Here is a 60948-nt window from a genome sequence, read left to right on the forward strand (position 1 = left end):
CTCTCTGAGATTGAGATATCTTGGTCCATCAGTCCTTTCTCCTGACATCACTTCAGTGTCCTTGGCAAAAAGAGAACCAAATTCATCCCCGGAAATCCTGCACTCCTGTGCCACAGCCAAATGTAGCTGCAACAGAGGCCAGGGGGATGAGCAGACAGTTTTTCCAGGTTCCTCAGTAAAGGCAGAAGAAGAGTGTTGGAAATGCATAGCAAGTTGAACCACCAAAATTACTGATACATACAATCTGTCTTCCAAAAGTTTCTGCATGAATAACTTTTGGGTTTTTTTGTTTTTGTTTTTTGGGACAGAGAATGATATAGCCCAGCTGGCCTTGAACTTCCAATCCTCCTGCCTCTACTTCCCAAATGCTGGGATTACAAGTATGTGACATCATATCCAGCTCACATTTCCACCAAATGGTACAGATGGCCCAGTGGTTAAAAGAGTGCATTGCTCTTGCAGAGGTTCCCAGCACGCACAATGGGCAACTCCTGTAAGTCCAGCTCCAGGGGACCTGATACCCCGAGTATATTTATGAGTATATTTACGAGTGTATGTTCAAGCACTCTGATGACAGAGTACATCCGACACACTGAATCCTCCCTCGCAGGAGGTTATGAGCTCCCTACCATGGGTGCTGAAAACTGAACTTAGGTCCTTGGTGATACAGTCTATGCTCTTAACCGCTGAGTTATTAAATTCTCCAGCCTTCTCTGGTCATTTAAAGTTTACAAGTTGAAACTCAGTTCTTTTCTCAGGCATGCCATGTTTTATGTTTGTTTGTTTTGTTTTCTTATGACTTATGCTGTTGCTGACACACCAGAAGAGGGCATTGGATCCCATTAACATGTGGTTGCTGAGAACCTAACTCATGACCTCTGGAAGAGCGGCCAAGGCTCTTAACCGCTGAGCCATCTCTCTACCCCCTAGGCATGGCTTGTCCTGACTGATACACTTCAGCTATATTTTCTTCTCATGATCTCAACCCTAGAACATTCTAGAACAGCACTGAAATTGAATTTCAGGGAAGAAATGGTCCACAGAGGAACAGAGAGCCAACAGATCTGACTTCCCCTCTGCTCAGTCACTGTCCTTCCACGCCAAAGAACATCTGAAACACATCCCCACACCCCCTGGCATTTAAGAACTGATACAGCTGACCAAAGTCCATGTGGTTCCCTCTGGCTCCATGGACATTGAAGGCCTTTTCTTCAAAAATGGAAAATTTCCTCTGTTCCTCCATTTTCTCGGTTGTACTGTCAAAAGGAATGTCTTCTCGATGGCGAATTAAAATCCTCTTCCAGTTTAGTTTTCTGAGTCTGAAACATAGTTTTTCAAAGTAGAAAATTTCAAAACGTACTTTCTACAGCACTGGGCTAGAATCTGTAAGACACACTCATCAGAATTGGGAGTCAGAATTCAGATCTCTGTGAATTAGAGACTAGCCTGGTCTACATAGAGTGTTCTACACCAGTCAAAGCTATATAGTGAGATCCTCTCTCAAAAACAAAACAACAGGGCTGGAGAGATGGCTCAGCGGTTAAGAGCACTGACTGCTCTCCCAGAGGTCCTGAGTTCAATTCCCAGCAACCACATGGTGGCTCACAACCATCTGTAATGGGATCTGATGCCCTCTTCTGGTGTGTCTGAAGACAGCTACAGTGTACTCATATATATACAATAAATAAATATATCTTTAAAAAAAAATAAAGAATGACCTGCCAGTGTGTTTTCCTGTAAGTAGAGAGGTAATCTCCCAGGGGCTTAATTTCCTCAAATGGTTCTCATTACATCTTAACACTCATTTATGGTCACCATTACTGTCTTTTATTATGATATCACTTTTGATTTTAGTAGTTAATCATTTATTTTGGGAGAATCTCAGGCTGGCCTCTGTCTTGATAAGTAGCCAAAGGCGGCACTGACCTCTGGATCCTGTCCTTTCTACCTTCAAAGGGCCAAGATTACAGATGTGCACCTCCGTGCCTGGTATATGTGGTACTGAGACTAGAACCCAATGCCTTGTGCATGCCAAGCAAGCACTCTTCCAGTTGAGCTACAGACTCAGCGACTGCTGCAAATATTTTAGTGCTTAAGGAACCTCTCAGAAACCTAGTGGAGGAATAAGATTTCTATGCGAGTGCCCACAAACAATCCCCACTTCACAAGTTGAAAGTTGACCATATTCTTTAGATAAGGGAAGGGAAGAATCATGAAAACTGACAGGTCCTAGATCACTTGGGACCTCGAGTGTTTATAGATGCGCACCATGCTAGGGGAGGAGTAGGTAATGCCATCTATGCATGACTTCTGCCTTACCACCCACTTGAGACTACATCCTCGTAAAGACATCCATCCCCCTGCAACATCCTTATTTCTACATCTCTAGCATTATCTTTCCGCTTACAACTAATATAGGTGAACCCTCACCTTGACCAGAATTCTTCGCAAGCACTTTGTGGGCCTTCCACACAAACAACGCCAGGTTTCCCAGGCATGCTAAACCCGGACAGGGACAGTTCCCTGGCCCACTCTAGGATGTTTCGTCTTTTGCATTTGTTGTAGATGTGATGGCTGTAGATCCAGAGCCTCGTGAACGTGAGATCCACAGGCTGGACTGTGCTTTGCCTGGCCGGGGAGGGTGAGGCATCTCTGTTGACGTAGTCAGAGGCATGCTCTTTAACCCACTCTGTGGCATTCAGGATACAGACCTCTCCCAGACAGTGCTTCTGCAGGTATGCTGTCAGATCTGTGTTCAGCTGAGTCTGCTGGGATCTACTCAGCGATACTGATCTGACAGGAAACACAAGGGAAAATTTTCAATTTCCTTAGGCAAAAAAATAAATGCAAGAATTATTTTTATCTTCATGTTAATTTTGACTGGTACGGTGGACACGATTTCTTTTTTTTTTTTTTTTTTTTAAGTTTTTTTTTTTTTTTTTTTTTTGGTTCTTTTTTTCGGAGCTGGGGACCGAACCCAGGGCCTTGCGCTTCCTAGGCAAGTGCTTTACCACTGAGCTAAATCCCCAACCCCGTGGACACGATTTCTATAACATACCTCACTGTAATTTCAGGCAGGACTGTAGGGTATTTAAAGGGAAGAATGCAAGACAAAGAAAACATCACCTGAGAAGAGGAGGAGGAAGAAAAATGCTATAAACATTGTTTTAAAACTCTCTCTCTCTCTCTCATGCACACACACACACACACACACACACACACACACACACACACTATTCTTGACATGCTCCACTCTTTCCAGAACAGATAGAATTGAATTACCATTGCTGCCTCATTGAAATCCAGGCTCACATTAATCGTAAAGTATACTTTCGATGACCGCCCCTCCATTGTCCTCTTCTCAATACAATCTTTGAGCTCTGCTAAGGCCAGTTGGTCATTCACTATTAGCTCATTCTCACCAGGGAACATACTGGCCAGGAGGTCCAACTCGGAGAGCTGGGCCTCTGCCTGCTCCATCTCAACCATGCTGAGACATCTGAAGTTCCTAAGGAGCTGAGGATAAGAGAAAGAATCAAATAGAGTGACATAGATATTTCCTTCAAGAATACTTAATTCCTTCATGAAATGAAAAGAGTAGTCAGAGTCGTCACCCCGTTATTCTATTTTCATATATCATATGCTAAGGGTCAAAACAACTACAGTAGGCTACAGACAACTTCGTAGATATGAGTGCTGCCTGTTCTTCCAGAGGACCTGAGTTCAATTCGCAGTGCCCATGTTTCATGGCTCACAACGACTTGTAACTCCAGCCCTTGGGCATCCCATGCCCTCTATGGGTACCTGCAGATATATGTCACACAGTCAGTCTCTCTCTCTCTCTCTCTCTCTCTCTCTCTCTCTCTCTCACACACACACACACACACACACACACACACACACACACACACACACACAATTTTTTAATTAAGAGACAATCCACTGAAATTCATAAGTCTATGCAGTATTCAACATCTAGACAGTAATTTATCTAGACAATTGATCTGGCATTTCTAGTTACAACAGTGGCCATTCTCCCTGAGAAATACGAACTATGTACTCAAAAAGCTATGCCAAGGGTATAGCCTGAGGTGCAGTTGTGATCAGTTACACAGGAACCCTGGAAGAACAGAGTAAGGGAGCAAGTAATGTGCTTTTCTTTTAAGTACATATTAATGTTTACTAGTCTTTTACAACGTTTATTTTATCTATTATGAGTGTTTTGTCTGCGTGTATGTCTGAGTACCGTGTGCATGCCTGGAGCCATACACAGGTGAGAAAAGGAAACTGAATCCCTTGGAGCTAGAGTTAGAGATGGTGGTAAGCCACCATGTAGGTGCTGGGAATTGAACCTGGGTCCTCTGGAAGAGTGACCAGTGTTCTTAACAGCTGAGCTACCTCTCTACCCCCCATTCAGTGGTCTTTAAATGGAAGACCCAGGTAGGTGTGTGAGATGACCCTACAGGTGGGGTGGTTACAGGATAGAACAAGGCCTGACATTGGACGAGAAGGAAAGATGGGCAGGAGAAAGTTTGAGGGAAGGGGAGGAGACTGGAACAGAAAGGACGAGAGAGGAGAAAGCAGAGAAGCCGCCACTGAGAGAGAACATGGAAGCTGATGTTAAGATTCCACTCTGTATTTACAGGTTGTTATGAATGTTCTTAAGGGATGGATGTGTACAGGGTTTTATATGTTGAGGTGGGCAATTATATCTTATCAATTGGATCAGAGGTTATTGGGCTGTGTGTTCTTTCTTGTAGCAATTTAAGTATAAGAGAGTGTGGGGAAGCTGGGACACTGAGCCGCCGCGGAATTAGGATGGATATTTCTGCCATGGTGGCAGCCTGCCTTGGGAATTGGAAGGGTAGAGAGATTGTTGCCAGGCTCAGAGAGAAGCCTTCGGCAGTGTGATATGGGATGGAGCAAAATGGGTGAGAGGCTTTGCTGACTGAGATTAAGATATCTATCAGATATCTTGGGGCACTGCGGTGACGGACCTAGAGCGGGTAAAAAGACTGTTTTAGTTTTTATATTTTTACATCAACATAGGTGTGTTGGCTCATGCCTGCAATCCCAACATTCAAAAAGCTAGAAAACAGCAGGTTCCCAGCCAGCCTGGGCTAGAGAGTGAGACAAAGCAAAACAATAAAAGGTAAATGATGTACAGTGGGGAAAGTTGACTCCTCCCATAGCTCAAGCAGCCCCTTTTCCTGTTTGAAAGGTGCAAACTTTAGAACATGGAAACAGCAGAAGAAAGTTAAACCATGACGATATCGTCCTCTGTCAATGGCTTCCTCCCTTGTCCACCTAAGTCCTGCATCCAAGGCAGTTCTGATGCTTCACACCAGAACACTAAAGCTGCTGGCCAGGCATGGTGGCACATGCCTTTAGTCCCAACTAAACTGAGGCATTGACTCAGGACATAAAGGCAGGAAGATCTCTGAGTTCAAGGCCAGTCTGGTCTACATAGTGTTACAGACCAGCTACAGTATATATGTAAACAAACAAGTATTATAAGGTCATTAAAATATACATTGTTACTAATGTTCATGAAATGGCTGCCTTGAAACAGCAAAGGGACAACAAAGAATTATTGGTATAATTATCAGTTGTTACTGTTTTACAGTTTTGGATCAAAGCCAGGGCCTGGTATATGATCACACATGCATGAAAAAGTCAGAAAAGAAAGGCACTGAACAGTTATTGGTCAACTCAACACAGTTGGGAGATGGCTTCTGTTTCCTAGTTTATACACCTTCAGACTCTACACAAAAGATGCCATTTCTAAAATGGGAACAATATGGCTGCTGTGAAAAGTTAGAATGTGTGGCCAATCAGGGAATGGTGGTACATGTCTTTTGTACCAGCACTCAGGATGCAGAGGATGCACACACACACACACACACACACACACACACACACACACACACACGGGAGATTTAAGGAGCTAGACCAAACCATAAGTACCCCCAAGTGTTAACCTAGTTGTCACACACGCAGGTGCAGTGACAACGGACTGGGCAGCTGCAGAACGTGTGGATCTCTGAGTTCAAGGGCAGCCTGGTCTACAGAGTGAGTTCCAGGACAGCCAGGGATACACAGAGAAATTCTGTCTAGGAAATAAAAAACAAACAAACAAACAAACAAACAAAAAAAAACCCATGTGACCAATGCTGAAAAGAATGGGTGGATGGCCAGGCTTAGTGGCACAAGCCTTTAACTCCAGTACTTGGGAGACAGGCAGGGATTATCTCAGTTGAGTCTGAGGCCAGCCTGGTCTGCATACTGAGATTTTATGTAAGAAACAAACAAATAAACAAACACCAACCAAAATGATTCCCACCAGTGAAGTGTCATTTGAGTACCTGCTAGGATTTATCAATTCGACAAATGTTTCCCAAACAGTTGTGTGCCAGGCACAGTGCATGACAGTACGAAGAAAAGTAACAACGGCAACAGACTGTCTCTGCTGTCACACAGGGTTAATCTAGGGACAGGAGTCTTTTGACATCAAAAACAGGTTTTGCTGTGTTCAGTAACTAACTGAGACACGCAGGCACAACAAGCCCCTGTGGGTCAGGGATGAGACTATGTAAGGTTACGGGGAAAGCCCAGCTCTAGCTTGCCTGGTTGTCAGCTTGACTATATTTGGCTGGACTCAGCTAGTACTCAGGCTGCTGAGCGGGTCCATGAAGGATGGTCGTGATCAGATCATTTCTAAGTGGTAAAACTCACTCTAAATGTGCAAGGCGCTTCTTGGCGGCAGGCAGCCCAGATAAACAGATGGGAGAAGAGGAAACTGTTCTTGGTTGATTTCCCTCACTGGAAACCCATCTATCCTGGGTCTGCTGCCTTCCTTTGCTGGTATTAGAACCATCTTTGGGCTTAGAGACTTCTCCAGCACCAGACTGGCACTGCGAAACAGAAAGACTTGTAGACTGAGCGACTACTGGATTTTCATGTTCTCTCCAGCGTGAGATGGGCATGCTGGACTACCTGGACCATATCTTGTAAGCCAATCTAACAAGTCCCTCCACCCCTCTTCTAGGCAAGGAGTGTAACAGCATGTTCAGAAAACAGCAGTCAAAGGTGTGTTAGACCAGCTGGCTAAATAGGAAGTGAGCTGGAAGTGGCGTCAAAGAAGACAGAACCTTGGATTTCACCTTCACTGGCACAGAAGGCCATTGCAGGAATTTAACTCACGAAGGGGCTCCTATCCACTACTATGAAGAAGAAAGCAGGGAGACCCGGGAGAGATGAAGGGGGCTTGGGTTAGGGTAGTTGCGGTGGTCCTGGATATAGGGGAGTAGAATCAAGAGCCTTTGCTGTTGAATTATATAGCTATGTAAGGATGACCCCAAAGTTTAAGCTCCTGGAAAAATGGATCTGTGATTTATTTAGATAGATATAATTGTGGAAATGTGGCCAGCCAGGTAGTGGTAGTACATGACTTTAGTTCCAGCACTCAGGAAGCAGAGGCAGGTGGATCTCTGAGTTCAAGGGCAGCAAGGTCTACAGAATGAGTTCCAGGACAGCCAAGGCTACATAAAGAAACCCTGTCTAAAGAAAACAAAAACAAAAACAAACAAACCAAAAGAATGTGTGGCCAGGGGGTTGGGGATTTAGCTCAGTGGTAGAGTGCTTGCCTAGCAAGCGCAAGGCCCTGGGTTCGGTCCCCAGCTCCGGAAAAAAAAAAAAAAAAAGAATGTGTGGCCAATGCTTAAATGAATGGGTGGATGGCCACGTGTAGTAGCACAAGCCTTTAACTCCAGTACTTAGGAGGCTGAGGTAGGGATTACAGTGAGTTTGAGGCCAGCCTGGTGTACACAGTACACAGAAAGTTCTTTGCTAAAGTTTCATGGCTTCAGTAAAATTTGCTTAGCTTCAGAGAAAATCTCAGAGAAAATTTCACTGGGGTAGGGACGGGTCGTTCACACAGACAGACAGACAGACAGACGGACACGCGCGCGCGCACACACAGACACACAGACACACACAGACACACAGACACACACACAGACACACACAGACACAGACACACACACAGACACACACACAGAGACACAGACACAGACACAGACACACACACACACAGACACACACACACACAGACACACACACACACAGACACACACACACACACACACACAGACACACACACACACACACACACACGGCTTTGTCTCCAGAGCGCTGAGAGGAGCCACTGCTGCCCCGGGAGATTTAAGGAGCTAGACCAAACCTTAAGTACCCCGAAGTGTTAACCCATTTGTCGCACACGCAGGCGCAGTGACAACGGACTGGGCAGCCGCAGAATGTGGGCGGGGTCAGGAAACACCAAAGCCGGTTCTGACCAATGGAGGGAAGTCCTGCTTCGGCTCCCGCCCATTCGAGCCCCGGCGGAGAGATGTTCTTAGTTCCGCTTAGCTAAAGCATCCGGGGCCGTACTCACCGAGAGCTGGGGCTCCCACACTGCCGATACCCCGAGTCTGGACGCGCTCGCAGCTCAGGTCTCACCCCCAGAGAGACGACAGGGAACGGCGCGACCTTTGAACCCTTCCTGCGGGAAGCCAACTATCTGCTTTGCCGGCCGGCGCCTGCGCGTGAGGACTCAAGCCCCGGAAGCAGGAAGCTCCTCACTTCTTGCCTAGGATCCAGGACTGGGACAGCAAAGGGATACTTTGCTCCCTACTAGGTGCTTTCTTGTCCTGGTTTGATTGTCTTCCTTGGTATTGGGGCTGTGGCAGTGTTACAGGACCGGCGAGGAATGTCAGTCAGCAGACAGATAAGGAACAAATCTTTTTCAGTGGGAGGCAGGACTTTAATGCTTAAGAGCCTAGTACAGAAATATTAAATAGCTTACAGTCTTGTCATTCTTTTTTCTATGCGTGACCCGTCCCTACCCCAACTAGAAGCCTACCCTTCCTTCTCATCCAGTGATAGGCTTCACCTTATCCTGGACCTGCCTTGCTGCATAATGGCATCGTCCTACAGTTATGGTCAAATGGTTAAGTTTATGTTCTGCTTCTATAGCCCAGCCTATTTGCCTGCAAATCTCCCATTTGGAAACTCTCTAGCCCCGAGCTATCAAAACCTTGTCTTCCTCAGTCTAATGCTGACCTCTCTAACCCTGCTTTAGGGGGAAGCAGCTGTGTACACGATTAAAAAAGCTTGGTGTAATTAGTCACTTGCTGTAATTAATTTGTCCATGATAATTTGGGTCAGTGGTGACCAAGCCAGCTCAGACAGTCAATGGGGTGTCAAGGGTTGAATTAAAGATTGAAAAGAAAAAGACAGTTAGACAACATTATAACATGACTCCAGCCAGTGCTGAGGCTGAAGCATCTTTATTTCTTCCCAGTCAGCTTTTACACCATTCTAGATACTTGCAGGGAATGAGGTCAGTTCTTAGATCAAAGACAAATCAAACAAGGCGGGCTGGAGAGATGGCTCAGTGGTTAAGAGCATTGACTGCTCTTCCAGAGGTCCTGAGTTCAAATCCCAGCAACCACATGGTGGCTCATAACCATCTGTAATGAGATCTGATGCCCTCTTCTGGTGTGTCTGAAGACAGCTACAGTGTACTTCTATATAATAAATATAATAAATAAATCTTTAAAAAAATCAAACAAGGCAATAAACAAAAAAAAATCAAACAAGGTAGTAATCAAAGGAGGCAATAAACAAAGTCCCTTAGTCACTGAGTCTAGGGGTTATCAGGATGACCGAGATAAAAGGAAAGCCACATATTCCTCAGCTGTGTTTACCTTGAGCTTTGTATTAGCACAAATGTAAATTCTCTTATCTGAGTCAACTTTCTTGTTCCAGCCCAGTGATAAATGCTTGTCAAATTTCTAGAAGTGACCCCAAAAGCTCTCCACACAGTGGTCTTCTTCCTATCTTTAAGATTAAGGAATAGTGTTAAAAGACTGGTCTTAAAAAAAATATAGAATCTTTCCAATTCCCCAAACTTCAAAAGGCAGAAATGAGATCAATTTGAGTTATTTCTTGTGGTTAAATAAAAGCCAGCATTCCTGGGAACTTGTTAAGCCAGTGTCTTAGGGTTTTATTGCTGTGAAGGGACAGCATGATCAAGGTAATTTCTAATAATGGAAAACATTTAATTGGGGCTGGCTTACAGTTTTAGAGGTATGGTCTATTATCACGGTGGGAAGCATGGCAACATGCAGGCAGACATAGTTAGTGCTGGAGAAGCTAAGACTTCTACATCTTGATCCTAAGGCAGCCAGGAAAAGGCTCTCTGCCACACTGGGTGGAGCCTGAGCACAGAAGGCCTCAAAGCCCACCTACACAGTGACCCAGTTCAACAATGAGGCCACACTTCTTAATAGTACCACTTCCTATGGCCAAGAATTTAAACACACGAATCTATCGTGGCCAAACCTGAGACCTCAAAGTCCACATCCACAGTGACACAATTCCTCCAACAAGGCCACACATCCTAATAGTACCAGTCCTGATGGCCAAGCATTCAAACACAACAATCTATGGTGGCCAAACCTACTCAAACCACCACAGTTGATTTCCTTCTACCAAAAGGTAGATGGACTCTGTCTGTGGTGTCTATTAGCACATCAAAGCTCATGCTGGCCTCCAGCCTCCCTCAGTATCCCAAGTGCCCACTAGACATTTCAAAGTCCTCCCAGCAGCCTTGCTCTTCTCACCCACCCTTCCATAGCCTCCCTCCAGCTCATGGCTTCTCTACCCTCAGCTTCTCCTTCTCCTTCTAACCTGCTCCTCCCACTGTGTTCCTGCTCCACTCTGCTTCTCTCACTGTCTTCTCTGTTCTATGTCCCTCCTTATTGCCCCACTCTCAAAGACTGCCCGCCATGTCCCTGTCTGCCCACCATATCCTGTCTGCTGGCAATGGTCAGCATAGTTTCCAATCTGGACTCTTCCTGATGCCTCTGGCTGTTCTCTCTCATCTACAGTTAGACATTGTCTCTTTAGCCGTACTGTGGAGCAGTTGTGTCATCAGTTTATACGCTGGGAACCATCATGAGTGTTTTGCCACAGCTTATGAAAAGTACATTGCAAAATGAGAATAGTATTCTCAAAACACAGGCGCACGCTTAGCATCAGAGTTTAATTTTAATCTCTTCTGAGCTAAAAATGAAATGTCTATCTTAAATGGATATTCGCTTTGTTTTGACAAGTGCAAAAATCTATGTTACTCATATTCTATTATCGTCACTTCAAAAAGTTCCCACACTTTCCTTCTTAGCTCCTACGCTTCTCTAGGAGGCACTACTGCCCCACATACACATTTGTGTGTTCTAGGACTTAATATGGTGCAAACCAAACAGGAAGGGCCTTTGTTTCCTTTCAGTATCTGTTACTCGTTTGTATTTCTGTTTACATTTGTATTTCCTTCATTATATTTTACATTCTCTTATTTCTTGAGTGTATGTGTGTGTGTGTGTGTGTGTGTGTGTGTGTGTGTGTGTGTGTGTGTGTGTGTGTGTTTATGCATGTGCGCACATGCGCGGCATATATGTGTTTCAGGGTCTGAGTGTGGAAGTCAGAAACACAGAACTTGGTGTTGGCATCTCTAGGCTCTGCCAGGTGACCCTGACTCACTAAGGGGCTGCTCGCCCCCTCCTCGATTTTCTTGCTCTTGTTCCCTCACCGTCTTCCCCCTCTCTTTTCATTTCCCTCCCCCACCTCCCTGTGTTCATGGCCAGCCTCTACTCCTCTATACTCTCTGTCCCCCTCTCTCTGTGTCCCTCTCACTGTCTGTCTGTCTGCCTGCCTTCCTTTCTCTGTCTCTACTACCCCCTCAACTCCCTTCCCCATACCCTAAATGAACGCTATTGTAAACTGTACCTGTTGTGTGACTGCTTCTTCAGGGGAAAGGACTGCCTCAGCATGGGTCTTCAGAGACACCTCCTCTTCTCACACCGTACCGGGCCCCCACCACATCACAACACTTGGTTCTCTCCTTGTCTTTCTTTCCCTTTTTTTTTTTTTTTTTTTTTTTTTTTTGGAGCTGGGGACCGAACCCAGGGCCTTGTGCTTGCTAGGCAAGAGCTCTACCACTGAGCTAAATCCCCAACCCCTCTTTTTCTTTTTATAAAACACAACACTTGGTTCTCGCCTTGTCTTTCCTTTTTTTTTTTTTTTTTTTTTTTTTTTACCCTGTTTTGGTTTTGGTTTTGTTTTAGAGCAGGGTTTCTCTTTGTAACAGCCCTGCAGCCCTGGCTCTCCTGGACCATGCTGCCCTTGAACTCACAGAGATCCACCTACCTCTGCCTCCTGAGTGCTGGGGTCAAAGGTATGCACCACCACGGCCTGCTCTTGCTCCTTAGTTTCAAACTCAAGTCAGGGGCTGAGCAGCAAGCTCTGTAGCCTTCTGAAGCATAATAGGGGCCCCTAGTGTAATACTGTAAAGATTTATCACTGTTGGTGTTTTGCATAGTGGTGTTCCAGTGATATGACTTTTTTTTCTTCTATTTTTGTTTTTTTGTTTTTTTTTTAAAGATTTATTTATTTATTATATATAAGTACACTGTAGCTGTCTTCAGATACACCAGAAGAGGGCATCGGATCTCTTTACAGATGGTTGTGAGCCAACATGTGGTTGCTGGGAATTGAACTCATGACCTCTGGAAGAGCAGTCGGGTGCTCTTAACCGCTGAGCCATCTCTCCAGCCCTTCTATTTTTGTTTTTAAGATGTGCTGTAGATCCAATCCCAGACAATGTGCATGCTGACCAGGTGCTCTCCCATCCAGCTACAACTCCATTTATTTTCTATTTTTTTTAATAATTTATTTATTTTTATGTTATATGCATTAATGTTTTCCCTGCATGCATATCTGTGTGAGTGAGCTGCCATGTGAGTCCTGGGAATTGAACTTGGGTCTTCTTGAAGAGCAGCCAATGCTCCTAACCACTGGCCCCTCGTTTTCTATTCTGTTTCAAGGGAAACCGGTTGGTTCTCAGTATTTTAGCTATATGAACATTCTTTTTGTTTTTAATTTTTTTAAAAAAGATTTATTTATTATATATAAGTACACTGTAGTTGTTTGTCTTCAGACACACCAGAAGAGGGCATCAGATATCATTACAGATGGTTGTGAGCCACCATGTGGTTCCTGGGATTTAAACTCAGGACCTCTGGAAGAGCAGTCAGTGCTCTTAACCACTGAGCCATCTCTCCAGCCGCCTATATGAACATTCTTCTACAGCACTTTGTTCTTTTTTTTTTTTTTTTTGGTTCTTTTTTTCGGAGCTGGGGACCGAACCCAGGGCCTTGTGCTTCCTAGGTAAGCGCTCTACCACTGAGCTAAATCCCCAGCCAGCACTTTGTTCTAATGAATAAACTTTCTTAATACTTTAAGCACTTAGTATGTTGCAGGCACTTCTAGTTACTAGAATTATAGAAAAATATGTATACTCTTCCCTATACATATGCGTATATACACAAATACTTACATCTCTATCTATATTCTCCATTCATACATGGAAACATGAAAATCATGTGTCAAGATGAAGGTTAATTGGCAGAGATTTAAAATCAGATGAGAGTGACCTGGTGACGGAGTTAGATAAGCTGCTTAGCTTTTATCATGATTTTTAGGGAGTGGTCTAAGGCACCAGCCACAGAAAAGTAAGAGATAGAAAAGGTCAAAGAAAGCTGGCAATACAGCCATGGGGAACCAGGGAGGAAAACCTTGTCGCTGGGCTTTAAAAGCATTGAGCTTTGAATTGTCATCCCCAGCCAGGATGTGGTGCACGCCTTTAATCCTAGCAGTCAGGAGCAGGAGGCTGGCTGTGCCTTGCCAGTTCAAACCAGTCTGTTTTACATACTGAGTTCAAAGTCAGCCGTGTTACACAGTGAGCTCCCATCTCAAAGTAAGTAAATAAGATTAGACCCCACACATTTTATCACCAGTAAAGAGCAAGAATGTTAGTTTTCCCCAAACTGTAAGTAAAAATTACACTGGCCAACTCGCCTACTTACTATGCTACTATCGTAATAAAGTTTTATCTGACAACTAGTAAGTTTCCTTTATAATCCTTTAGGTCTTAAGAAGTCCATGTATCCTGAAATGAGCTCTAGCTGGACCGTGGAAGGATTTTTGGGGTTAGATAATAGCCAACATTCCTCAGAAACTTGAGGTTTCTTTCTTCCCCCAAAAGGACTCATGTCCCTTGCCTCTGGCAGAAGGGACATTTGATTCTTCATTGATATACACCCGTGGTTGTCTATCAAAATCCAGAACTAGTCTCCAGGCTCCCTCAGTCCCCATTCACAAGTATCGGTTACACATCTCAACGTCTTCACACTAGCCTTCAGGATCTTCTCTCATCAGTTTCCTGATTCCTGCTCTTTTTGTACCTCCTGTCCCTGCCTATTCTGGCCTTTTTTATTTATTTATTTATTTTTTATTTTTTTTTAATTTCTTTTTTTCGGAGCTGGGGACCGAACCCAGGGCCTTTCGCTTCCTAGGCGAGCGCTCTACCACTGAGCCAAATCCCCAACCCCCCCCCCCTTTTTTTTTTAAATCATGCTATATCTACTATTCTTTCCCACTCTCTTGCTTCCCTAACCCTTGCCTTTCTCTCTCTCTAGACTCTTCCAGGTGCCTTTGAATAGTTTCTCTCTTATTCACAATAAAAGCCTTCCCCCTAACTGAACGGCAGTTTCAAGTGGTTTTTCTTTCTTTCTTTTTCTTTGTTTCTTTCTTTTAGAGATTTAATTTATTGTGTCTAAGTACACTGTAGCTGTCTTCAGACACAGCAGAAGCGGGCGTCAGATTCCATTAACGACGGTTGTGAGCCACCATGTGGTTGCTGAGATTTGAATTAAAAACCTCTGGAAGAGCAGTCTGTGCTCTTAACCGCTGAGCCATCTCTCCAGCCCAAGTCGTTCCTTTATGGCATCCACTCGCATACACAATCAACTGTTCTTTTACTGTGTTGCTTAGTTCTTGCCTAATTTGCTACTGTGGTCCGCTTAATTCGCCGTACAAGAGACTTGTCACAAAGTGTGTAGTTGCCGTTTTTCATCAACGAACTGTAAATATTCAGGAGTTTACACTGTAACATTTCCCTTGAATTCCTGTCAGTTTTGGCAAGGTCAGCAAGGTGAAGACTGGGGTTGGAGGAAGGAACACTCACTTTTATAAGCGATTGGGACAGGATTAGGGAAAATGAGAGACGCTTATAAGTTGCTTTCTTGGCCATCCTGCAGAAATAACGTGTTTAAGAGAGGTAACCATGCAGGATTTTCGAAGCCATAGACCAGCTTCTGTTATCCACCCTCTAGGAAGATTTAAATAACTCCACAGTTGACACTGGAGCCGGGATCCCAGCGGTCAGCGAACTACCCACAGGAGGCCGAGCCATTTCCCACAATGCCGAGTTCCGGAAGTTGCCTCTCCTGGAGGGTGACTGGTTCCACCGCGTCGCTCTCTATTCGTCACCTGGAGGAAGCGGAGCTGGCGGCCGGCTCCGGGCCCGTCGCGGGAGGCAGTTATGGGCGCCGTCTCACCGGGTGAGTACCGGTCGCGTCCCTCGCCCTCCCTCCCTGCCTGTCGCGCCTCGGTCTCATCTGCTGCGAGTGCTGTTGGCTCCCGGGGCGGCCGGTGACATGGGGTGCCGGTGGCCCGGGCCTGTGTACCCCAGCCTGCCCCGTGGGCGCCGAGCAGTTGGTGGGGTCCGCGGGCGCCGGGAAGACGGCTAAGTGGTTGGCGGACGAGCTCCGGAGAGCGCCCGGAGACACTGTGTGCTTTGTAAGCGCGGCTGGTGCTGTCACCTATGGGTGACAGCCTACGTCCAAACTCGAAAGCCACGTTGTCGAGAGACCTGCTGACAGGGTTTTTCCCCCCTTACGGATTCGTGTTGGCGTTGCGTAGGCAGAGGAAGACTGGGAGGGAAGAAAAGGAGAGCAGTTGGCTTAATTGGAGGCTGACAACTGGAGTTTTGGGTTCAGTGAAGGGAGCCGCGAGCGGGTAATTGGACTAAGGTGACAATTCTTATCTGAAAGCCCACCTGAACTGTGCCTGACAGTATTAATGTTTTATAGCACCCTTTCCCACGACTCATCAGTGACCTTCACAGCTGTCAGAGTTTTACTGTAGCTCCTTCAATAGCAGCGACGGACTCCTCAGGCCAACTGGTTGCCCTAATTAAAATTTGTCTTTCATGTGTTCCTCTGCTGTCTCAAGGGAAACTGCAGTCCTTAAACCAGATTTTCTAGCTCTGTCTTCACAACTGCAGGCTTATGATTTAATTGATGTCTGCGCTTTCTCTCTCTCTCTCTCTCTCTCTCTCTCTCTCTCTCTCTCTCTCTCTCTCTCTCTCTCTCCTCACTCCAGCTGGCCTGAAACTTTGTAACTTCCTACTTTTGCCATTATCCCACAGTGCTGGGATTAAAGGTGTGTGCTGTTAAGGGAGGAAGTTTTTCTTGAGGACCTATGTACTCACAGTATGCTATAAGCAACATAAAAATTCGGCCCAGAACCAGTTCTTTCTTCTGAAGCTTCAGATTACAGAGAGAGAAGAAATTAGCATGCTCAGATTATAGATCTGAAAAGCAGTTTACTGTGACTGTGATAGAGGATAGAGAAACAGGTAAAGGCTAGTTCATACCTTTTTTCTGTCTCTCTCTCTTTCTCTCTCTCTCTCTCTCTCTCTCTCTCTCTCTGTGTGTGTGTGTGTGTGTGTGTGTGTGTGTTTCCCTTGTTCTTCGAGACAAGGTGTCAGTGTAACTTTGGCTGTCCTGGAACTCCCTCCATACACCAGACTGCCCTGGAACTTGGCTTATGAAGGTTTTCTTAAAGCTTCATTGAAACCTGGTGGTGGTGTCAGCACACACCTTTAACCTAGCACTGTGGGAGGCAGAGGTGGTTGGATCTCTTGAGTGTGAGTGATTTTGTTTCTAAATTTCTTTCTTTCTTTTTTTTTTTTAGTGAGTATCGTCATTTAAAAGACTATCGTGAAGATCAGACATGATGGTTTTGGAAAGGCACTGTCTCATTAGTTGCTTTTATTGAGGAATTATGGGAGTCCGGTTGAAAGGGACAAGTTCCAGAGTATAAACTTAGATGTTCTGGCTATTTAATGGCTTCTTTAGAGTGACGTAATACAAGTGGCATTATTTGAAGATGTGCACTAATGTGGTACAGTTTATAGGTACAGCTTGGAGGCAAGGAGTTGGGCCTTTTTTCCCTGAAAGAGTACTGTAGTATTTTATATAGCTTACATACTTTGTGCTCTTTGTTTATTGCAAGGTCTCATATATCCCAGGTTGACCTCAGCTCAGCGATGACTATGACCTTGAACCTTCTGAGTGTAGGGCTGTGTGCACCACTGCGCTTAGCTCGTGTGTGCTCTGAGGATTGAGCCAGGGCTTTGTGCATGGTCAGCACGCACTCTACATGTTGAGCTACATCTTTAGCACTCATCAGGTTTTTTTTGTTTTTTTTGTTTTGTTTTTTACAACATTTTAGATGATCCTTGGTAAAGGAAGGGTTTCTGGCTTAGTACAGTAGTTCCCTAGCATTTTGTCCAGCATACACAAGGCCCAGATTTAGTATCTGGCACTGAAGAGGACAAAGAGCTGAATGAAAATTTTCTCTTTAAAAGAATTACTTCAGGCTGGAGAGATAGCTCAGTGGTTAAGAGCACTGACTGCTCTTCCAGAGGTCCTGAGTTCAATTCCCAGCAACCACATGGTGGCTCACAACCATCCGTAATGGGATCTGATGCCCTCTTCTGGTGTGTGTCAGAAGACAGCTACAGTGTACTCATATATAGTAAATAAATAAATCTTAAAAAAGAAAAAAAGAATTACTTCACTTGGCTCCTGTTTTTTATGTGGCCATCCTTAATAACACCATCCCGTCAGGAGCTAAAGAAATACTTGCAAGACTATGCCAGAATGTTAATGAAAATTAAGATTAAAATTAACTTGAAGTAGGACTGGGTGTATTTAATGGTAGAGCACCTGTAAAAAGTAGAATTAAGTGACCTATTTCCTCCAGATACTATTTCCCATTTGCACAAACTTTTAATAAACATCTCAAGTTAAAGTAACTTTCTATGGCAGTTACCAAGTTTTTAGCCTAAAGTCACTTTGAAGCACGTCAAGTACAGATTCTCAAAGTTAATGTTTAAAGATAGGCTTGTAATTCCTTAGAATTCTCTTGATATTTTCAAATTTTAGCCATAGGCTACCAAATGGGAGTTTGTTGGTGACATAAATCGGCAGTCAATTCTTAGTTCATATCTGAAGGCAGGTTTGTAAAGAGAATTGTGTACTTTTGTTTGTCTTTTTAAGTTTTCATGCAATCTTTTAAACTTTGCTAGCTGATTGTAGAATGCTATTTATGTGGTGAAGAGTTGAATACCTGTTTGCGTTAGCACTGAAGCATTTCGAGATAGAGATAAGAAGACTGAGAGCCTTCACTTTCATTTGTAGAAAACATCTTTGTCACTTCCCGATGCTCCGAAAACAGGATGGTCCTGTCTATTCTGTGTACTTAGGGGGCTCTTATTAAAAGTGTCATGGTGTGTCCCAGTGGTGTTAAAAGTATGATGGCTGGTGTGTCCCGGTGGTGTTTTTGAGTTGTGAGTGTGATAGACATACAAAGCATTGCCTGTAGCTTACTTGAATCTTTATCTGATAAACTGTAGAAATCATTTTGTTCTTTCATATTTTGTCTTTTTGGTTTTTGTCAAGTTGAATTTATCTTGTTTTCTAGATTGTAATTTTGTGTCAGTGAGCATTCCATAAAGTGCCAACATGGGAAAGAAACGAACAAAGGGGAAAAGTGTTCCAGAAAAGGCTTCTTCTGAATCTACAGGTATGTTTTGTCGATTGTTGTTAAAGCCTGTTACTATAACTAAATGTTAAGTTTATTTTTATGGGTACTGGTGCTTTTTCTTGTGTGTATTTAATGGTAAGACACGGTGTGTGTATGCAGTGCTCACACAGACCAGAAGAGGGCATTACATCTCCTGTAACTGGAGTTGCAGATGGCTGTGAGACACCACATAGACTTTGGGACTCAAACCCCAGACCTCTGGAAGAGCAGTCAGTGCTCTTAACTGCTGAGCCATCTCTCCAGCCCCCATGAGTGATGTGTAGGCAATGTCTGTACTGTTGTGTAATCAGGGTTCTACTATTGTTAAGTTTTTATTTAAAGCCATTTTCCCTGCATGTATGCCACTGAAGCATTTGTGGGCAGTGCTTGTGGAGGCCAGAGAGGGTGTCAGAACCTCTGGAGTTGTACATCGTGCTGGTTGTTGTCTGCCATGTGGGTGCTAGAATTGGAACCACAGGTCCTTTGGAAGAGCACAGGAACCACTGAGCTCTCATCCCAACCATATTTATTCATCTATTTTTAGTTTTACATTTTATGTATATGAGTCTTGTGACTGTATGCATATCTTTTGTATACCATGTCTGGGCAGTGCCTGTGGAGGCCAAAAGAGAACCTGAATCCTCTGGAACGAGTTTATAAACCTGGTTGTGAAGCATCACATGGGTGCTGGGATTGGAACCACTGGTCCTCTGGAAAGAGCAGCCCATGCTCTTAAACACTGAGCCATCTCTCCAGCACCTCCAGCCCTTTTCTTTTTAAGATAGGGTTTCACTGTCCCTGACTGGTGATGAACTCAGAGGTCTGCCTGCTTTTGCCCCTTAGTGCTAAGATTAAGACATACACAACCACACCCAGCTTAGATTTTATTACTGTATGTGTGTGGTATGTGTTTGTATTGAGGGGGAGTAGCATCTGTGTGCCATAGTGTAAATGTGTGGATAGCTTTCAGGAGTAGCTTTTCTCCAGCCCCTATGGGTTTGGGATTTTAATTTGGGTCCTCAGTCCCGCACACCAGGCTGGCCCTTGTCGTAGTCTTTGCTGTATGTGTCATTTGCCTTCTACATTCATCTTTTTAAAAACTACTTTATGTGTAATGGGTGCTTTGCTGGAAGGTGTGGTAATTCCACCATGTGTCTGTCTGTCTGCTGCCTAGTGGGGCTAGAACAGAGCATTGGATTTCCTGAAACTGGATCTATACACAGTTATGAACTGCTGTGTGGGTGCTGGGACTTGACCCTGCAAGAGTAGCTAGTAGCCTCTACGACTACTACTGTTGATGAGCCATCTCTCCAGCCTTATATCACTTTTGATATAAAGGACCATGGCTGTATATGCTATCATTTATTTAGCTAGTCCGCTACTGTTAAGTTTTATTGTTCTCAGAGGAACAATAATAGTCCTTAATTGTACAATAAAATGCTTATTTTCCTGAACCTTTACTAATACTTGACAGTATCAATTGTAAAATTTATTGTTCATTTAATGTTTTAGAAGATATTTCTTGGGGCTGGGGATTTAGCTCAGTAGTAGAGCGCTTACCTAGGAAGCGCAAGGCCCTGGGTTCGGTCCCCAGCTCCGAAAAAAAGAACCAAAAAAAAAAAAGAAGATATTTCTTCTCCCTTCTCCAATCTCTGTTTCTTTACTAGGATTCAGTGGTTTTTCCACACAAATACTTTATTTGTATTAACTTGATCTGTGTTTATTGGACAGGAAGCCAATTGTGCTACTTGATTGATTTCTTTGACTAGTTTCCATCAAACTGCTCAAATTGTTCAGAATGGCTCCGATACCCTTTTTTTTTTTTTTTCTTTTTCTTTTCTTCGGAGCTGGGGACCGAACCCAGGGCCTTGTGCTTGCTAGGCAAGCGCTCTACCACTGTGCTAAATCCCCAGCCCCGCTCCGATACCCTTTAATCACTTGTCCTGAACTTGATTTCCAGTCTCAAGTATGGCTGTCTTTTGAGTACATTGTATGGCTCCACCATTTACAGAGATAGCACACATTTTTACACACTTTTATATGGGAATTGGTCTTTTTGGTTTGTGATATGTATCTGTTTGTCCGTCTGTCTGTCCATCCATCCACCCATCATCTATCTCTCTTAGAACAGGGCCTTCTTATGTGATTTTTGCTGGATTATAACTCCATGTGTAGACTAGGGTGGCCTGAACTGACCAGGAATCCAGTTGCTTCTGCCTCCTCAATGCGGGGATTTAAAGGTGTGGCTCCTCAGCCTGGCGCCTCTCAGTGCTGAGGACAGGGTTTCAGTGCGTTGTGAGTTCAAGCTCCGGCACAGTCACTCAGTGGTTATTCGCTCTTCCATGCTAACCTTAGGTCTCTCATTTGTCATTAGGATTAGTACTGCCTTCCTTCTAGGTAATTGTAAGGGTTAAATGAGATAATAGATTTAAAACAGCTTATAGGATGCACTAATCAATATCAGAGACTTGGGTTACTGCAAATGTCTTTCAGTATTTTACCTTATCTACCTCTTGACATTTTTGCATCATTAGACTTTTTTCCTAGTGGATGGTCAGTTTGGGGAATTCTTATTCATTGCCTTAGTTTCTATTCCTGCTGGAATATGAGCTGCTCAAGAAGGAAGAGGTGAAAGTTGGTAACTTTTAGATTCTCTAAAAACAGAACTGGCATAATGTGGCTGAAGAGTGTGTGTTACAGAATGAATTTAGTTTCCTGTCCTTCAAAGATTAAAAAAAAATAATATGATAAAAGGCCTTATTTTTATGAGAATAGAGAAATAGAGATAAATTTGTAGATGTGATTGCATTTAGGTCATCAAAATAAAAATTTGTCCCTTCAAGACTGCTCCTGGTTAAGAGTTCTGGCTGTGTAGTCCTAAGGACTGGTGTTTGAATTACAGTACCCACATAACCGAGGTTCCCCACAGGCATTCCAAGCTGCCAACACTCTCCTGCCTGCTAGGCTTGCTCTGCATGCACACACATTCATACACATTCACACATTTATACAGAAATAGAAATAAATCAAGCTAAAAAATATCAATTTCAGGGACTGGAGAGATGGCTTAGAGATTAAGAGCACTGTCTAGGGGTTGGGGATTTAGCTAAGTGGTAGAGCGCTTGCCTAGCAAGCACAAGGCCCTGGGTTTGGTCCTCAGCTCTGGGGGGTTGGGGGGGTGCACTATCTGCTCTCCCATAGGTCTTGAGTTCAGTTCCCAGCACCCACTTGGTGGCTCACATCCATCTGTAATGGGATCTGGTGCCCTCTTCTGGCCTGCAGGCATACATGCAGACAGAAAGCTGTATACATGCTAAATAAAAAAATAAAAATAAATCAATTTCAAGTTTGTGAAAATGCTTTCTTAGAAGAGTTTGGATGTAACTTAGTGGTCATCTTTGCCAGTGTGTGAGGACACAGTCTTTCCCTAATACCACAAAGAAAACAAGGAGTTGGGAGGGACTGCTTATCCGCTGGTCTTTCCTCCTTGGGGCTGATGTTTAGAAAGCACAGAGCTCAGCTGATAGAGCCCACCCTGCCACAAGCACACACAGGCGTCCTTCTCTGAGAGCCTCCTAATGTTCATACGTCAGACAGGACGACGGATGTTCTCATAGTCTGAGAGCTGATGTTGAAATTTGGGGCCACTTCAATATTGACAATTAAAAGCCAAATGTAATCTTATGTATTGCTTTCTTTTTTCTAATTCAATAGAACCAATGTGCAGACACCTTAGAAAAGGGTTGGAACAAGGTAATTTGAAAAAAGCTTTGGTAAATGTGGAATGGAATATCTGCCAAGACTGTAAGACTGACAATAAAGTGAAAGATAAATCTGAGGAAGAAGCAGAAGACCCTTCGGTTTGGCTGTGTCTTAAATGTGGCCATCAGGTATGCTCAGACTTAAAGAAGCACGAGAATATAGGAAGCTCTGGGTGGGTCCTATATAAAAACACAGTCTGGCTGACTAATGCCAGCAGTCATAGGTCATGCTCTCTAGTCAGCAGATTCTGACACTAAAATTTTTTTTATGTTGGTGTTTGGGAGGGTTGTCTGAGGTACCGTAGTTGTAACAGTGAAGGAATAGGAGTAGACAGAGGGGGATGAAGAAACAGCTGCAACAGAGCACGTGAAGGTTTTAGAGCGACTCTGACCCTTGGCATGTGTCCTGAATAAAGGCAAAGGCTAGGTCTTTGTGCCTGTGCACACAGGTTCTGCTCCTGCAGAGAGGTTGTAAGCTTCTGCAAGGCAGCTCCCTCTGGGGATAATTCTGGGTATGGGTGGTTGGGTTGCTACCATGATCAAGCTACAGTGTAGGCAGGTGGAGAAGTGAGTCCATTGGTCTTGGGCTGATCTGGCTGGTGCATCTCATTATCTACCGTGTATCATCAGCCTACTGATATGGTTGAAGTACTAAAGCTCAGGCCCTTAGTCTCCATTAAATGGTGGCATGTTTATCTATCTGTGTGTGTCTGTCTGTCATCTATCCATCTGTTTATTTGTCTACCTACGTATTTTGAGACAGGGATTCAATATGTAACTTTGGCTGGCCTGGAACTAACTATACAGAACAGGCTGGCCTTGAACTCAGAGTTCCATCAACCTTGGCCTCTTCAATACTGAAATTAAAGGCTGTGAGTCACCATGCCCAACTGGTGGTGAGTCTGTTAGGAAACTGGACTGCTCAGTCTTACCATGAAACTACAAGATGAAACAGACAACTAAGTTTTGAAAAAATATTTTAAGATTTATTTTTAATTATGTGTCTTTGGTAGACTGTGTGTGCACCTGAATGTGGGTGTTTATAGAGGCCAAAAGAGGTTGTCACATCCCCTGAAACTGGTAGTAAGGCAGTTGTGAGCCACCTGATGTGTGTTCTGGGAATGAGCTGGAAGAACAGTGTGTGTCCTTTGTGGCTCAGCCATTTGTCAAGCTAGTCCCCCATTATTTAAAAGTTGAAATTATGGGGTTGGGGATTTAGCTCAGTGGTAGAGCGCTTGCCTAGGAAGCGCAAGGCCCTGGGTTCGGTCCCCAGCTCCGAAAAAAAAGAACCAAAAAAAAAAAAGTTGAAATTATATGAAGATAATTACAGATTCAAATGCAATTACAGTCCTAAAACTTTACACACATACTCTTACACATTTTGTTCAACTTCTCCCAGTGGTAATATTTTTAAAAATTGGTGCAATACAGTAGCTAGACTTTGCCATTGATATAATTCATCACTTATATCTTCAGTCTTTCTTCTAGCTGTCTGTGTGGGGTATCTGTGCTATATGTGAGGTGTCTGGTATGTGTGGGCTGTCTGGTATGAGCATATGTGTGTGCACAAGCGAGGGAGGAATCGTGCCCAGGTGTTCCACAGTGGAGGTCAGAAGGCAGGTAGAAGGAATACGTTCTCTCTAGTAGGTCCTGGGGAAGCAAGTTTCCTGGTGAGCTACCTTAGTTTTGAGATTGTAGGATTAACAAAGTTCTTGAAGTACTTGTATATTCATGATGGGTTATACATTAATGTGCACGATGGGTTGTACATTGATGTGCTGAGTCTTTGGCTTTGAGGCTTCTGATCATTACTCCCTAGGGCTGTGGCAGAGATTCCCAGGAGCAGCATGCCCTGAAGCACTACACAACACCAAGGTCTGAACCTCACTACCTGGTGCTTAGTTTGGACAACTGGAGCGTCTGGTGAGCCTCAACTCCTATTCCTATGCTCTAGAGATGATTAAAATACTAGAGAATGAAACTACTCAAAGTGTTTAAGAGCAAGAAGAAAACTTGTACCTGTTTGTCATGTAGTACTGCAGAACAGAAAAATGAACACACAGAAGGTGTGGGGATCGTCACCTCCTTGTCTTTTTCTTTTTTTTTTTTTTTTTTCCGGAGCTGGGGATCAAACCCAGGGCCTTGCGTTTGCTAGGCAAGCGATGTACCACTGAGCTAAATCCCCAACCCCTCCTTGTCTTCTTCTTGTGGAATTGTTTCAATTTAAACATAGGGACAGGAATTACACACTTCAAATACATGAGAATACAGTAAAAGGAGAATGAATTTCCACAAAACCATTGTCAGGCCGTTTATGGTGTTGTGTCTTCTAAATTGTAATATTATTAACTGATTTTTATTTCATTAAGAACTGACTTTGCAGCAGTATCCTCCGAGTATCATCTGTCACTTGTAAACTTTGTTAATCTTATTGGCATTGGCCTGTAGTTTAAATGTATTCACAAGATGTATTTACAAGACCATGCAGTCCATACATATTCGTGTGCATGTTGTGTGTGCGGCGGCCAAACCTTGCTCACCACCTTACAGCATGAGACCGTCTCTCTCACAGAACAGGAAGGTTATTGGGTTCTTGTTTGTATTGACTGGCTGGCTGATTGGTTTGGCTAGCTAGCCAGGAACCTCCACTGGATGATACTGGAGTTACAGGCAAGTGCAGGCATATAGGGCATCAAACTCAGATTCCCATGTAGCAAGTGCCGTTATACACTGAGCTGTCCTCCCAGGACAGAAAAGACTTACTGGACCAAGGGTGACTTGGCTACAGAGCACTTGCCTAGCATGATGAGACTGATCCATTCCTGGAACCTTATATGGAGAAAAATGACAAAAAACACCTTTTCATTTTAACGATGTACCCTGTCTTTGGAATTTCCATTCTACTTATGTGTAGCCGTAATTGTGGTGAATTTTATTAATAAACCAGGCTTAAAATGCGTACTTAGTTGTATTGAGACACATTTTTAAAACCTATTTTTTATTTTAAGCTCTGTATATGTATATGTCTGTGAAGATTTGGCTTATAAGTGCAGGTACCTTAGAGGCCAGACGTTATAGAATTCCCAGGGCTAGAGTTACAGGTAGTTGTGTGCTGGCCAACATGGGTCCTGGGGACCAAACTTGGGTCTTCTGGAGAAATAGTACATAACTATTGAGCTGTTCCTCCAGCCCTCACGGAAACTTTTTTATTTTTAATTTTGTCTACAATTTTTAGATTATTGAGTATGTGATGTGTTTGTGTGTATGTATGTGCACATGTGTGAACCCTGTTGTTCAGGCTTGCCATAGTGCATGTGTGGAGAATCAGTTCTCTCCTCCATTGGTTCTGGGGGTTGGAGTCAGGTTGTAGAATTTTGAAGTAAGCACTTTTATCCACTGAGCCCTCCTTTGGTGGTTTTTAGTAGAATGATTTGACAGTTAGGATTGTCCCTCCGTCTTGCAGTTGTCAGTTTGTCAATGTTCTTCTCTGGTTACAGGTGTTACAAGTGTGATGAGGAAATCAAGTACTGCAGTTCAAACCGGCTGGGCCAAGTGGTTGATTATGTTAGAAAGCAAGCTGGCAGAATAACTTCAAAACCAGGTAAAAACCCAAAACCACTATGTTCCTTACCAGGTATGGCAATGTTACATTTGTGTAGCCGCGTATATACTCATTCCTTTAGCCCCCTACGCCTTCTGTTTACTGGGATTACAGGGGTATGACTCACACCCAGTTGATACGTTACCTCCAGTATTGCATATAGCAAGCAATGTTAGCTGTAACTCCTTTTAAACTGAGAAACTATTTGTGGTGTTACAATTAAATAGAATGTAAGAAATGATCTAGTCATATGTGATAAAGGGCCTGGACTAAGGTCATTAAAGATCAAACTTCTCCTAACTCCGATCTAGAGCTTACTATAAACCTGTGTGTGTGTGTGTGTGTGTGTGTGTGTGTGTGTGTGTAAGTGTAAAAGGATTTTCCTTTTATTGCAAATAGTTTTTTTTAAATATAATATATTCTGATTACAGTTTCTCCTCTCCCAACCCTCAACTCCTCTCAGATTCTCTTGGTCTTTCTTTCCCATACAAATCTGTATCCTTTCTCTATCCTTAGAAAACAACCTAGAATCTAAAGAAGAAGACAAAAAATAAGATAAAACAAAAACAAGTTGGAATAGGACAATGCAAACAAAAAACTTAGCTAAAGGAAAAGCATAAGGAAGGCACAAGGAACACAGAGTTGCAGGAACACACATGCCCACATACACAGACACTGGGAATCATAATGACTACTCAAAGGACCCGTGAGGGAGAGGGGAAAAGATCTCATAAAGCATTAGAAGACACCCTTCAAAACTGTTATATTGTGTTGGTCATCTACTGCCGGGCATGCATGGAACCTGCCTTTTAGAGTGGTGGGTTACCCTGTCAGGCTGATTCTTCATTTTCGAATGGTTCTCATTGAAGATAGTTTCTGGGTTAAGGATTGGGTCATGTGTCTACTTCCACTGTGAGAACTAGGACTCCATCTGGTACAGACCTATCCAAGCCCTGTGCTTTGGAATCTCAGGAGATTATGGTGGCTGAGGGTTGCCTCATAGGGAGTGCTTTGAGACCCCATCAGGTGTGGCCACTTTGGATCCTAAGTAGAAAGTGTTTCTAGAGATTGGGAGTCAACACAGAGATATAGGAATGGCCTAACAAGGGATGGGGCTGAGAGGGTCCAGAGGAGGGAGGAAAGCTGGGGGTGCTATGAAGGTCTGCATGATTCTCTGGAAATGGGCGAAGATAGGAAGGAGAGGCCTCAGCAGAGTGTTTGCTACAAAGCTGGGGGCAAAACTGGGATTTGAAACTGAAAGACAGCTGGGAGAGTGAAGAGCATCTTCCAGATTCTCTGACTGTCATTGCCAATGGATGTCCAGGAAGTGCCTCCTGCTGTTTTCAGGCTAAGACAAAGGGATGGGGTGAGGGAGGAACACACATGCGCGCGCGCGCGCACACACACACACACACACACACACACACACACACACATTGATTTTTAGAAAAGGTATTTTGTTGTTTTTGTCTTTTGAAACCCTGGCTATTCCAACCTGGAAGTCATATAACTGACTGCCTATGCCTCCCAAACGCTGGGATTAAAGGCATGTGCCACCCTGGCAGGCTGGAGATAGGGTTTGCTATAGCCATTACTGACCTTACATGTAGTCAAGGAAGGTACTAAGCTTTTGATCCTCCTGTCTTTACCTCTCAAGTAATAGGTTTACAGACATACACCATCACTCTTTGGTTTTATGAGGTGCTAGGAATCAAACCCTAGTCATAATTTATGCTAGGCGGGCATCTGTCTGTCTGTCTGTCTGTCTGTATGTCTACCTACTTACCTACCTACCTACCTATGGTTTTTCAACACTGGGTTTCTCTGTGTAGCCCTGGCTGTCCTGGAACGAGTACTGTAGACCAGGCTGGCCTCAAACTCACAGAAACCTGCCTGCCTTTGCCTTCCAAATGCAGGGATTAACAGTGTGTATTGCTACCTCTTAGCATTTGGTATTTGTGGCATTTTCTAATGTCACATTTTTAGTTCCTGATAATTAAGTGAATTGGCACTGTGTGTACAGTGTTTGCTTTAAGCTAATTTAGCTGCTCGTGTGGAGAGGTACCTTTCTTTCTCAAACCACAGTTGTTTATTTATGTCAGAATTGATTTTTAGTTAGTAGAGTTCATTTGAATATATCAATATTATGCTCACATTTTCTGTGCTCTAATTGTATATGGTAAGATACATTCATGTATAGGAATATTTATATGATAAATGGAAGGTTTTATATCCGAGCATAGTCTATTTTTACACTTGTCACACTTGCATATATCATCAGCTCTGAACATTTAGCACTTCTGTGAGCTTACCACTACTTATCGTCAGTCAAATCAATGCCAATAATTGATACTAGTTAAAATGAGAAATTCTATTATGATTTTCTATCTAAATGTAACTTTACATTTGGCTTGGGCATATTCTGTACTTTGCCAAATCCTCTTTTTCTCCTTTTCAAAGCAGAGAAAAATAATGGACACATTGAGCTTGAAAATAAAAAATTGGAGAAAGAGAGTAAAAATGAACAAGAGAGAGAAAAATCGGAAAGCATGGCTAAAGAAAACATCCCCTTGGACTCTGCTTCCCAGATAACGGTGAAAGGACTCAGCAACTTGGGGAATACTTGTTTCTTCAACGCTGTTATGCAGGTGACCACGTTGTCTTCTCCCCTCAGGCCCTCAGTGTTGAGTTGTATCCTTGCTGTGTGAATTCACGTATCCAATGTAACGAGTGTTTGTGACAGACAGTAAAACACTGGCAAGCCCTGGGGGTAACAGTTTCAAACAGTCATGGCTTCTGCTTTCACAAGGCATGGGTTTGGAGCAGGGAAACCCAGGGTAGCCTGGTACAGAAAGAAATGTGCAGTTGCAATGGTAGCAAGTGGTGATGAGACTTACTGCTGGGATGTAGGAACAGGCATTAGTTCCACCTTACTCATACAGGCGAAGGCATCTCGGAAGTGATGTGCGCACTCAGACCTGATTGCATGAGCCCTGGAGCATGCCGAGAAGAGCATGTCGTACTTTCCTCTCCTAGGTAGAGATGAGGAACGCAGTGCAGGCTGTAGTTTTCTGTTTGAGTAGACTAAGCTCTTAATGTTTGAATGGCTTGACTATCTAATTGCCCCTTTGTTTCCATCCTGCATTGTAGAACTTGTCACAAACGCCAGTGCTTAGAGAACTACTAAAAGAAGTGAAGATGTCTGGAACAATTGTAAAAATAGAGCCACCTGATCTGGCACTCACAGTAAGATTTATTATTTATTTATCTTATGTATATGAGCACACTGGAGCTGTCTTCAGACACACCAAAAGAAGGCATCAGATCCCATTACACATGGTTGTGAGCCACCATGGGGTTGCTGGGAATTGAACTCAGGACCTCTGGAAGAGCAGTCAGTTCTTTTAACCACTGAGCCATCTCTCCAACCCATTATTTTTATTTTTAGGACATACCTCTGTCCTGCAATTACTGTGTAGACGAAGCTGGCCTTGAATTTAGAGAGCCACTGCTCTGCCTTATGAGTGCTGGGATTAAAGGCATACCAGCACCAGTCTACCTGTCTTATTCTGTGTAAGGCAGGTTCTTGCTATAGCCCTGGCTGGCCTAACAGTTCTTGTACCTAAGTTTGACCTCAAATCTTGGCAGGCCTTCTGTCTTGGCTTTCCAAGTTCTGAGATTAGAGGTGTATCTCACCTTGCTGAGCCAGATTTTTAAAATAATTGACCCAGGGAGGTGTCTGTAGTTAAGTCACTTGCTGCCAAGCCTGGTGATGTCCATTCAGTCCTCTCGAATCACATGGTAGAAGGTGAGAACTGACCCCCCCAGATTTTTTTTCTTCCTGACTTGTCCCAACACAACATGGGTTTATTCTTCAATACACGAAATAAATGCATGTAAAAAGTTGTTTTGTGTCCTGTTTATAAATACACATATTCCAAATTTATTTTGAGGAATTGGAACTTATAGAGACCTTCTTTGGTTTTATTTCAGTCTAAGTTAAATTATTTAGAAATCCTTTAGGACTAATAACTGTTACTAGAACTTATGCTTACTAAATGTATGCCATGTTTTATTTCTGTTTTCTTGTGTGTTTGTGAATGGTGATCACTGTGAAGCCTGAGGCCTGCACGTTGTTGTTAAACATCTTTCACTGTGACTTAACTGTAGTGTAGCCAAATAAATTTTACTTTATCCACTGTTATTAGATATATTTTGCTTTTGCTTTCTCAGTTCTTAGGTAATAAGGTCCTAGCCATTTAAAACTAAAATAAACTTTAATTTCCCTTTTAAATTTTTAAGATTTATTTATTATATATAAGTACACTGTCGCTCTCTTCAGACACACCAGAAGAGGGCATCAGATCTCATTACAGATGGTTGTGAGCCACCATGTGGTTGCTGGGATTTGAACTCGGGCCTCTGGAAGAGCAGTCAGTGCTCTTAACTACTGAGCCATCTCTCCAGCCCTAAATTTTTTATTAAAATTTGTGTGTGAGGTGAGTGTGTACCTGTGATATGGTGTAACTATGGCGGTCAGAAGAAAATGTTATGAATGGAGTCTTACCTTCCACCTACAGAGTTCTGGGGGTTGAACACCGGTGTCAGCAAGGACTGCAACCACGGAGCCTTTTAGCCAGGGCTGAGTCTTTGAGCAGAAAGTTTCTGTGTCTCTTGATGTGCATTTCGGATGTTTACATTGGTCAGCTCTATCGGTATCATTGGCTGTTACATATCGGTTAAATAAGTGACTCCAGTGTTTGACTAGGATTATTTCTATTTCTATTTTCAGGAACCTTTAGAAGTAAACCTTGAACCTCCAGGTCCTCTTACTTTAGCCATGAGCCAGTTTCTTAATGAGATGCAAGAGAACAAAAAACGAATTGTGACACCTAAAGAGCTCTTTTCTCAGGTCTGTAAAAAGTGAGTATCCACTTGTTTGTGCTTTCAGTGAATCAGTAAGATGCTGAGAAAAGTTCATGACCGATAGCATGAGAACCAACCGATTTAAAAACAACATGCTTTGTGTGATAATTAAATCTGCCTAGTCTAGTCTTACAGCAGACACAGTGTTTGAGAAAACTCAGACACTGTTACTTTAAGACTTTAAAAGTAGCTTTGTAATGTAGTAGACTCATTCTTCTCTGCATTTCTTTCTTTAGAGCAACACGTTTTAAAGGGTACCAACAACAAGACAGCCAGGAGCTGCTTCGCTACCTATTGGACGGGATGAGAGCGGAAGAGCACCAAGTTAGCACACTCTGAGAATCTTGTTTGTAATCCCACGGGCTCGCCTGCCATCTCCTACCAGTCCCAGAGGCCGTTGTGCTTTTAAACACTTACGTATACCAGGGTTTCCAGCCAATGTGCTTCTTCATTAGGATAAGTGATGAGCTCGAGAATGATTCTCTTAAATGGATTTTTTGTTTGTTTGTTTACTGCAACAATAATATCTTTAAGGACTCTGTTACACTAGACTACACGGAGGTGCAGAACACTGAAAACATTTCTCCCCAGACGGGCCTTGTTGCAGCACACTCGTTCTGAGTATGGTTTAATACAAGTGCTGAGTCTGGGAAGTGTTGTCACTTGAGTAAGAGTCAGGGGATGCTTTTTTCAACTAAACACTTTTGTTAGTTCCCAGGATATATAATGCATTTCGGAGGGATGAGGTTAATTAATTGCAATAATAGTAACAGCAATAATAACTCATTTAATTCTGCATTTAAACCAGGCACTTCTGTGTTTCATATGAAACCTTTTGTAGTGTTGCAGCCATCCTATGAGTAGACTACTTTATTACTCTGTACAAGTCCCTCAGCAATGGCACAGCAGTACAGGAAGTCCCTCAGCAATGGCACAGCAGTACAGGAAGTCCCTCAGCAATGGCACAGCAGTATAGGAAGTCCCTCAGCAATGGCACAGCAGTACAGGAAGTCCCTCAGCAATGGCACAGCAGTATAGGAAGTCCCTCAGCAATGGCACAGCAGTACAGGAAGTGTTGGAGCTGGTTCTGCTGGCTCTGGTGCAGCCTTGCTGGCATCAGGTGTCTTAGTGTTCTCCTGAAGGGATAGTGTGTCCTAAAAAGTGTTGGACAGGTCTAAGGTCCTGATGCTAAGACCACCCCTGTCTTCACAGATTTCCTTTCTAGGCTTTGTAGGACAGGGTTTTCTTTCAGCTCCTTGAATTAATCTTGAAAATGTGATCATCTCAGTACATTTGTGGAGCTACTACTTACTCCTTTAATTTAGTACATAGTTTCTAAGGAAAATAACTTTAAAATTTAATAGTGTATATATATTCATTTTATTACTTTTAGAGAGTGAGTAAAGGAATTCTTAAAGCATTTGGTAATTCTACTGAAAAATTGGATGAAGAAGTAAAAAATAAAGTTAAAGGTAATGTCTGACTTTTTGAATTAAAACGCTATAGTTGAATTCTTCTGTACCTTAGGACAAGATTACTGGCACATATATTTCAAACCCAGGATTATTTTAAATAATAATTTAAATAACAATTTATCCATGTCATCATTGAGTTTCAAAAATTAATTAGTCCTCCAGCGGTAAATATTTTGGAAAAATTAACTTGTGATATATCCTTTTTATGTGTTAGTATATTAAGATCTATAAAGATAGAATTAATGTAGCATCACAGTCTTATTTTTCTGAAACTCATTCTGATGAACAAACAGCAAGTGAATGACACTAGGTTGGCTTATTTATCAGTAGCTGGTTTCTAATCAGAAAGCTGTCTTAGCCGCGTGTCACTTAAGGACTTAGGACACTCTAGCTCAGGCTGGGCCAGAAGTCACAGATCATTCTGCTTCAGCCTCTTGAGTACTGGAATTACAGGCGTGAGCCACTACACTTGGCTTTGTTCATAGAATTTAATGTGATTATGGGATTCTCCTGCATGCTTTCCTATAAAGACATAACTACTTACATGTAACTGCTGAGCATTTGACACATGACTGATGAAGCACAAAAACTACATTTGATTCTTATGTAAGTTTTGTAAAATGTAGGTGGCCACAGTGACCAAGGGATACAGTATTAAAGCTTTGGTTCCAGTTACCTCATAACAAGTCTGCCCCCTTAGCTTGCTATAGAGTCTGCCTAGTAACAAAATAGTGCCTCCTGGCACCGTATGGCATAAAAGTATTTTTCTGCGTGTGGGGCAAATACCACTTGAGTAATATTTATACATTCTGTATGTTATGAAAATTAAGCGATTAGTTATTAAAATACTCTCTGACTTTAAACATGTCAAAAGTGTTAATAGGATTGTAGAAAATGAAAGGGAACATTTTGCCTGAGAGCTCCTAGGGCTTTATATTGTTTTGGTTTTAAGTATACAAATAGTTCATTTTTAGAGCTCATAGACCAAGCTATGGATATTCTTTTGGACTGCAATCTCTCTCTTTTTTAAAAAGATTTATTTATTTATTTATTTTATGTATATGAATATTCTGTCTTCAGACACACCAGAAAGGGACATCGGATCCTATTACAGATGGTTGTGAGCCACCATGTGGTTGTTGGGATTTGAACTCAAGACCTCTGGAAGAGCAGTCAGTGCTCTTAACTGCTGAGCCATCTCTCCATCCGTGGACTGCAATCTCTTATGAGTACTGGTTGTATTCAGATGTTAGTGCTGGAACAAGGGAGTCATAGTATTGACTGGCAGAGGCTGACCTTGGTGTTTGCTGACAGATGATAATATACATCCACTGACTGGGAGTTTGTTTCTTATTAACAGACCAGAAGACATGCACACACACACATATTATTTATGAAAAGGTCATTGTGTTTATTGTGTTCTCAGTGATAGAATATATACTGTTGACTCCCACTGCTTACAAATAGGGACAAGAAATTAAAAATGAAAGTTAAGATAAGTTATTTAAATTTTTCCCAGTTAACTTTAAAAAATAAGTGTAATTTTTTTGTTATTATAGATTATGAAAAGAAAAAGGCAATCCCAAGTTTTGTGGACCGCATCTTCGGTGGCGAACTGACTAGTACAATCATGTGTGATGACTGCAGGACTGTAAGTGGGTATTGTGGGGTGGACACTGAGGATGGTTGATCTTGAGTCCTTTCTAAGACAGATATCTAATTAAAGCAGGTAGTGAGGAATGTGCTGCTGCCGGGCTTTATTTGATTATTTACTACTAGAGTGGTATTGGTTTGTTTTGAGATGAAGTCTTGCTATGTAGCCCAGGCTGTCTGAGAACTCAGCACAGTTAGCCAGCCTCAACTTCTGAGTGCTGAGTTATAAGTACTGAATTATAAGTTCTGAATTATAAGTACTTACCTCCATTCCCAACCCTGTCAAGATACTCCTTCTTGATGTGTATGCTTACTCACTGTAAATATGTCACCCCTAAGATCTTTAGTAAATTGCAATAACTTTAAATCCTTCCCCAACTCAAGGACTTCAGCATTCTATAATTTTTTTATTTCACATATTCTTTTTTTAAGATTTATTTATTTTATGTATATGAGTACACTCACTATCTTCAGACAGTCCAGAAGAGGGCATCGGATTCCATTACAGATGGTTGTGAGCCACCATGTGGTTGCTGGGAATTGAACTCAGGACCTCTGGAAGAGAAGTCAGTGTTCTTAACCACTGAGCCATCTCCCCAGTCTCATCCATGTTTCTTAATCCTTGGCTTATTAAATCCCACCTTCTACCCCTCATCCTTGGTGGTGGGAGAAGGATCCTAGTTGGTAATGCTTAAAGTAAGTGTCTTTCTCCGCCAGGTGGGAAGGATGTAATGATAAGATTCAACATGACTTTCCCTTTTCTCTTACATGGCCTCTGGTTGGTGTGAAGGTCTCCTTGGTGCATGAGTCTTTCCTTGATTTGTCTCTCCCAGTTTTAGATGATCAGGTAAGTCTACTTTATTTTATCAAACAAGATTTATTTCCTTTGGTGTTTATTTTGCCTTTGTAGGATTTTATGAGAAACATCTTTGAAGGATCTGCGTATTTCCAGTCAGCTCACTGAGAAACTTCCCAGTGTACATTAGAGTCATTTTTAGGATTTGAAAAGAAAAAGGGCTATAATCTTTCTTAAAAAGCTGTGTATAGAATTCTTTGTAGGTGTTATGTTGATAGTATTACATATAGGGAAGTATTTTTTCCAATTAAAATAACTGTTTTCTATATTTAAAGCTGACCACAAGTTCCTTGTAGTCTTTAGTGCATAAAGATACACAGAAATAATTATCTCAGTTTTATACCATATTAACTGGGTTCCTTTTAAGTTGCTGTAAGATACAAGTTGCTGGGTGTGATTTCCTATGCCTATGATTTTACTCTCAACTCTGGGGAGGCAGAAATTAGCAAATCTCTGGATTTAAAGTTGGGTTGGTCTATATAGGAAGTTGCAGACCAACGAGGGTGACACCAGTGAGCCCCTAACTTCTAAATAAGTGAATGAATATTGAATAAGTCATCCTTCAAGTTTGTATGAATTAGGAACCCTTTGTCCTATTGCTTAGAGTAATTAATGTCTTACCAGACTAACTCTACTTTCCCTAATAATCATTCACATGCAGAAGAAGACAATAAGGAGGAATTGGGGTATAGTATAGAAACCACTTGCACAAAGTGCATTTACAAAAGGACATACATACAACATGCTATGGCATATAGCCAGTAAAATTCACTACATTCCTTTCTAATATACTTAGGTGTGATGCTGACTTTTGAGATAATGTGAACTTATGTATTTTTGTATGGGTTTGCACAACTGATTGCAAGCTAGGGATGTGGGTAGTCGTGACTCACTTGACATGGTGCTCCTTTCCACCGCTCAGCCAGCTCTTCATCCCTAGTAGCCTTATTGCTGTTTTGTTCATATTTTCTCAGCATGTGATGATGTTGTTTGAGACAGGGTTCCTCTAACAGCCCTGGCTGCTCTGGACTCTCTCTGTAGACAGGCAGGCCTTGAGCTCACAGAGATCTGCCTACCTCAGCCTCCCGAGTACTGACATTAAAGGTGTATGTCACCATGTCAGACCTGACCTTTATCTAACTTTTATATATTGTGGCAATTAAGGATAAGGGAGTAAGAAACATTAGGCAACATGGATTTTCCTTAACCAAGTAGTTGTGGTAATATTTTGCTTTTCTCCATATTTTAAGAGTGGTAAGAAAAATATAAATGATAAAAATGTGAAGAAGACAATGGAGGAAGAAGATAAAGACAGTGAGGAAGAGAAAGATGACAGCTACATGAAAACACGGAGTGACGTGCCCTCAGGAACAAGCAAGCACACACAGAAGAAAGCAAAGAAGCAAGCCAAAAAGCAAGCCAAGGTGGGCAACCTTGAGCAACTTTTCCAATTAAAAGGCTAGGCTTTTCCAATTAAAGCATTTAATGAGCATGCGGTGGTGGGGTTTAACACTTGCTTTTGTTTGGTTTACTTTTGTTTATTTTTATGTGAATGGGTGTTTTCTTTACATTGTTGTGCCAGGAAGTGTTCATGAACCTCAACAGAGCACTAGGGTCTCTTTATTACAAGCTCAGGACAATGGGAAGGTAAACATCCTTGAACCCTCAGTGGGAGGAGACTTTATAGGACGTAGAAGTAAGGGAGGGGTTTCTCTCCTGGCTAGTATCTAACTGAATGTCTGTGGTAAGCCAACAGGTGGGTACTCTGAAGCAAGACTGAACAATCACAAAGGGTCTAAAAGTACATCTGAAACAATCAGACTAATCTTCAGCTGTTGCTAGGAAGTAGCTAAGGAGTAACTTCAGCCAAGGACAAGCCATGAGGTCCTTCCTAGTATGTGGGTACAGCTTGGGTTAAACTGCAGGTCGAGTTCTCGGGCTTTTGTTTTCCAAGATGGAGGCTGGTCCCAAGATGTAGTAGGTTTGGCCTCTCCAACATACATGTCTGTATGTGTACCACACTTATGACCGGTGCCTCCCAAGCCAGAAACGAGCATCAGAGTCCCTTCAGTTGGAGTTACTGATGGTTGATGGCTGCTCTGAGGGTGCTCAGAATTGAACCTAGGTCTTCAGAAGAGCAGCCAGTGCTCTTAACTGAGCTAATTCCCTAGTCCCTGTATATAATTTGCCCCTGTCGGTGCAGACAGAAATGTGAATTCAGGAGGGAATTTTTTTTACTGACCTTGTGCATGTCTTTGCTTCTTTGTTAAAATTAGCCATTTCCCCTTCCAGAATTCTCACCGTTCCTGTAGCCAAGGCAGTCTTGTAGTGTGTCCTTCTGTTGTTTTAGTGAGACTTCTGTTAATAATTAGTTTAGTTTCTAGTTATTGTGACAACATATCATGAACAAGGCAAGTTAAAAGGAAGTTTCATTGGTGTATACTTTTTTAGAGGGTTAGTGTCCAGATGACAAAGAACAACGCAGGACTCACCTCTTCATTTTGTTTTGCTTTTCAAGATAGGGTTTCTCTGTGTAGACCAGGCTGCCCTTGAACTCACAGAGACCTGCCTGCCTCTGCCTCCTGATTACTGGGTTAAAGTGTGCACCACCACTGCCAAGTCCAGAGCTACAACCATGCAGCAGAGAAAGAGCACTGGGAACGGCATAGGCCTTGAAAACCTCAGTGTCTGCCTCCAGTAATGTAACTCCTCCAAGACCCATGAGGCCAATTTTGTTCAAACCACCACTTTGTCTAATATTGGCTGCTCAGTTCCAAATCATAGAACTCAGGAATAGACAGCAACTCATACTATTTCCACAGTAGTCCAATGTTTTGATGAAGTGATTATTCTTGATTCCATTTAAAGAACTTTCTGTCATAATTTATTTGAACTCTGATAATAAAGGAATTTTTAAAATCAGAATTTGAGAGTGAACACTCCTTATGAAATGATTTATTTGAAAAGCAACAAAATCTGATGTGATCTGTGTACTGTTTCTTTTTCTCTGTCCTCCTTTTTTTCTCTCTTTATCTATACTCTTTACTTAGAACCAACGAAGGCAACAAAAAATTCAAGAAAGGTTTCTTCACTTCAACGAGATCTGCACCACTAACTACACTGAAGACAATGACCATGAAGCTGAGACGGCACTTCCGGGAGAAGGGGAAGTGGATACTGAGTTCAACCGTGGCTCTCAAGAGGAGCTCACACAGACAGAGCTCTGTGCTAATCAGAAAGATGTGAATGGCCAAGAGGAAATGATAGAAAGCGCTGCCGATGAGCGGAAATGCCCAGAGCACCCGGAGGTGAAAAGTGTCAGCACCGAGAGTGATCTGGGGAGTTTGACTTCTGCTCCTGAGTGTCCTAGAGATTTAAATGGTGCCTTCCTGGAAGAAAGGACCAGTGGAGAGCTAGACATTACCAATGGTTTAAAAAACCTTACTTTGAATGCTGCTGTTGATCCTGATGAAATAAGTATAGAGATTCTGAATGACAGCCATTCTCCTGCGTTAAAGGTGTATGAGGTCATGAATGAGGACCCAGAAACTGCTTTCTGTACCCTTGCAAACCGGGAAGCTTTTAGTACTGATGAGTGTTCAATCCAACATTGTTTGTATCAGTTCACCCGCAATGAGAAACTTCAAGATGCAAATAAACTGCTTTGTGAAGTGTGCACAAGACGGCAGTGTAATGGACCAAAGGCAAATATAAAAGGTATTTAGTTGTTTTTCTTGTTGTAAAAATAGATATTTAAGTGAGTATTTTACAGTTAGGATCCTTGTGAATTATCTTCACATCCGGGTTTAGAGAGTCAGTAGTGCCATTTTGCTTGTAAATGTGTTAGCAGAAAGAAAAAAACTGCACCAGCACGGCTAGTACACTGGTACCCTGAGAGCAAAGAGGGGTTGCTGTCTAACGGTGAATTTCACACTGGACCGCTGTCAGAACACCCTGACAGAAACTGATTCTCTGCATCCGCATATCCTTGTCAGCATTTGTGATGGCCCTCATCTCCTTAGCACCAGGAAGTCACGCTTAAAGTTTTCAGTGTACTTACGTGACACACCCAGAGCAGACGGCTTGCTTCTGTCTCCCTGAAATGTGGAACAGAGATACTGATAATACAATGTCCCCTTGTCTTGCCCGTGTTCTTCACGTTTGACTAAGCGGGATTGGGCTAAGGGGGAGGGCATCAGACTGTTGAAGATTTTCACTGGAGTTGAAGCATTCTAAAGCCATTTCTTTACGTGTAAAATAATACAAAGACTAAGTGATGCTGCATTTAGGGATTTCATTTTAGAGCAGACAGTGGCAAGCAAGCCAAAATCCACAGACCTACTGTTTCTGATAGTCTCTGAGCAAATATGCTTCTTCTCGTTTTGGTCATCTTTTATGACGGGAGATAACCAAACACCTCCAGACCATCTTGCTGATGTAACAGTTCTCAAAGATACCTTAAAATGTATGGGATTGAGCCTAGGGCTGAGCCTAGGGCCTTGTGCATTTTGGTAGTAAGTTGTACTTTAAGCCTTTTTAAAGAATGCTGTTCTCAAACTTGCCATCCTCCTGCCCCTACCTCTCAAGTACTGGGATTATAGGCATGTGTGACCATGTCTCTCCCCTCCTCAAAACATTCCTTATAGGTTTTTATAAATGATTTGATGATCTGGAACACTTAAGTTCCAACCCTAATAAAACTTAATGTTGCTTACATTCTTCATGTGTTTTTGACATTCTTCAATTTATACTGAGAAAATGTCCTTGATTTTGCGTCTTGGTTAATAAAAACACCAATATTACCACAGTCTCTGCTGAAGCGTGTTAATCTTGGTTTTAGAGGTTTAGATACTTTTATAACAAAGTGTTTTGTAGGTGAAAGGAAACATGTTTACACCAATGCCAAGAAGCAGATGCTGGTTTCCCTTGCTCCTCCTGTACTCACTCTTCATTTAAAGAGATTTCAGCAGGTACCCTCATAACCCCAAATCTGTTTAAGTATGTAAAACTACTTTATTCTCTTCTGAATTTGTTTCTGCTTTTTCTTAATTCTGATTTCAAAAAAAGTGGGAAATTTAGAAGAGAAATAAATGTAAGTTTGTCAAAGTGGAGGAATTTAGACAGTCCTGGTTTCTAGAACTTATGATTTGTAGTATCTTACTCAAAGTTTAATTTCAGATTAGAAAAACACTAGTTTACTGCTAAAATGTTTATGTAGTATATCTTATTTTTTAATGACTTGCTTAAAAGACATACATCAGATTTTCATAATTTTGTGACTGGTCATATTTTCTGGAACATTTGATATATTACTACAACTTTGAAATTCTGCAGAATTTTATAGACATTTTCCCTCGTTTTGGTCAAGTACTGGCTTGTCCAGTTGGTTGGGTCTTACTGGCAGTTGTGTAAGCATGGTTAGAATATGTGCTGAAAACCGATTCAAGGAGGACATTCTGCTATTGCTGAATTTTAGGAACTCCAAATCTCTGACCCAATTGGGCATTTGGGAGGACTAAGGCAGAATCAGGGAAATCTCACCAGAGCACTTTTTGGTAGTGTACTTAAGGAAAAATCTAAACTAGCCAGAAACAAGACAAGGAGGAAAAAGTCTCCGTAGAAAGGTGACCGGTGCTGGATGTGTTGAGAGTTCTTTGTGCATTGGAAGGGACAATCTGTATAGCTTTTCCAGGAAAAGAACTCAACCTGTAATCCTCTCTTTCTTTTTTTAGGCTGGTTTTAACCTACGCAAAGTTAACAAACACATAAAGTTTCCGGAAATCTTAGATTTGGCTCCTTTTTGTACCCTTAAATGTAAGGTAGGTAAAAGTGTTTTGTTTTTTTTAAAGGAAATTGAAGTCATAACCTATCGAATACTCCTCCAGTATTTTACATTAAATATGAAATTAATATAATTTTTTGAAGAAGGGCTGGAATGTAGCTTAGTGATAAAAGTGATTGTCTAGAATTATTTTAGAGTGGGACTTTTTTTTTTTAAAGATTTATTTATTTATTATATAGAGGGCATCAGATCCCATTACAGATGGTGGTGAGCCACCATGTGGTTGCTGGGATTTGAACTCAGGACCTTGAGAAGAGCAGTCAGTGCTCTTAACCACTGAGCCATCTCTCCAGCCCCTAGAGTGGGACTTTTGATTATACCTTTTGTCTTAGTTAGGGTTTTGCTGCTGTGATCAGTCACCGTGAACAAGGCAACTCTTATAAGGACATTTAATTGTGGCTTACAGGTTCTGGGGTTCGGTCTATTATCATAATGGCAGCATCCAGGCAGGCATGATGATGCAGGGAGAGCTGAGAGTTCTACATCTTCATCTAAAGGCTGCTAGTGGAAGACTGCTTCCAGGCAGCTAGGATGAGGGTCTTTTTTTTTTTTTTTTAAGAATTATTTATGTATGTGAGTACACTGTAGCTGTCTTCAGACACACCAGAAGAGGGTGTCAGATCCCATCACAGGTTGTGAGCCACCATGTGGTTGCTGGGAATTGAAGTCAGGATCTCTGGAAGAGCAGTCAGTGCTCTTAATTGCTGACTCATCATGACCCAAGGATGAGGGTCTTAAAGCCCATACCCATAGTGACACACCTACTCCAACAAAGCCACACCCACTCCAACACCTCTTAATAGTGCCACTTCCTGGGCTGAGCATATACAAACCATCACACCATTATAATTTCAAAATCTATGATAAGTCATTTTGAAGATTAGGTTATTTGAGATTTTCTTAGTGACTTTTCAATTGATATAACACACCATGATCAAGTAAATGTATAAAAAAAGTGTTTATTTGGGACTTAAAGTTTCAGGTTAGACTCTATGATCATCATATCATGGTCAGGAATATAGCAGGCAGGCCTGGCTGAGAGCTCATAAACTGAGGCAACCATGCGGAAGACAAATAACGAGGAATGAAGTGGATTTTTGGGCGCTGCAAACACCCTTTCAAGAAGACCACACATTCTAATCCTTTCCAAAGTTTCACCAACTGGAAACCAAATATTTGACCACATGAGCCTACAAGGGGCATTCTCATTCAAACCACCATACAGACAAAATTAGTTTGACTTCTTATATGGTAGAGCTTGTCTTGATACGTTGAGGGCACACAAAAAAATTGAGCAGATATATTACTAGTCTCAGTTTAATATGTTAATGTTAAGATAGGTATACCTGGAGCAGATACAGTCTATGAAGTTCTGCATGTTTGTGTTTCTGAAGGCCATACCAAGTAGAGCATGCCTAAGCTAGTACTTAAAGAACATAGTGTGATGAATCCAGTTTTAAAAACAACAGCAGGTAAAGGAACGTTGTGATATGAAATAGTACTTGAGACTAGCAGTAGTTCTATAGCTCACAGAAGGAAACAGGGATTTCAAGCCAAAGAAGATAGGAATGAGGAGGTTCATGCCAAGGAACTTGACCTTATTAGGTATGAAATTGTAAGCCACAGAAGAATGGTACAGCAATTTCTTGACCCAGTCCCACGTGAGTGTTATCTAGACTATTTGCTTTAGTGTGGGAGCTGGATCTGAGGAGATGGGAAAGGCAGCAAATGAGGGAACTGAATCACTTTAACTCCATAAAGCCATGAAGCTTAGGCAGGTAGAAGGGGAAGGAAGAAATGTTTTCTCCAAGTTAAACCTAAGAGACTTGTTTGGTACTAGAAAGGGAGGCAGAGTCCTTTAAGTGGATGTTGAGCAGGGCAGTTGAGGATTTCTGGATCTAGGCTTGAGTGACTAGATGGACACATGGAGTGCCCTAGAGATAGGGCCAGGCATGATGCCTTAAATCCTAGCACCCCAGAGGCAGAGGCAGAGGCAGAGGCAGAGGCAGACTTAGCTCTAGAGTTTGAGACCGGCCCCATCTAGAGTGAGTTCCAAGATACCCAGGGCTACACAAACTGTCTCTCAAAAACCCCAAAAGGATAGGAAGTACAGGAAACAGGCTAGAAGGACTGGGGTCAGCTTTGGATGTAGTGAATTCAGGTATCTTTGATATACAAGCCTCACACCCAAGAGACCAAGGCTTGAGAATCAAGACTGAATTTAACTGAGATTAAAGAGCACACCATAGTTGAAGAGAGGAAAAGAATACTGTAGACTGGACTGGGTTAAGATTTTAAAATCCAGTCCATTATGGCTGAAAAAGCAATGGCACTGGAAACCCATGTGAATCACTAGTGCACATACCTCTCTGGGGCAATGTAAACAAAATCCAGAGAATGTAGAGGCACAGGTTACCCAAGAGGGCAGAGTAGGATTGTTCAAAAACAGTAAGAGCACAAAGGAAAGTGGTCCCTGCTTGAGGGAATGCATTTGTTACAAGAGCTGTGGTACCTAGGGTCTTCAGCAGCCTTCACTCTGGGTGGGAATGTACAAAATCCAAGTAGTTTAAAGTACAACCTAAATATTAGCCTTACAAGGTTTATACTGTGGTAGAACCAGGATGGCCAAGATATAAAGGTACTTACTTACTTCCTTGAGGCCTTTAACTGGCAAATCTAACTGTTCATTTAACCATGATATCACATGGCTCATTCATGACCTAGTTTTTGCACCATGAATAATCAACGGCAACTTTGATAAAGGTGAAATAAATTATCTCTGTGGGCTAAGAAGACAGGTGGTGTGACACGCTGTGAACACGTTTTACCACAGACAACTGTGTAAATGGGACAGTAACATTGGATTATATTCTTGCTTTTTTATTTTTTTAAGAACGTTGCTGAGGAAAGTACAAGAGTGCTGTATTCCTTATATGGAGTTGTGGAACACAGTGGCACTATGAGGTCAGGGCATTACACTGCCTACGCAAAGGAAAGAACTGCAAGCTGTCATCTCTCTAATCTTGTTCTTCATGGTGACATTCCGCAAGGTAAATTATCTTACATAATCCAGACATTTTGCATATTATGCCAAAGCCTTCCCCACCCCCCAAAGAAACCTGACTCTTTCCTTTTGTTTTGTTTCCTGGCAGATTGTGAAATGGAGTCAACCAAAGGGCAGTGGTTTCACATCAGCGACACACACGTGCAAGCGGTGCCTATAACTAAAGTACTGAACTCACAAGCTTATCTCCTATTTTATGAGAGAATACTGTGATGACAAGAAGTGTTTTCTCTGGAAATACGCCTATGGCTTTTATACTGGCTATTATAACAATAAAAAGTTAAACTATAAATTATGTTCACCTAAGTAAATGACAGAAAAAAATCATGTTTATTTAAATACAGACAAAATTAACTTACAGCAGTTTTTGTATTAGCATACTGGTTTTTACTCTTTCTAGTTTCAACTTTAGGAAAGATTTGAATAACTAAACTGACTGGGTGGTAGTTCTTGACACATCAATAAAGTGATATTCCCAAAACGTGCTTTATTAAATTTTTAAGTTATTACTGTAACCCTACTGGCAGCATCATGTTTCACTACTGTAGTGCTGGAAGCGATGTGAAGTCCTGGTGTCAGTGTGACTCTAGACATTATGCTGCAAAACCTTGTGAAAAGTCAGCCAGTGATTATTGAAAAGCTTATGAACTTTGGCATGGTGACAAACCAATTTATAAGCCACTGTATCAGGTTACTGGAGCTTAAAGGTTTTCCAGACTGGGATTGGAAAAATAACTTTGGAAATGAGAAACGATTTCTAGCCTCTTAGGTCTCTGTTACAACTATTCAAACTGTCTGTCCCTTGTAGAATGCAACTGCCAACATAGATACATGGTATGGTCATAGCAGTTTGCTTTTAGAAGCAGTCCAGATCTATAATGAGAACAGTCATGTGAGTAACTTGACATTGACACAAGCAGTAGTTAATCAGATGGCCAGAACAGTAACACGTTTATTGTACCACCCAGCAGAGAACAAACACAAAATACTTTAAGAAAAGTAAGAAAACATTGGGCAAGTTCTACTCTACAAACACAACTCTTCACCATGACAAAGTTCCTCAGTCATTTTGGTCATCATCCCAGTCTTTCTTCCCACTTGGAGGCTTGGGCCCACCAGCTGGTTTTGCCATGATGATCTAAATAACAAAAACCATGTTAAATACAATAAACTCAAAGACCATTTTGTGTTAGCAATTAAATTTCTACCTGTGGAGAAAAACCACATTAATTATCAACAGTCTTCATTTTAATAGTGAAAAAAAAAAAAAAGGAATATTGTGACTTTGAGCCATGAACATTCCTGGTGTCTCAACCTACACTTCATCAAAGTAGAGAAACATCCCCTGGCCTTCTCACCTCTAGAAACAACTAACTAGGGACTTCACCTGACTTCATATCAACAGTGCTTATAATAATCAGCCTCAGGGCTTTACTTGCCATCTGCATTTCCTTTGTGCACCCTATATTCATACCACATTAAATTTATTCTCTAGAACGTTTGTACAAGGAGGTTCCAAGCCTCTAACCCCCATGTCTAAATGGTCTTTGCTAATTTGAAAACTGCCACTTTTTTTTTTTAAATGTGAGCCAGCCATAATCTCCAGATTACTCTCAGGAGTGCTGTATTATGGAAAAGTTTGCCATTTTAGCTGGACTGTACTGTCTATCCAGTGCTGAGTCTGTGGGATTTGCCTGTTTGTAGCCCTTCTAGGCCAATCAGTGAGGTTATAGATGCATAGCATGCCTGTGACTCTGGCCCTCATGCTTTCAGGGCAAGCTTTCCCATCTGAGCATCTCCCTAGCCTGAAAAGTCAACTCTTTTTTTTTTTTTCGGTTCTTTTTTTCAGAGCTGGGGACTGAACCCAGGGCCTTGCACTTCCTAGGCAAGCGCTCTACCACTGAGCTAAATCCCCAACCCCAGTCAACTCATTTTTAAGCCAAGGTCTTGCTCTGTAGAGCAGGATGGCTTGGAACCCAGATCCATTTGCTTTTGCCTCCTGGTGCTAGGATTAAAGAAGTGTACTTGCTTCTGCTTCCCACGTGCCACCACTCTATAAAGATTACATTTTCATTTCACTCACCTGATCCACTCTAAGTACAGTGACTGCAGCATTAGTGGCCAGTTTAATAGCCCAGTATTTTCCCAAGTAAGTATCTAAAATACTGGCTTCTAACATATCCTTTACAGCAGGAACTTCAGCCTGTTAAAACAAACCTAAGTTAGTTTTTTTACATGTGAAAGCTTATACTCAACACAGAAAACTTACAAAGCTGATAATCTAAGTAGTGCTTATATACCCTCACTGCAAAGCTGTCTGTCGGTAACTAAGATTTCCTCTATCAGATTATTACGAGAACTACTTGTAAAAATCAAACCTCTATTTTGTACCAATTCCTCTTTTACGCACACTGCACTTCCGTTTAAAATGTATATTCACAAAAAGAGTAACATTTTAATACCTCAATATCCAACCCCACATTTTTGTTTCCTTCTTGGTGTACTGAATAGAGTTTAGAGATAACTTCATTGGCCTTGACGCCAGAATTTTCTGCCAGTGCCCGTGGAATAGCTTCAAATGCTTCAGCGAATTTCTTAATAGCATACTGTTCAAGACCAGGACACGTCTAAAACAAAATGGGTTCGTCAATACTTTTTTTTTTTTTTTTTTAAGAAATGGTCAGAAAGGCAAATTATATAGAAAAAACTTGTACTTCTCCATATGATGTGATTTGTTTGGCCAATTCGATTTCTGTAGCTCCACCTCCAGGTACAAGACGCTTATCCTATTTAAAAACAAAATGGAAAAGCAAAAACACTACAGTGGAATATTTCTTTAGACTATAGCTTTTCAGCAGGCACCACTATGCAAAATTTAAGTATACGCTTTTAAGGGACTACATCAAATTTTCAAACATGGAGACTAGGAACCCATTAATATAAATATAGCATTGATAGTGCTTCAGCAGTGGTAGACAGTCCATACTCTGGAATACCTTTGTTATGTTTAGCTTGTACACTAGTGTTTGAAGGTAGCATTCATCAGCAACTGACAGGCTATTAAACCACCTATCTTGAGGTTCTCATGTTTGAGTCTACCAACTGTTTTCAAGAAATCACAATTTCTGAAATTGCAAATACTGACCCTTGTGAGAACTTTGAAAGTATTAACTCCGTCATCTACTGCCCTTTCTATATCATCCATCAGATTGTCTGTAGAACCTCGAAGAACTATGGTAGAAATGGCACCATCTTCTTTTTCTGCCAATAAATAATTTGTGGATTAAATGAGAGAAAACAAAACTCTTAATTGTATAAAACACACCTTACCATTACTACCTACCATGCTTAAAAACAACCACCTGGGTATCTCCAACTTCTGAGAGGTAAACACTGTCACAATGTCCCATTTCTTCTAGGACGGGAGGAGTCTACAAGAAAACGATCCTTGTAGTAAAAATCCAAATGTATTCACCCATCCTTTGTTTTCCAAAATACATACCAATTTTGGAAGAGCTGTGGCACCAACTGTTTTACAGAGTCGTCTGAGATCCCACTTTGAGTTCAGTCTTCAAAAAGAAAAAATATGCAATTTGATTTACTCCCAACATAAAATGTAGAGAATAGCAAAATAAAAGGACAAGGTGACATACACCTTTAATCCCAGCAGCCAGACCAGCAGATCTCTTTGATTTCAAGGCCAGGCTAGTCTACATGGCCAGCCAAGGCTGTCTCAAAAATAATACCAGTAAGAATTATTCTTTCACCCTATTCAAACTGAACATGTCTTTATTGCACTGAATTAGGAAGCCAAGAAGCTGATACTGACTTTGTAAAAAACTAGCTGGAAGTGTATGGCACCCACAGATAGAAAAACTGAGGCCAGTGCAACAGCACACACTTTTAACCTTAGCACTTGGGAGGAGACACAGACAGAACTGAATATACATAGTGAGTTCCAGCCCAGCCAGGGCTATATAGCAAGAATTTGTCTCAGACAATGAAATGGCATTTTTCTTGATTCGCACTCTAGCTGACAAGCAATTAAGTTCACATCTTAACCCTTAAGCTATTCCTTTGCCCAGAATGTTTTTTCCTTCTTGCTCAAGTAACATCTACTCACTGCTCCTTGGACCCCAACTGCTTAAATGCCAAGTTTACTTAGAGCATTTATAGTACTGTTTACAGAATGTAGCTCTTACCTCACCAGCATGATATTGTACTTGTTAGCATAATGAAGAGCCATATCTGCCACTTTGCCGCCTGTCACTATGACATTTGCACCAGTGCCTGCAATGGCTTTCACTTGTGCATCCATAAGATTCTCTTCTCCTTTACTAAAGTTCATCAGTTCTTCAGCAGTCTTAATCAGCACAGTTCCCTGAAAAGCAAGCAAAATCTCTCCCTTTAAAACCTTTCACAATTTTGGTGTTCAAAAATTGTAAGATAAGGTTTTACCCAATCACTTAGAGATCTGAGAGAAAACATGGAAATAAATGTTTCATTATGAAGCAAAATACACACATTTTTTGAGGATCCTCGTGTATAAACCTCTAAAACATAAAAGTATGACCCTCAGTTTGTTCCTACACTCCCATGTGTCAAAGCCAATGCCTTTTGCAATGTGGCAGGGACATGTCTCCTTTAGAGATGTTAGGCAGATACATCGTTCTTTCAAATATCAACGAGTGTCACCAAAACAACTTCTCCTCACATTTCCCTTGAAGCATGGACTACACAACCATTCTCCTCCCTTCAATTCTGTAAAACCAACAACTTGAGTCTGCCACGATTGTTTGCCATGGATCTACTGCTGATGAATCTACAGTATGTATGTAGCTTTAAAGACTGGTTTATCATGTTCTAATTGATTAGTATTCCTAAGGGCGTAAGAGCATGTCAACATTCACTAAAAGTGGTTTCATGAACATACAAGCTGCATGGAGTATTGACAAAGAGCTATAATTATGAACAGAAATACTGCCACCACAAAGTGTTTTAGTCCAGTATTTGGTAGCTTAAGCAAACACTCGTGGTCTGAAGAAACAAACTGTAATCTTCAATTTGCTTAAGAGCAAGCCCCACCCCCAACTTAATGGAAAAGCAACCCAAATGTCCATTTCAAATCACATACCTTTGTCTCTGTTATCATGCCATCAAAGGGACAAGAGTACACGGCTATTTTTGCATCTTTGACAGATGTCACATCGCCTTCCGTTTCCTTCTTAAAAACCATGCCATGTAATACTGAGGATGAATAAACACCAGAGCCCTAAGGAATCAAACTCAATGTAGTGAGAAATCGGAAATACGGGGTTCTTTAAGTAACAGAGAAAATAGTCTATGCTTTGTGGGGCTGCTTCATGTTAGCTGACTGATTTGCCTCTAGTAGAGGCATGGTTTTTGCCTGTTGTAGGTTGTTTCTGTGACTGTGTGATGTTCTGAATACTGAAAACTTTTCAGAGGGTGTATGAAGGCTAGAGCCCCTCCCCGCCAAAAAAGTTAGAGACCTGATAAAGGGGGTTGGAGGTCGGTTATGGGTTGTTAGTAGATGTGCTCAAAGAAGAAATCAAATTCAAGGATCTCTCTCTCTCCCTTCTATCCTTTATCTCCTTTCTAGTGATGGGGGTGAAGTGGGGAGTGGGGGAAGACCCACAAAGTACCAAAGACCTATACAAGCAAGGAAGAAATTAGATTCAAGGATCTCTCTCCTTTCCTATCTAGTGATAGGGGATAAAAAGTGGGGGAATAAAGCGGGGGGCGGGGGACCCACAAAGTAGTAAGATTGGAACACACCAACACTGTCATTGGAGTTAAGTTTTAAAGTAAAGTTATATACCAAGGCTCCTATGATCAGATGGTTGGCATAACAAGCCACTCTTCTCATGGCTGGAAGCACTACAAAATTACCACTGTTATGGAAGGAGCGTGCTTCAGCAGCTGAGAAAAGCAAGGGTAGGCAGACAGCAGTCAAGTCACTTATGTGCCTCATCACCAAGAACCCGGCACTAATACACCAAGTAGAATTGCTAGTACTACAGGAAGAATAGACAAAGATGATTTCAAAGGGGAGCCGTCTCTCTGGCCCCATTCTTTACATTATTCTAACCCCTAAGTATCAGAGGGAAATAATGACTTCACAAGAAATTATACTTCTAACCAGGAGCAACAGCAGTTCTCAAGCTATGGGCCACAACCCCTTTGGGAGTTTGTAGCAGATATTTACATCATTATTCATAGTAGTCACAGAATTATGAAAGAGCAACAACAAAACAGCTTTAAGACAGAAGCAGTAAATCTAAAATAAAACATAGGATAAAATTTATGGGCACACAGATGGCTCAGTGGTTAGAACTGGATGCTTTTCCAGAGGAACCAGATTTGATTCCAGCACCAAAAGATAACTCAAAACCATCTGTATCTTCAGTTCCAGGGGATATGATGCCCTCTCCAGCCTCCATACAAGTGCATGTACATGATACAAAGACATAAATGCAGGCAAAATACCTGCACATGAATTAAGTCTTAAGAAAAGAGCAGAACAATCCTGAAGCCGGGGAATAGGGAAAATGACTGACCTTGGAGTGGGAGTGCACCTCCATGGTGGAGTGCTTTCCTGGCATGCTCAGGCTCTAGTTCAAATCCCCAGGAATGCAAAGACAATGCCTCTTACTAAGATCTACTGGGATATGGTAATGTAGTTTTTGAAACTTACCAGAATCTTACATACTCTGATGTTATCAACATTGAAATTGCCAGAATCAGGAAAAATAGATACTGTTAAGAAAATGAAATGTATTTTTAGACTACAGAAAAGACAGAGACATCTCAGTGACATTAGATAATGTGGTTGGATTGTTTTGTTACCTACTATTACTCACCACACGCCTGAGAAATGAGCTTGGCCAGAAACTCCTCGCTGCCGTACTGCTTACTCATTATGGAGGTGCGCAGCAGCGACGACACCTCATCAACATCTCGCAGGTTTTTGGCAGAACAACACACCAAATCAGGAAGAATCTCATGAGCTTTTTTGCAAGCTATTTCATACCCTGTTATTACCTAAACCATGAAGAAAAATAAGTTTTGGTAGACATAATTTTGATATGACTTTATTCTGGTAATCCAACAAATACGGATTATTTTCAACATAAAATAGCAAGTGTTTAGAGAAATGCATGGTAGAGCCAATAGCTATGGACTACACAGCTCTGACGACAACACAAACGTCGACCCTTATTCTAGCACTTACCACTTATAGGACCTTGAGCAATTTAATTTCAAATCTCTACCTTCCTATGAAACAGAATGACTTTAAGAAAGCTTAGCTATTAGAATCTTTTGAGGACACACTCATGTGAAGCAATGGCCAATGCCTAGCAGCGTAAGCTACTCAACATTAGCTTTACTGAGGAGGTTTAAAGTTTACTTGAAAATCGTTCACTTGTGCATGGTAACTGTACACACAGGACTATAACGCATAGCGTTATATGAATATGCAAGTGTGCCCATGATGTACATGTACGGTGGCTACAGGTAGGTATCAGGTGTCCTGCTATCTAACACATTCCCTCTGACAACTCTCTCAATCTGGTCAGCAGGTGCCTGTGATGCTCCTGTCTTCACTCCTCCTAGTGTGGGATTACAGGTATACCTGAGCACTACATGGGTTCTAGGGATTTGAACACGGGTCCCTGTGCTTGCCCATGAGTGCTGTTACCCACCTAGTTCTGAATCTTAAGCTTTAAGCAAAAACACACAAGTTATCAAATATAATTAAAGTAAAAGATGAACACTTGCCTCTGATACTGACAGGCCAATCCTCAGAAGTTCTTCAGCTAGTTCCAGAAGAGCGCCAGCGAATACCAGAACAAAGTTTGTGCCATCGCCAACCTCTTGTTCTTGCATATGAGAGGCCATCACAATCATCTTGGCAGCAGGATGCTGCACCTGATACAGAGGGGGGTTATCAAGTGACAAATTCTTATACTTGGAGTAACAAAAAGTCCTTCATTTCCTTGATGGCAGGTAAATATTACCTGACCAGTTCATTATAGTTTCGAATGTTAAACTATGGTTTCTCAGCACAAATTCACCAGTACAAATGAAATCATTTCAAAGCATCCTTCTGATAGCCGCCCATTATACACAGCTCCACAAAAGTACCATATTCATACCTAACTGAGAAAATAAAGCATTTGCAACTGTTAAACTCAGCAATTTTGAAGTCTTTAGAAGAGAAGCTGGTGTGGTGACACCTATCAATTGTCATCTTCTCAAACACTTGGCATAAAACTTTAGCGTCACCCTTTATTTTCTCCATCCTAACATCTGATACACTGGTCTCACCAATTTTCTCCACATACTAACTTTTTAATGGTTAAAAAATAGTTTGCCAGGCCTGTTGGTGCACACCTTTAATCCCAGCATTCAGGAGGCAAAGGCAGGAGGGGATCTCTGGAGTTCCAAGCCAGCCTGGTCTACAGAGCCAGTTCACGACATCCAGGAACACAAAAACCTTGTCTCGAAAACAAAAGTTTTTAGAAGAAATAAAACAGACCAGAGTCTCAGTATCACTTACATTTCTAAACATGCTCCTGTTTAAAAAAAAAAAAAAAATCCAAAGGAACCTATGACTTCCCTTTTTTCTCTTTTGAGATAGTACATGCAGCTTAGACTATAGCTGAGGATGACTTTGAAGTTATGATCCTTTTGTCCTCCTCCATCTCCTGAGTGCTGGGATCACAGGCAGAAGCTGTCACACGTTTATACAAGTTTACACAGTATTGCAAATCAAACCCTAGACAAGCACCTACAAACTGAACTACACCCCAAGCCTGAAAGTATTTTTAAAAAGCCACAAAATCCTCAAGTTCTTAGGAATTAATTTTATAGACACTCTTCAATGCAAATGTTCAGTAATGGGGACAGAACGTAGTGGGGCTTAGTGCTTGCTAGTCAAGTACTACATTACAGCGCTACCTCCCCAGGCCACGTTTACAAATCACTAATTCACCCTCTAAGCCCACACTGCAGCTCTGTTATTCTGACAGTATACAGGTTTTGAAGGGTTATTTTTATTTTTGCGTGTGGCTATGTGTGAATATAGGTGCTGAGGACTGTAAGAGGGTGGTGGGTCCCTCTGAGCTAGGATTCCAGGCTGTGAGCTGCATGCTGTGGGATCTGAACCACAAGAGCAGTATGCACTCTCAACTCCAGTCCTCATTTCGTTTACCACAAAAACATTCCTCCACAAATATTCTGTGAAGCTAAATTTTTAGTTAGCATTTTAATATGTTATAGAAATGTGACTTCATTTTCTTTAAAACACAGATTATATTCTTCTCCAATACTAAACTATAGGGTCTAATAGGACGAGAAATGGGTATTACATTCCTCTCATCTCTGCTCTAAGTATCTGTTCTATACCCTCTTGGACAATAAAACTTCAGGAAAAAAGGAAAATGCATTGTTATTTACCAGCTATTTTTATATCACTGGAGAATTCATATTAAAACCAATCTATAGAATAATAAATTTGATCATCAGACCAATACTCCACAACCCAAAATGGCAAATCTAGAAACTAGGTCACATAACCCTTCACGATAAACTTGAAGTAATGGCCTTTTTTCATCTAAACTGAAATACAGTTTCAACTATGTTTGTCATGGGTTTTCATGGTTTTAAAGCAATACTTACTTCTAGCTCTCTTAAAATAGTCGCTGCATCGTTGGTCACAAACAACTTCTCCAGGCGATTAATCACCATTTTATTCATTCCTCAGAAACAGTTGCAAAGAGAAAAGAATCCATTACTATCCAAATATTCCCCCACATAACCCAAGAAAACATGGGCAGAAATCATACTGTTTTAGATCTGTATCACAAACCCATGGCCTTTCCCTGAGTAAACACCCACATGCTTAGCATGTAAGCAGTGCTCAATACACAGGAATTAACACATACAAAAACAGTACGCTTAGAAGCACACTTGGTTTTATCCTTCATCTCCTTGTGTGTGTCTTTAATTCAGCTGGTGGTTAAAGGTAAGAAGTGTTGTCTTATACTATGTTGTTTTGTTCCAACTGCTCAGCCCTTTCCATAATAAAGGGAGGTGCCAATAGTGAGCACGCTGAATTTTCCTTTGACCTAAGAGGATAATAGTATCGGTTTTAATTTCTCTTTTTCCAGAAAGCTGAATTTCTAACTAAAAGTTAGAAGCACATCATGCCACCAACTATAAAACTGTGTGTAAGACCTGCACTATACAGTAACGCCCACAGGACGAAACGAGGCAGCTAACAATCACGGCACATCTTTCCCAGCCTGAATTTGGCCATTACCATTTGGTCCATATGCTGTACGGGTGGTCTGGGCCAGCTCCTTGCAAGCCTGTATATTTCTATACACAGCCTCTTCTAATCCTGAGAAATGCTGCAAGAGAAAACGTCTGCTTAAATATGGTAATGAAGAATCTTCAGATACCTCTGCTAATTATGCTTCTAAGAAACAGCCAGGATCACATAGGCATCCTTCAGATGGGGTCTCAACAGCCTCAGTTTACCCCTAACTTGCCATTGTGCCCAATCACTTTCTACCTGTAAAATAATGGGGTGATTGGCAGCTCCTACTTGGCAGGTTATTTAGACTCACCTAGCTAATTAACAACTGTTCTTCTCCCCGCCTTTACCCAGGGATTGAACACAAAAACGCAATCCACCATTAATCTACAATCCCAACCTATTAGTACTAGCCTTTAACCTGAAATCTTTTGGAGGGGACTTAAATGTATCTTCATCATGGTCCCCTCAGTACTGATTTACATACAGTATCTCTGTGCTTAAGTGCTAGCCTTCCAGAGAAATCCTTTAAATATCATTTCCTCAGTCTGAGTGAAGGAGAAAAAGACCCCTCAAATGGGAAGCAGTATCATTTCCAGAACTTACTAACTTACATTAAATCCTGACATCCATTTAGTGTGCCAACTTATCACTACAAAGAGAAGCTAGCCCTCTAAACTGTTAAGGACCCTCTATTTCCCCGAAGACCTTAAATTCAATGCATTTATCTTTTTCTACAAGTTCCAGAAATATGGAAGTCAAAGCAAAGTTTTCTGGTAGCTTGAGCATCTCGAGACAAATCACTCCATAAGCAGTGTGACCGTTGACAAAAATAAATAAATAAATAAATAAATAAATAAATAAATAAATAAATAAAATAAAAACACTCCTGAAACTGTGTTCTAAGGGATAACACTATTTGACCTGTCCTGGGGCTTCACTTATCCTGTAGGCTACGAAATCGGACAGTCAGGATGAAAAGACAGTAACAGCCTTTGGCTCGGTCTCCTCAATTCAGAAAAGATAAAAGAAACACAACTTCCAGAGGTGGGTTTTCAGTAAAACAGTTGGGATTGGATGTCTCTGGATGGTCCATGATTACCTTTTGGAAGGAAGCAACCAAGAGCAGGCTCAAAGGTTACTATGCCGGACTCCTGTCACTTCCACCCTACAAGTCCGGACCCTAAAACAACCGGTTATCAATTCTGTCCAAACTCATTAACTGCATCGCCAGCTCCCGTTAAGGGCGGGGCCCCTGGGCTCCATCCCACGGACACATGCAGAGCTGGGACGCAAACCCCTAGCCTTGTCCTGTTCCCTCCGGCCAACCTCGCTGGGGCAATAACAGAAATGCCCACGGGTTTCAGCGACCGGGCATCCAGAGCACAGCTCCCTTTCTAGAACCTTCTCTATCCCGGATCGCGGCGCGGTCGCACGTTTGCAGGCCTTTCGCGGGCGCCACAGCGCGGGCCCGCCCTCCCACCGCACAAACTCTCTATGCCACCTACTTTTGCTCCATCTTTGAGCATCTGGGCAAAGCCCGGGGCCTTGGGGACGTGAAGCGCCATGGCTAGCCCGCAATCAACCGCTCACGCGCTCGCTCCAAGGAAGCAAGGTGCCCCGCGCAAAGCCTGCTGGGAAGGTGCCTTTGCGCTGCCTCACGGTCTTCTATGGCCGGTCGCCCCGCCCCTTCACCCATCATCTCATCTGAAGTATCGCGAGAACGAGAGTGAGCTCCATAGAGAGGTTCCAGCAGACAGACCCAATCTGCCGATCTCCGATTAAATCGAACGATTAGGCCGATCTCGGTTCGCAGGCCTGATTCGTGTCCTTTGTCCTAAGTTAATTAGCAAACTCTGGTTGGAAGGTTTGGCTTGTGACATTTCTGAGGTGGGCACCCCACTTATTAACCTTCATTTGCACTACTCCTGCAGATCTAGCACCGGGACAAGGTAGCCTTTTCTTCTCTATGCTCACCTGCCCTCGTCCTTGCAAACTACCAATGGTGGTCCTCCGTGTGTCCGTTGGGCACTGTAGGAAGCCCTGAAGATTCGAAGGTGATAACTGAAATAGTAACGAGGGTTGCAACTTGTGGAGTGCACGTGTGTGGCAGATCTAAGTGGTTTGCTTAAGTGTAGTTATCTTTGTTACTGGTCAAATGTAAGACTGAATATTGACATCCACAATTTAAGTGATACACCAGAGGTCACCGAGCCAATAAATATTGAAGGATGATTTCTACCTCAGGTTGACAGATTGCAAAGTGTGCATATTTAACCCTTTGTATGTATAAAAAAAAAAATCCCCTCTACTCCCCCACATGCCACTGCTATATCTTTCCAAATCGACGGAGTTAATGTAAATAGAACCGTTTCACAGAGAAGGTAAAAGTCTTACAATAAAAAAATACAAAAAATGGAAGCATCTCCTGCCCTTGCAGAAAACTACGAAACATTTTGGTGAGTCTTTGGACATACAGAAATTAAAGTTTTCTTTAAATTGGGACAGATTCATAATTTCAAGTGTATGATCAGTTGCAATTTTTTTCTAATAAGCATTTAAAATATGTAACCATAAAAATAATACTTTCTTGTCACCTAACACGACAAGGTAAGTGAGCCATCTGTATTGGAAGACAGTGCAAAAGGTCAGTGGTTCTCAAAGACTTGTTTGGACACCTCTGAGGCTCTCCAACACTTTCAGGGTCCATTACTATGGAAGTATTTTCATACTAATACAGAGGAGACTCCTCTCTTCCTGTGGGGCATTCTGAAGGCCTACAGGGCGTTCAGTATTTCACAGTATGAATGTGAAAAGAACAAGGAGCCTCTTATACCTTTTGTCTTCCATTAAGCCACATATAAAATATTTGGGAAAAAAAACTTGTAAATGTCACTCCTTAAAAAAAGATATTTTCAATGATATTATGTTACCCTCTAATGTTCACTGTTCTGTTTTAATATTTATGTTTAGTAGTTTGATTTATAATATAAACAATAGTTGATTACTACAGTACACAGTAACAAACAAACAATCATTTTAAACCTCTATGCGGATTCTATGACTGTGAAGTACATGCGACCTGAGCAGTATGACGATCTAAGATTTTCTCCTGCTCATGGACCAGCTAAAAAAACCCAAAAACCCATTTTCTCAGAGAGCACCATTTATGGATAAAAGTGAAAAGAGACGTAAAATTATACCTGGCTTGTTAAAAGTAACTATGAGGGGTTGGGGATTTGGCTCAGTGGTAGAGCGCTTGCCTAGCAAGCGCAAGGCCCTGGGTTCGGTCCCCAGCTCCGAAAAAAGAATAGGAAAAAAAAAAAAAAAGTAACTATGAGGAATTAAATCTTGGCAAAATTTGCTAACTAGACCCTGAAAAACTAAACTTGAGTTCAAGACAACTGATACATTTTCATTAAAAGTTTACAGTAAAAGTTGGCTTTGTACTTGTGGAAATGGAAAGAATTAAAATCCATTTAACTCATCAAGGAATTAGATTTTAATTGCCAGTTATTCCTTTTAAATGAAGGTTTGTTAATTTTGCGTAATTTGGGTTAAACTGTATGTACTGGCTGGTTTTGTATGTCAATTTGATGCAAGTTACCATCATCAGAGAGGAAGGAGCCTCAGCTGAGGAAATGCCTCCATGAGATCCAGCTGTGAGGCATTTTCTCATTTAGTGATCCATGGTGGGTAGGAGGCATTCAGCCCATGCTGGATGGTGCCATCTCTGGGCCGGTGGTCTTGGATTATGTAAAAAAGTAGGCTAGTTGGAGGCTGGAGAGATGGCCCAGTGATTAAGAGCCCTGACTGCTCTTTCACAGGTCCTGAGTTCAAATCCCAGCAACCACATGGTAGCTCACAACCATCTGCAATGGGATCCGGTGCTGTCTTTCGGTGTGTCGGAAGACAGTTACAGTGTATTCATGTACATAAAATAAGTAAATAAATCTAAAACAAACAAACAAAAAACCTGGGTTGCGTCTCTAGCACTGGAAAGGAAGGAGGGAAATAAACCAGGACTATTCATGTGCACCAACTAGTGAGCAGGAGAATTCTAGTGACCCTCTAGGTATTTTTAAATTTTATTTTAATGACATCTGAATATGCCCTCTTCTGGGTGTGTCTGAAGAATACTCATATACATAAAAATGTTTTTTAAAAAAGTTGGTTGAATAATGAAACACATTTTCCTATCGATCATATAAGAAAAGAGCCATGTAATAAAATGGTTGACACCACAAAACCAGGCATACAGAAGACAATGGTCCACTTTTTTTTTACTCTGTGTGTGTGTGTGTGTGTGTGTGTGTGTGTGTGTGTGTGTGTGTGTGTGTGTGTGTGTGTTTTCGGGTGAATGTGTGTATATGTGAAAGCCAGAAGTCATCCTCAGGTACAATTCCTTGGGAGTTGTCCATTTTGTTCTTTGAGATAGGGTCTCTCACTGCCCTAGAACTTGACAATTAACCAGTGAACCCTGGGGATTTTCCTGTCTTCCTGTCTTCAGCCCTGAGATATGTACAGTGAACCTAGGCCCTCCAGCTTTCTTGGATTAAGCAATCTCTCCAGGCCCTTTAGTTTATCTCTTAATTTTCCACATTATAAGATATGCTAGAAAAAAAGAGGTAACTTGCAGCCTAGAGTTCAGCAGTTAAGAGCACTTGTGGCAATTGTTGCTCTTGCAGAGAACCTAGGCTCACTTCTCAGCACCCATTTGGCCACTATCAAGTGTCTTTGACTCCAGTCCCAGAGGACCGGATGCCCTCGTCTATCCTCCACGAGCACTGCACACATGTAGTGCATAGATGTACATGCCAGCAAAATGCCCATATACATTACAAATAAATTATTTTTTAAAGGACAATTTGTCAAATTTAATTCCCTAAAGAATAAGACCTTGATGCCTGGTTTGATCCAAAGGCAAAATTACAAATTTGTCACTGAACAAGGAGGCAGCACATGGCATCCAGAGATTTTTCACTCTTAGCTCTCGGACTAACCACTGAGCCATCTCTCCAACCCTCCCCTCCCCACTCTCCTCCCCTCTCAGCCCCCACCCTTCCCACTTCCATCCCCTCGCCTTAGCTCTAACTAACCACTGAGCCATCTCTCCAACCCTGCAACCACCCCCTGCCCCATACCCTACCCCTGTCCTCTTGCAAATCCAGGGCTTGTAAGTGCTAAGTGTTTAACCACTGAGCTACAGCCCAGCCCTTGGGTTTTGGAGACAAGGTTATAATATATAACCTCAGCTCACCTGGAGCTTGTGGTTCTCCCTCTTCAGCCCCCAAAGGCTGGCTTGTAGGCATATGTCCCATGCCCAGCTTGTCCATAGTTGCTTTGAGGTACTCAGCCCATGAGGCAGTGTTTATTTCTGTGATCGAGCTGCCAAGGATGCTTGATGCTTCGAATGCTTATTAGCCATTGTCATTCTCGCTGGTCCTAAGAATGTTTCGGCTATTTTTAATTGCGATGATTACCACCAGGGTTTTCAGTGGGGTCAGTCATTAGCCTCAGGGAGTAAAATTAAGAAAGGATCCAAGTGTCTATTTGTGTAGCAATCTGGTAGAGCAATTACGCTCTCTCATTGCTATGTGATAGCCCATTTCCGGCTCCTTAATAGAGCCTCTCTCTTCTGACTACATGCCCAGCTGCATCACAGAGGAGAATGTCAAGTCAGAACAGCAATCTCCATGCAGAGGGGACTGGCTACCCAAGTGACCTTCCAGAAGACGGTCACCTCTATAATACTGTTATACAGTGGTGCCACAGGAAAGTGAAGTCTAGTAATTAGGAATGAGCTCTGAGAGGAGAAAGGAACCCCTTCCTCCCTTTTTTAGGAATTGTGAGTGAGAAAGAAGTACAAGGAAATAATACATTTAGAAGATCTAATGACAACTGCATATCTCAAGACGATATTCAACTTTGTCAAAAATCCCAAGAGCAAAGGAAAAAGTGAACAAAGAAAACAGCTGTCTCTAAGCCCGTATATTTCCTTCTCATCTGTGCTGTAATACATCAGTGGCCCTCCACTAAAGTCTTTTGGATCAAGGGCTGTTGTAAAATACTTTTTTTTGGTAAATTTTATTTATATAAGTATACTGTAGCTGTTCTTAGACACACCAGAAAAGGGCATCAGATCCCATGGTTATAGGATGGTTGTGAGTCACCATGTGGTTGCTGGGAATTGAACTCAGGTCCTCTGGACGAGCTGTCATTGCTCCTAACCACTGAGCCATCTCTCCAGTCCGTATAATACTTTTAATTTCCATAAGCCTTGTAGTCTTCTTCATCACAGGAAACAAATAGAACAGACATGCGCGTGCATGAGCTAAGAACAGTCAGATTTATTGATTGTAGCAAGAAGTAACAGGTAGTGATAGGCAAGCGATAAATGAGGACCCACCAAGCATATGGAAGACCCCAAATCGAGAGAGACTCAGCTGAGGCCAGTTGATGAAGCCGATGTGTTAAATTCACTGAGAGGGATTGTTGTCTAGGAACAAACACAATAAAACAAGCAGTCTACCTTGCTTAACCATCCATCTGTAAATTACATGTAAATTCTATAAAATATGGTATGGACTTGTA

At 41.9% G+C, this 60948-nt stretch overlaps 3 protein-coding genes and 1 long non-coding RNA gene across 10 annotated transcripts in view; 2 read left to right on the forward strand and 2 right to left on the reverse strand.

The window, feature by feature from the left end:
* Rwdd2b (RWD domain containing 2B) overlaps nucleotides 1–8529 on the reverse strand; it is an 8616-nt gene extending 87 nt beyond the window's left edge. Inside the window, 5 exon segments of the mRNA NM_001100559.1 lie at nucleotides 1–1319; nucleotides 2431–2793; nucleotides 3059–3126; nucleotides 3283–3516; nucleotides 8453–8529. The exon segment at nucleotides 1–1319 is cut by the window's left edge and continues 87 nt beyond it. Of these exon segments, the coding sequence (NP_001094029.1) occupies nucleotides 1085–1319; nucleotides 2431–2793; nucleotides 3059–3126; nucleotides 3283–3489 (873 nt within the window). The 5' untranslated portion in view covers nucleotides 3490–3516; nucleotides 8453–8529 and the 3' untranslated portion in view covers nucleotides 1–1084.
* On the forward strand, nucleotides 6641–9183 carry LOC148002496 (uncharacterized). The gene is made up of 2 exons (XR_015633230.1): nucleotides 6641–7010; nucleotides 8285–9183. It is a non-coding gene; the product is annotated as an uncharacterized LOC148002496 (long non-coding RNA).
* A 6236-nt stretch (nucleotides 9184–15419) lies between these two features.
* On the forward strand, nucleotides 15420–44493 carry Usp16 (ubiquitin specific peptidase 16). Of its 7 annotated transcripts, none has more exon segments than NM_001100501.1 (18): nucleotides 15420–15521; nucleotides 18733–18834; nucleotides 22549–22724; nucleotides 24415–24518; nucleotides 26093–26196; nucleotides 28660–28844; nucleotides 29347–29442; nucleotides 30989–31119; nucleotides 31359–31446; nucleotides 32516–32594; nucleotides 34157–34248; nucleotides 35041–35097; nucleotides 36357–36530; nucleotides 38157–38823; nucleotides 39982–40076; nucleotides 40839–40925; nucleotides 43842–43998; nucleotides 44101–44493. In NM_001100501.1, coding segments are annotated over 17 exon segments (2478 nt in total). In that variant the 5' UTR covers nucleotides 15420–15521; nucleotides 18733–18773; the 3' UTR covers nucleotides 44226–44493.
* On the reverse strand, nucleotides 44320–56049 carry Cct8 (chaperonin containing TCP1 subunit 8). Its single transcript, NM_001105897.2, is given in 15 exon segments — nucleotides 44320–45150; nucleotides 46096–46215; nucleotides 46475–46639; nucleotides 46727–46798; nucleotides 47158–47273; nucleotides 47356–47443; nucleotides 47515–47581; nucleotides 48215–48393; nucleotides 49147–49284; nucleotides 50728–50789; nucleotides 50894–51074; nucleotides 51813–51962; nucleotides 53715–53794; nucleotides 54358–54448; nucleotides 55863–56049. Coding segments are annotated over 15 exon segments (1647 nt in total). The 5' UTR covers nucleotides 55923–56049; the 3' UTR covers nucleotides 44320–45072.
* Nucleotides 56050–60948: the final 4899 nt, after the last annotated feature.

The sequence above is a fragment of the Rattus norvegicus genome, chromosome 11 (genome assembly GCF_021556685.1).
Source record: "Rattus norvegicus strain SHRSP/BbbUtx chromosome 11, alternate assembly SHRSP_T2T, whole genome shotgun sequence".
In the NCBI taxonomy this organism is placed as follows: domain Eukaryota; kingdom Metazoa; phylum Chordata; class Mammalia; order Rodentia; family Muridae; genus Rattus; species Rattus norvegicus.

Excerpts from the sequence above, each read along its gene's own strand:
- Usp16 (XM_087575942.1), top strand. The coding sequence starts at position 18,774 with ATGGGAAAGAAACGAACAAAGGGGAAAAGTGTTCCAGAAAAGGCTTCT. Across the intron at positions 28,845-29,346 it reads TCTTCAACGCTGTTATGCAG|AACTTGTCACAAACGCCAGT; the intron begins GTGACCACGTTG and ends CCTGCATTGTAG. Across the intron at positions 31,447-32,515 it reads TGAGAGCGGAAGAGCACCAA|AGAGTGAGTAAAGGAATTCT; the intron begins GTTAGCACACTC and ends TATTACTTTTAG.